Here is a 55,640-nt window from a genome sequence, read left to right on the forward strand (position 1 = left end):
CGATGGTAAAATACGTGAGTATGATTGTGTTTGTAAATTTCAGAATACAAATAACTATAGGTACTATAACATATGTCACTGGAAATGTTTTTTTTTTAGTGAAAAAGAAGTTGAGATGTTTAACAATTATTTACTGTTGTGCAACAATTTGATGATAAAAATAAGGTGGTCAAATATGTATATATAAAAATGAGTGAAAGAGAAAGTGTACATGCATGAAAATGAGTGAAAGAGTCAATTAAATAAATACAAGGATAACCAATTAAAGATGATGAAAAAAATGATACAAATTTAATGATGACAACTAATTAATGAGGACAATAGAGTAAAATCACAATTCAATCCGTATATTTATATAGATTCGTAAGTATCTATTGTCGTCTGAGAATGTTCCATTTGAATGAGCTCAGTTATTTACTCTTTACTTAATGATTTCTTAGTAGATGCAGAAATACACAAAAATATGATTTGTGTCATTATTGAAATATTGTTCGTATTTGACAAAATTATAGAAATGAGAATATTTTTAGCATTTTGGATATAGAATCAATAGAAGGAATTGATCAAATAAAAAAAAATGCAAATTTAGGGGTGTTTATTTTAGGAAAAGGACCAAGGAAAGCATGACTTTATGAAGGGTAAATTGAGTTGGAAATATGAAAAAAAAAGCCTCACAACCAAAAAAAAGTGTTTTTTTGCTATCTACTTTCAAAAGATCAGTTTTGGTGTTTTTTAACTTCAGATTTGTTTCTAATTTGCTCAGTTTAATTAAAATCTCAAAGTTAGTCCCATGAAAATTCTGTCTCTAAAAAAACTGCTAGAGAAATAAATCTTGGACGAAATCGATTTTTTATCAGCAAGTGGGAGCATTCATTCATACTCAGAAGGTGGCAAATATGTTGAACTACCCAAATTTTGCATCGATCAATTAAAAGTCGAATCAAGCGACAATATTCACAAGATGAATGTCCATTCTATTTTATGTGCTTTCTTAAAAAAAAAAAAATCTACAAAAATGGGGTTCAACCACCAGTACTATAGATTACTTTCCTAATCTAGAAAAATCAATAACATTTCTACACGAAAACTAATAGATGACATAGGGACGTTCTATCGGTTAATCATTGTCGGACCATGCAAGTTTCATTTGAATCTCGAGTATGTTGTAGACATTTCGCGGTGTGTTCGATTTGTCCCAGTGATATGACCAATCTGGAGGACAAAAGCCTCAAACTTGTACCTCTCCTGTATTCCTTACAGCTTCCCTCATTTCAAACCTCTTAGTATGATCATTTTCCGTGCATGCTGCTGCAATGTACAGCATCTTCTCCATCTGATCAATAGAACTTGATGCTTTTCCAATCTCCGGGTCGATCAATTCCCTGATTCTGTCCTCAGAAATGGCTTGATTCACCCATTGCACCACATCAGTGCCATCCTTTGGATTGTGCTGAGAAGGGAATTTCCCTGTCATTATTTCAAGAATCACGATTCCTAGACAATAGACGTCGCATTTCGGGGATATTTGCTGATACAGTACAGCCTCGGGGGACTTGTAGGCGACAAGGGATTGCACGGATTGAGTGTTGCTGATTAAGGAATGCAGCCCGTAATCCGTTAGCAGCGGCTCATAGCTTGATGACAGAAGTATGTTGCTGGACTTTAGATTCCCGTGTGGCAGGTCCTGGTATGCGAATTCCGTGTGAAGGAATCCTAGCCCCTCTGCTATTCCCTTGATGATTTTCAGTCGTGTTGGCCAATTCAGCTCATCGCTGTTACGATTGTCTGAAATCATGACACTCGAATGTAAAAGCATTTTCAGCTCAGAAAATGATAAAGGTACGCGGAAAAATGTTGTGGAAAGATGCAAACAATACAAGAACTGGAGAATAGCATTTTCAGTTTATGCTGATACATGTCATAATTCATTGAAAATCTGGGAATATGTTTTACTGGATTTCTGGTTAAAGTAGTAGCATATATCTCAGGGAGACTTATAATAAAGATTCGAGAATGAACCATATATTAAAACGTTTTACCATGCAACAGAGCCATCAAGCTGCCTTTGGGAACAAATTCAGACACTAAAAGTTTCTCTTCTTTCCTGTAGTGATACGCCAATGGTGGTAAAATATTGGGGTGCCTCGGACTTCCAATCCTTCTGATCTCCGTGTCGAATTCATCTTTACTGAACTTATTCATTTCTCTCAATCGTTTCACCACAACAGACAATCCGTTCGCCATTACGGCTTTGTATGCTGACCCCATGCCACCATTTCCAAGAACCTCTGCCGAAGCCTTCATCAAATCAGACAATCCGAATATCCCTATCTCTTCATTAATCACCACAAGATCACTTGAAGATTTCCCACTGTGTGAGTGTATTCTGGAGGAACTGCCACTGGAGGTATCCGTGTTCCTTCCTTTCCTGCTAGAGCTCAGGCTCCTCATATTGCTGCTGGGTGTGTGGATCTGCACCTCTTCATCAAGATTCTCTTTTCCAAGGACCCTAAAATTATCGTCCTTTTTCCGGGCTCTGAAAATGATTGTCACCAACAAAATAGCAGCCACTATGCCTAAGACGATCCATTTTGCACTAGAGCCCGATTCTCTGGATTCACTAGTTGCCAATGAATCTTGAACTTTACATTGCTTCGAAACAATAGAGCCACAGAGGTCGGGATTTCCTACAAAGACCGTAGCTTTAAATCTTGACAAGCTTTGAGGGATCTCCCCTTGCAGTTTGTTGTAGGACAGATCAAGTATATGCAAGGAATTTTGTGCTAATTCAGGGACAGGCCCCGAGAACTCATTGTTTTCTAGCATTAGAGCCATGAGAGTCTCCACTTTTCCTAAAGAATCAGGGATTTTTCCAGAGAACTTGTTTCGCGCAAGCTCGACTTTTTTTAGATTCCCCAATTTAATAAAGAAATTTGAAGCTATTTCCCCGGAAAACTGGTTCCCTGACAAGAAAATCGCCTTCAATTTGTTGAGTCGATTGAATTCAGGCATTGGACCTGAGAAACTATTGTTCTCCAAACTGATAGCCCGAAGCTCTTGAAGATTTGCCAAAGATCCAATATCAATATTCCCAGCTTCACCAGAGAGACCAAGATTCATAAGAAACAAACCCGATACACTCGTATGGCCAGTTTCGCTACAGTCTACGCCAAGCCATTGTTTCTTATTGTCACACGGATTGGTCCCTTTGATCCAGGTCGAGTCCAGGGCAGAAGAATTCTTCAACTTCTTTTTAAATTCGATGAGGTAGTCGTCGTCATCTATAGCAAAAGAAACAGAGAAGACGAGGAACGAAATGAGGAGGCGAACAGCGGCCATTTCAGTGGGAAGATACAGGGAAAACGCTGTAGGCACCTCGGTGCTTGTTGACACAGCTGACGTTGTTTGAAGAGACTGCAAAATTTCGAGCCCTGAATTTTGGGAGGGTCTCTGATTTGTGTGGCTTTTGTTTGGTTCGAACTTGGAATGGTAGTGTGTCATGATTCTGTGATGGTTCGAGTTGAATAAAGATTGGTGATGGAAAATTTTAGTAAGTTTTTTTGTTTTTGAGAAAAATGTCGAGATTTTTCAGGTGGAAAAGAGAGGTGCATGAGTCTTGGCTTGACATGTTCAATGGAAGAGAAGAGAGACTTCCGCTATATCGTCCATTCTTGCAAAAGAAATTTAACGTAAAATTGAGTGAGCATTGTATAGCTAAAGGTCCCGTTAACAAATCAGATTCATATATTATAATATATAGATATAATTTTTTTATCCTTGTCCGATTCTAAGTTATACTAAAATATTATAATGCGTGTAATTATCAATGTTCATTTTCGATACATCACGAGCAACGGTGATAACTTGTAACATCATAACCATGATTTTGTCCTCTCTTTTATTTCACACTTATAGGGTGATATTTTGTGATTTTATTGCGAGAAAAAATCACCGAGATTTCAATTAAACAAATAAGTAAAATACCAAAATAAAAGTGAGGTTGTATTTGGAATATGTCACATTATTATTTCGGTTGGTTACTATATTTTAACATCTTCCTGTTAACATCTTAGAACATATGATAATTATAGCATGGAAAATCATGAACCAACGGATCTTTAAAATGAGTAATAGGCGTTGATGACTTATAACTTATGTGACATCAAAGTTAAGTTCGAGATCCAATCGAACAAGAAAAAAAAATTCACAAAATTAATAAAATAAATATAAATATAAAAAGAGGGGCACTAAAATTCCATCGTGAACAGTGCAACGGCAAAGTCCAAGCTAAAATTTGTTATAATCATGAAATAACGAAATTAGATAAATTGGAAAGTAACAGAAACTTTTTTCTATCTAAAAAATTGATCGCGATGAATAAACTAATTTCCGAAATTGCTACACTTCATTCACGTATGATTGATCGATTAATTAATTAGTTTATTCATTGGATAATATAAAAGTAGTTAATAATCTGAAAAATTGGCCCAACTCTTGAATGAAAGGCATTTTTTTAAAGAAAAAATATTATAGAAGTGCTTTGGGTAATTAAGTTAAATTTGTGCAATCAGTATTTTTAAGAAAGGTCGTGTATAAAAAATTATTTTAAAAAATAAAAATAAAGAAGCATATTATATATAATAAAAAAAATGTTTGACAGTAGTGTTAACCGTTTTGCCATATATATGTGTGCAACGTACCTAGAAAGATATGTATGATATATAACTTTTTATTGGAAAATACCTAGATAATAAAAAATATTACTTATTCTTGAAATTTAAAATTAAATAACCAGGTATTTATTATAATATAATATAATATAATATAAATTAAAAAAATGTGAGTGTAGTTCCCAAAAACAGATTCTATGAAATTACGCAATTAATACGTAATTTGTAAAAATTGAGACAACACGCTTCTTACACAAAAAAGAAATTAATTAAGACAACACGTGTTTTAAAAAGGTGGATGCCCATCCTTGAACGAAATCAGGTCAACAGGGTCGATCGGCCAACCCAATTTCTCTTTTATAATAATAATAATAATTACTCCACATCTTCCTCGTGCCTGAAATTCAATCCCCCTTGTGTATATATATACATACGACATATACCGTTCCAATTCAATTCAAGTTTCAACCTGATTAATCGAATAATATTCTTCAAGTTCATCGGAGCATCACCCATAATTTGTCGTAAAATGGGCACGCCGGAAGTATTGGACAGCGGGAAGAGGTCTAATTTCTCTCAGACATGTAGCTTGTTGAGCCAGTACTTGAAAGAGAACAAGGGTAGTTTTGGAGAGCTGGGGCTCGTGTTGTCGGAGGACAAAGGTAATCCATCCTAAATTATATACCAGATTAGATTTGTTTCTTTTATGGCTAACCTGATCTTCGGAACAGGGATCCCAGCTAGAACGATGAACTTGTTGCCCATGATCGAGAAATCAGGGCAGAGTTCGGGTGCTGATTCGTATCAGAACCGTAACAGTGGTATGAAATCGGGGGCTGGTCAAAGTGCGCCAATGACCATATTCTACGCCGGTCAGATGATTGTGTTTGACGACTTGCCGTCGGAAAAGGCGGACAAAATCATGATGTTAGCTAGCACCGCGGCTCAAAGTTCTGCCGCCAGCTTCCCCAAGTTTGCTTCAGCTTTTGAATTACAGGAGCGAGATCACCTATGCATTCCTCGCCCGCTTCTTGCTTCCGGTATGCTTATTTTCGAAGAAAATAAAAAATAATAATCACAAGATTGTAGCTGGTTGATGTTTAATGGACTGATCGGTTTTGTGTCGTTGCAGATTTACCAATAAAGAGGAAAAATTCTCTGGCCAGGTTCTTGGAGAAGAGGAAAGATAGGTTGGTATTTTCCCAGAATTATTAGGTTAACTTCAAGTACTTGTTTGTTTAGCTGTCTGTAATCAATTAATTTTGTTTATTAAAAAAATTACAGAATTGTAGCAACGGAACCGTACCAAGCAAGAAAACCATCAAATACAGAAGCATGGCTGGAATTGGCTCCTCGCTTTTCTTCACCAAACAGTCAGCAGCGCCATTGAAAATTTTCGTCTTTCAATTCAGAAACTATTGTATTTTTATTTTATTATTCGAAAAGGTAAACAATTATGTAATGGATGTTGCAACCCATTTAATTACTTAGTTATTTTAAGAAATGCCTGATATACCATATGTTGACTGACTTCATAAAAATATTACTTTAAAACTTTAATAATAGTATTGCAATTAGACCACGTCCATTTCATTTTTTATATTAAAATAAGAATATTTGTTGAAAATATACTGATATAAAATTTTTAATTAGCAACGCTTCATTTCAAAGAGTATGTTTTTTGTGAGAGAGTCTCACGAATCTTTGTCTGTGAGACGGGTCGACCTTAATCACCGATATTCACAATAAAAAGTAATACTCTTAGCATAAAAAATAATATTTTTTCATGGATGACCCAAATAAGATATATGTCTCACAAATACGACCCATGAGACCGTCTCACACAAGTGTTTACCCATTTTTAAAATAAAATACTGTTAGTATTCGTTTTCTTACGTTATTGAAAATGTATTTCTTCATAATTGGTCAAATAAAAATCGAAGACTCGAAATAGGAACTAATCAACGATTGATTTAAACGTTCTAAAAATTAAATTTAAATAAATATAAAATAGAAGTTATAGCTACATGGATATTATTATTATCTAGTGGTTATGAGATAAAGTTGGCGTACCTATTGTCACGTTGTTCACGTCTCTGTCTTCTGCCTAACACTAATAAATTGATGATTTGATTATTTTACAAATAAATATTAATTGGCATGGCATGATGCATGTATCAAGCTTTTGTTTTTTCTTGTTGTTGAACATTTGGACCAAATACATAGTATATATCTAATTACATATATATTATATCTCATAATTATGTAAATATTTAACACAAAATTGACATGGATTATTATTTATTCATATATTTTTTTTCACAGACAATTGTCAGAACTAGTGACTATTGTTTCGCAATTTCTCGTTGATTCACTCCCTCTAATTATTTAGTTTTTTTTTTTTTATAAATTAATGTACAGATTATTTTATTTTATTGAGATATCAATTTAAGAGAGGAAATATTGGGGAAAGCTTTGGGCTATGAAAAGATAGCTATTGTCAAGATATTTTGTAAATTTTTGGGTTGGAAATTTCGATTAGGTTTGTATTTTCAAACCATACATATTTAATGGAACAAATTGTTTTGTTTGGCTTGGATTATGCCCTAGATTGGCATTTAAAAACTCCTCTCTCGGATAATATTTAGCTTTGTAGACATGTTAAAGAGTAGAATTAAGTTCACTGATAAATTTTCACCATTGTTTCCCTAGCATTGCCGAATTGAAGTCATTCAAGTTTCGAAAGCTAAGTCCACCAAATTCGTTATGGACCCAACTAAACCAATTCAAGCCTCTAGCGGATTTAGATTTTCTTCCCCGCAAAATTAGTTAATCATTCTTTGTATTTTGCCAGCCAAAGAGGGATCGGAGGCCGTAGGAATGTGGACATACAAAAGGTTGGTATCGATTGAGCCACTAATTAATTAAGATTTCGCAGCCAGTTTTTTAATTAAATTAAATCGAAACAAAGATAAATTATGTGGTTAAGAAACATAAAAAATGAATTTTTAAAAAGTGAAAAATAAATTTTTTTCCCCATAAAAATAAATTTTTTCGTGATTGCTTGATAAATCTGAGATCTCTGCCAATATCAAAATCTTTCGTGGCTGCGTAATAAGTTTGGAAAATGTGTATTTGATGTTAAATCTCTGGCCGGAGAGGTTTTCGTTTTTTGAAAAAAAAAATTTAAACATTCATAACATTAAATAGGTAAATCCCGAGTTACAATACAAGAAATCCATGATGAAATATTTCCATCTAGCCAAATTACATTGGAAAAGCTATTGAATGCTCTATGAGCAAGAAAGTGTGCCACAGTATTGGCTGAACGATGCATGTGTTTGATCGACACAAAATGATTAACTAGGAACATCGAATTAACTTCAAGAGCCAAGACACCCAAAGGGCCAGTGTCCAGATCTGGGTTGAGAACTACTCGAACCGCCTCCTTGGAGTCAGAATAGATACAAACAGAAGAAACTCCCACCTATAGACAAAGATCCATACCACAACGAATAGCCAAAATTTCAGCTGCAAGGACACTACCTGGATGACATATGATAAGAGCATGGGCACCTATTGTTACTCCTCGTGAATCTCTAATTATCGCTCCAACACTGAATTTATTACGCCATGGTATCAAACCCCGCATCAACATCTAGTCGAAATAAGTTAGGGAGAGGCGGCTTTCATAAATGATCTGCTGATATTTGTGAAGCACTCACTGGTATAACACACTTTAATCTAGAGTTGCGAACCGAATCTAGAAATTCATAATGTATAAATCGATCTTATATTTTTTATTTCATCCATAATTTTAAGCTTTATCTCATTGAAATTCAGCTAAATTTTACTTGTTTTTATGAATAATCATGTTTTGTGCAAAACTATACCATGCATGCATTTATATAATATATAAATATATAATAAAACTTTTCCAGCATTAAATAATAAAGGCACGTCATGTTTCAAAAATTAACATGATAGTAATTATATAATAAAGATCTTTGATTTGTAATAAATGAGTAGATGGTTATACGAAAATTGTTCCATCGAATCTAAAAATAAATAAATATAAATGAAAGAATAAACAGATATTTTGAGGAGAATATAATTTCAGCAATTCCAGCAACAAAAATAACCGGAATTTTCTGAAATGTGTGGTTTTAAAAATTCCACAGAAATGAACTCTCGGAAGATATTATTTCTTCCGTATGGTTGTCCGGCCAACAGTCAACGTTGGGCAAAGGTGGCACAAAAAACTCGCCGGAGAAATCTTCATATCCCGGAAATACCCCGAAATCGTGGACGTTATTCTCGTGACCCATGGCTAAAAACTGGTCCAAAAATGCATTGTCCAGGGGCATATCTGCGAATTCATTGTCCGGCTGAGCGGTCCAGTGTGACACAGAAGGGCACGGGGAATCTGCGTCCGAAAAAGGCATTAACTCCGAAGACGACAACGAGTCTGAATTCTCGATCCGGCCAGCGGTGGGTGGGCCCTGGTCCCCGGAATGGGCGTACCGGGCCGCCGCCTCCTGGATATCCCCCGGCGACATAGACACGCCTTTGTTGATCTCCGGCGGGTTATCCGGGAAATTGAACTTAGCATTCTTGCCGCGGAGGCAGAAGAGGGCGGCGTCGAAGGCACGTGCCGCCTTCTCCGCCGTGTCGTAGGAACCCAACCAGATCCTCTCCCTGCTGTTGGGCAACCTGATCTCCGACACAAACTTACCCCATTTCCGCCTCCTCACACCCTTATACTTGCTGGAGGAAGCAGAAGCTTCACTCTCTCTGGCGGTAGAAGTAGAAGTAGTCGTCGATTTTACCATAATGAGTAAAAAAAAAAAAGAGATCAGTCCGCGGTCAGGTGTTTGTTGATGGATTGGGAGAAACGGCGGCCCCCGTGTATAAATATGTGTATGTAGCGAGTGTGGAGTGTAGAGAGAGAGAGGTGGTGGGGACACCGCGTTGATTGATATTGAACAAGTAAATAATAGAAACGTGGCACATACATTGAATTTATAATGTTTCTTCCGAGGACGCGCTGCGGATAAGAGCACGTGGGACAACTCCACTTCCTCGTGCTCCAATTCAGATGGATCCACGAACCATGCTTTTCTTCCTTGTAACTCTACTATTCGTCTTGCTTTGTGTTCGATAAAGTCTCTCACGAAAAATAAAAATAAAAAATATATCTCTTATTGCGGATAATAATTGTACAACTTCGCAAATGACAAGTACAATGAACATGAACACAATATATGATCAAAACCAACGTCTTGTATTAGGTAATAAGTTAACAAATATTTAAAGATAAAAATTTGCATGAGACGATCTCACGGGTCGTATTTTGTGAGATGGATCTCTTATTTGGATCATCCATGAAAAAATTTATGCTAAGAGTATTATTTTTATTGTGAATATCGGTAGGATTGACCCGTCTCACAGATAAAGATTCGTGAGGTCGTCTCACAAGAGACCTAATCATATTTAAAATAATTATATAAAAAATATTCTTATATTTGCTTTAGACTCGAAAATATTCATCAAATCAATGCAATCCAATTGTCAGATCATTTTTTTTTTTCCATTTACAACATAACTAGCTCATTTAGTTGTCATATAACAATGTTGATCATAAATATTTTATAATTAACTTCAGTTTCGATAACCTTCTTTCATGTTGATAAGTTGTCAATGGATATGAAGTAACAAAATCGTATATGCAACATAAGTATTTGAGAATAAACAATTCAATGTCATCAAACACTGTATCATAGTCAATTGATTTTATTCATTTGTTGAATAGCATATCACAAGCCATCAATTTTGAACACATTTAATGTATAAATGTCTATTGCAACTCAAAATTATTGAAGATCCATAGAACACTTCATTAAAGTAGTTAAACTTCCACTCTTTAATTTTTTTCAAATTCAACAAAACCCAAAACTTTTGTGATATTGTTTAAATTTTACAAATCAAATGTTATAAAAAATCGAGCATAATCGATTATTAAAAAAAATATTAAATTATTCTATTTTATTTAATATTGAGTTATATATTTTTTCATTGTTTCATCAACTCAAAATATAATAATAATAATAATAATAATAATAATAATAATAATAATTTTGGATCCATCCAAAGTGCGCACGGGGGCTTTGACCATTCTGGCTTACATAAGGTAAGGCTCTACTGCTACCAAATAATTAATTTAAAATGCACATTTAAATGTTGGGTTCTTAAGTTTATCATGCAAACTATAATGTGTGTGTACGAGGAAAGTGCATGTGGTGCCACGAGCTATTCAATTAAATAATTATAACCCCAAAATTAAGGGAATTAAATTAATAATAGTTAGCATGCATCCGGCGCAAAGAGCCACCTAGTGGCTCACTCGGGCCATCTTTTCCATTTTTAATTTTTTATACTGATATTTTAGTCTGAATTTGTGTTTAATTTGGGTAACTCAAATAAAAAAAATGAAGTCAGAAAGTTGAAAAATTAAATTTTTTTATATTTAACTCAAATAGTCCAAGTAGAAAAAGAATGAAAGACTCGATAAAATTAAGATTTTAAACAAAAAAAAAAAAAATCTAATTGTTATGAATTTTATTGACATATAATATTTTATATTCCGTAAAAAAAAAACCAAGATAATTTTGGATTTCTGACTCTGCCATTGATACGACTGCTGGCACCTCACAATCCCATGATGATGTTGTCTCGTTCAGGCCCACATTCTCCACACCTCGACTCCATCGGCCCCCACGCAACATCTCCATTTGGTTGGGTTGGCACATCTTCGCCATTTGCTTTTCACACATTGTATTATTGCTCCCATTCTCAAACAGTTCATGCATGAAAATTCATCTTGCGTGTTAATTTATGGTTTTTGCAATGTAACTTTCTTGTTTCCTCAATATAAGCTATACAAATAATTTACACATTTATTATGAAAAAATACATTTTTGGTTCTATATATTTATATTTTTTGCGTTTTCCATCATTTATGTTGTCGAATTATATGCTTAGTTTGTTCTCTTTATTTTTTCGACAATTTTAGTCATCTTGTAGTATAGAGTTGACGTGAGTAATCTCACATTAACACTCACGATTAAAATGAATAAAATTATAAAAAATCAAAAGATATGTGATTAAGATTATAATTTGATAACATGTAAGACTATAAATTGTTATATTATACTAGCATCTTTGTGCTCGTGTTGCATGTTTGTACAATTGTTTTTTTTTTTTTTAAGGATTTATGATTATTTTGTTATATTTTCGTTATTATTTGGATTACAATGACGCAACTATATTAAATATAAAATTTATACAAGATAATGGGCGAATATTTAAATTTAAAAACAGTGTATATTAATTAGTAGGAGATAATAATATGTTGATAATTGAATTTATTGATAGATAAAGTTTTGTAAAAATCAATAGATATCACAAAGTCACACCAAACTTTACTAATAATATGAAGGTTCTTGTTTACAATATGTATTTATATTTGATATGATGTATACATTTATGTGAGCAACGATGAGTTGACACTCATATGTTATATATATTATTTTGATATGTTTCATCACATTCAATAGATGAGTGACACCTCAGCAGTGTTTGTACAAGTTTACAAGTGAGCTCATGAGTCATAATCATTATAATCAATTATATGCTCATGAGATTATCACATACAATGCATATTAATAAAATATTATGATACTTAAAAATGAATGGAATTGTATATAATTTGACTTTGTATTAGTGGGCAGACACGAAGTAGGAGAAATTGGAAAAAAAAAATGTTTATTTTGTCTTCAATTTGACGGCATGCTTTTTCAAACAAGAGGAGCTTGAATATTCGTCTTCGTATGAATTAGAACCCGGGGACTACGATTGAGGTCGTTTCCACCGCGTCTGCCTCAAATCCCATTAAAAGGCATGGAATAATTAATTAAATTTCAAGTGTCTTCTCCAACTTCGATATTTCTGTCAAATTGAACAATTTTTGAAATGTAATCGTGATTCGTTTAGGTGGTACGTGGATGAATCCATTTGATTCGAGAAAGAATTCTTGTGATGAAGTTCAATAAATTTGAAATCCGTCGAACAAAACATAACCTCAATGCATGGGTCGAATTTTTTCTTAACATATTAAATTATATATTATTCAACTAAAATTCAAATTTAAATAATCAATATAAAAGGTGCCGATTTATCCAACCAAATGGATGGGTTTGCTGCATCTATTGTGAAAGCATGAAAAGTGTAAAACAGGCCTGTTTTTGTACGGTTCCCGGTCATCCCAAAAAACACGTGTTATACGATGGGCTCCCCACCAAACCAAAAGCATTCGTTGTCAAGAGTAAGTTGTTTGTCCCACAGTTGTTGTAGCCGGTTTCCCCTTCTCCTTTGTTTTCTTCTGCTCTTTCTTCTCAGGTTTCTTCTCCCCTCCACCTTCTCTTCTATACGTCTCCTTCCCTACCTCCGATTACCTTCTGTTTTTTTTTTTGGCGCACTGTTTTGCTTACGTGTTGTCTTTCCCCCTCCACCGTGCTCGTTGTTCGTCTTCTTTTCTACCGCCGGCTAACTTTCGGTTTTCTATCGGTGTTTCGCTTTGTTTGTGCGTCGTTTTCATTTTATCCGCCGTGCTCGTTGTTCGCCTTCTTTTCTACCGCCGGCTAACTTCCAGTTTTTTTTTTGGTGTTTCGTCTTGCTTGTGTGTTGTTTTCATTTTATCCGTAAATATTTATTAACTTCTTCTTCGGTCACCGTCCATCTTCCGGATTTCTTTGTTTAGAATTTCTCCCAACGGCGCGATCTACTTTGATTTTGCTTTGAACAGTGTCAATTAGGTGCGTTTTTCCCTCGGATTCGTTCGAATATGGTGTTCCTCACTCGGTTTTTCTTTGAAAGACCTTGCTTTTTCCTCACGGTTATTTGTAGTGTTGTTGTTTTTAAATATTGCTTTACGATTTTCTCGGCTACTTTGTTTTTGATCTAACGCTTAGCCTCGGCACCCAAATATCTAGGTTAGGTTTGCCATGCGATTTTTTTGTGCTTATTAAAGGGATTTAGTTTATTTGTTATTGACCATAAGGATTCGATCTCCCAACTATCTGTAGTGTTGTTGTTTTTAATGATTGTTTGCTTATGCTTTGCGGTTTTTGGATTTTCTTGCCTGTTCTAACGCTTAGCTTTCTAGGATTCATTTGAATCTGGTGTTCCACGCTCGGTTTTTTTGGAATGACTTGCTTTTTCCCCCCGGTTATTTGTTCAACGCCTAGCTCTGGCAGCCAAACCATATAGCTTTGATTTAATTTAAGAATTATAATTTCACCTATGCTGATCAAAGGGTTGTAGTATATTTTTTGTTGTTCATTCGCAAAAATTGATTTTATTATATTCAACGAACACACACACTTAAACTATTTTGTTTATTTCTATTTCCCTTACAGAGAAAAAGCTCGACTCCCTTTGTTTTTACAAAGGAAAAATACAATCCTTTTAGGAAACATTGAAAAACTCAGGCTTAGATTTCTTTATGATTTCGGGGTATAAATTATTTTGTTGGCTTAGCCTACTACTGATTTGTTAGATTGGTTAGCTTAACTAATTTGTTATTTTGTTGACATATCTAGGTTCAATTTGAATTTGCTATGTTGAGTTAGCTGTTTTTTCATTAAGAAGCTTAACCAACTGAAACCTATGGCGATTTCTTCTACTCGCACTGCGTGCAGGTTCGATCTTTTATTTTTGAGTTATTAGTTCATCTTCTATCACTCTTACTTCGTTGTTATATATGTTGGTTTTTTTGTTCATATTTGTTATTATTATTTTGTTATAGAGAGCTTTTATTTATTATCTTTTGTGTTACTAAATCATAGTTCATAGCCCAAATTGTTTTTGGTATTACCTTGTCATATTGCTTAATATTATGAATTAGCTACGATGCCGCGGCAAAAAAAAAAAGAAATCTCACTAGATATAAACAGGCCTAATAACTCTCGTAAACGAAAATTTGTTTGTCCAAATGATCGTAGGTTAGAAAAAAAAAATTCAGCGACGATAAAAAAAAGAAAGCCATAATTTGCAAAAGGGTGATGTAGAAAATAATATGGGTGACCTATTATTGTGTATAGCAAATGGTCCAGATGAACTACCGGCTGTGCCAGATTGTAAATATTGTGGTGCCAAGCGCATATATGCTGAGCCACCGACATTTTGTTGATCTTCAGGAGAAATAAATCTTTTACCTTGAGAAATGCCTTCTGATTTGATACAACTATATACTGACAATGATGACGATACAAAGGAGTTTAATATGTGCGTTCGTTGCAATGCCTAAATAACTTTTCTAATGTTCTTGGTATACAATTTCTTTCTGTTTGATATATCTATTTTTAACTATTTCAGGCTATATCTAATTTAACATTTTATTAATGACTTAACTACTAGCTAATTTGTTTTGCTTCTTTATACTTTTAGTCAATAAATGACATATATAACCTTTCAGTCATAGATATCCCGACTAAATCTCAACTTATGGTATAGCTTTTGCAAATATATTGTTGCTTAATCTTACCTACGAACAATAATTTCTGTTCGTTAGGGGGAAAAAAATTTAATCAAATCCCCACATTTTCACCAGCTGTTTATTTTTATTAATCTAAAATAGTATGATTATATTTTCTAGCCTTTTTCTTTTGTGATAGATTAAATTTCTACGAATACACACCAACTAATAAACTCGATTCTAACTCACCTTACTGCTGACTTTGTTTTCTTCAGGTACAATCTCACAAGCAGAAACCAGGAATGAAATTATCTTGCAGTAATAGAAACATAATTAAGCTTTTTGTTTTTCCTAGGCATGTGCTATCTAAATACAGTACATCGAAATTATGTAAATCAGCATGCTATTATGATGTTTAAACTTTATTAATATTTTGATAACAATATTCAATAACGTATAGCTTGTCACTTAGCTTTCCTAAAAATATCAATATTCACAAAAACTGAAAAAATGACACTTTTGGTTTATAAATACATAAAAAATCCTTTAGGTACCTACAAAACTTTTTATATACTTCATTATTTAACGAACTTAAAAACTTATATAAATGTCACCCATTTTAAAAAAGGCTTACTTGAAATCTTGCAGAACTTGACTTGATTGTCCGTTGGTAATCAACGGTCCTTGTTTATATCCATCGTTTTATCTTTTCTAGTGAGTGACAGTATTTGAGCTTTGTTCGCTTATGTTTCTGATAAGACAGTTTTTTGCGTTAATCTGTCTATGCTTCTTGACCTATACTTCAACCGCTCAGTATACGACTCTCAAGCCGTTGGGAGACAGGGTGTCGGTGAAAATCAAGTCAGCAGTGGAAAACACTTCAGATGGTATCATGCTACCGACCACTGCCAAATCAAAACCTCAAGGGGGTGAGGTGGTTGCAGTTGGAACAGGTCGCATGATAGGGAAGAAATCAGTAGACATTAGTCTAAAGATATTGTAAAAGTTGGGTTATGTTTTGGTTGTTATGGTTTTTATTCGGATTACTTTGATGCACTGCATTACGGGATGCTTCCCATCTCAGACTGGCTCCCAAGTTGTGTACTCGAAGTATGCTGGGACGGAAGTGGAGTTGAATGGATCGAATCATCTCATTTTGAAGGAAGACGACATTGTTGGTATTCTTGAAACCGATGAGGTGAAAGATTAAAGCCTCAAAATGACAGAGTTCTCATAAAGGTTATCTCCCCAGTTGATTTTGTCACGTCGACTTCAAGATAAATTTATTTATACTTCCTTTTTTTACTTGTCAAATTATTGAAATGAGCAAATTATCGATAATTCTGTGGACATCAACTCGGTCTACATGTATATGGTGCTGACCGTGTGCCATATCTTTTGTTCTTTCATAGGTTGCTGTGGCTGAAGAGAAAACGGCAGGTGGTTTGTACCTAACAGATGCAAGCAAGGAAAAACCTTCAGTCGGCACGGTAGGTTATCTTTTTGCAAAGTAATGCAGGAAAGTCTCTGGTAAGTAATCTCTTCCCCGTATGTATAAAATCCTGGATTGGCATCTGCTATGTGCAGTGTTCTCTTAGTCATCCTTGGTGTCAATAGTTGTCTTCTTGAATTACAGGTTGTTGCAGTTGGGCCTGGCTGCCTTGATGATGAAGGCAATAAGAAGCCATCGTTAATGGCCCCTGGAAATACAGTTCTGTACTCCAAATATGCCGGTAATGATTTTAAGTGTAGTGATGGTTCCGACTACATAGCTCTACGAGCTTCGGATGTAATGGCTATCCTTTCATAATTCGCCAATCCCCTTTTTCTATGGGAAAAACCATAGAGGAGAACACCATAGTCGGGAATGTGAGTTTTTTGCATCTCAATGGAGTTCAGGCTTGGTTCTTTTTTTTTTTTATTGATGTAAAAATGTTGGGCGTAAGAGGTATGCTGCTTTCTGGAATTGCGAAGCTTGTTTTTATTATTGATTCCTAAATCCTAAGCTCTAATTCTTACCCAAAAAGCTCCAGTTTGGAAAGTACGTGTTTCTTACATCGTCACTTAGTTTGATTGGGAACGATTATAAATTCAAAGTTCTAGCTCGTGTCAAGTTGTGTGTGATGCAATTTCTTTGTTCAGAAGTGTGAAGATTGCAAAGTAGAGGCCTTGAAGTGTGATTATTTCCTCAAAATTTATAAGAGAAGATTGTGAATACTACAATGTTTTTAAGAATCTAGAAAGTACGGCGCTGTTGTTGATGAAGCCCGACTAATGCAAAATTTGAATTCAAGTTGCTGTCAATTTAGTGCTCACACCCAAAACACCTATGTAACACATACTTTAAGGATGACTCATGCATCGCGTCAGGAACAATGGTTTTGGTCTGCCTTTTCCTATGCATTCTTCAGATTTACTATTACATCCGCAAGACTAGCACGCACTTTTCCCAGGGTTCCAGCCTTGAGAAATCAAGATTTTGCAGTGACCCTTTTCTTCCTTGAATTTACTCTCTGCTTCTCGTCTCTTTTCCTCTTCTGTAGTTGCTTTTGAATTGATTTGTTAACTAAGGAAGGCTGATCCTTCAATGCAAAGCTTTTAGCCACATGTCCTAAGTGAAGTTTCTTCACCATAAAAATTCTTTTTAGCTCACCACGATGGGCAGTATAAGCACGTACCCACGCACAGAATGCATCCTGGGCTAACTTCTTCATCCTTGTCTGGTAAAAAACATCGACCTTGTTATCAAATCTTATCATCCCAATCCCCAAATATTTAATATGCAAAGAATTTATATATCTTGAAAATCATGAGACAGATAAATCAGCATCCACTTCTTCCATAACACTAGCTAAATCGAAGCAAGTCAAATGTTGTCGTTGCCTGTTATGGGAGGAAATTTTACCGTGGGGGTGGGTGGGTGGTCTAGCTAAGAAAATTAAGATTATAGCAGTGGCCGTCTACCAAAACTTGGGACTCATAATAACAAGGTTCCTCGAGATGTCTTGAACCCCAGAATAAATCAACTAGGCATACCGATTGATTCCCGGCTGGAGGACAAGGAAGTTTAGTTTGCAGAAGCAGAGCTTAAAATTGCATTATACAAGGCATAAATGTGGTATTAAAAGAACAAATCAAAGTACATGTAAAGAATAGCAAGCGTAGCGGCCAAGCCTCCAAGGCATATGCACCATATAAAGACCGTCGAAAGAAAATTGCATACCTCTGAAGAAATATAGGATTCTAATGCTCTCTCCAAGGTTAGTAGCCACGGGTGCATGTCTATTGAAACAAACTTTTTGACCTGATGCTTAAGATTGTATAAAGGGAAGCTACCAAGCAGTTTGAGAAGAGGATGTTCCGTTAGCATCACCCCGTGCTTCTCCAGGTCCTTCAGGTAATCTACTTCAACTGGTTGTAAAAAAAGCAGTGAGTCACCTTTCTCACCCAACCTGGCAGTCCTTCCAACCCTGTATTGAGCAGTGAAATATCATATCAGTTAAATGCTTGACCTTTTCACCACTCAACCAAAGTAAGATGATAACAAGCCACATCACGAATGCCAGCAAATATAGCTATTTCACTAGACTTTTCAACCCCTAGATATGCAAAATCACAAAACCACCGTTCTTTGTGTGTGTGGACCAAAGACAAATTTAACCACCGTTCTTTGTGTGTGTGGAACAAAGACAAATTTATCCCAACAGGTTGATATAGCACGATTTAATCAAAATAATTCAGAAAAAATATCACTTGAATTTTAGAGATGGGATTTGTCCGTCCAAATTGAACTCATACATTTCAGAAAAAATAATTATCACTTAAGTTTTAGAGATGGGATGTGTACATACTTCATTTACTTCAAAAATTACAAATTTAAATCTCAGACATGCAGTTTTGGATTGAGCGTGGAAATAAAGGACTCAGATGCTCTGGCCAAAATTAAATTTGATGATCACCTTCAAACGCTATCAATGTGAATTGAAGAACAAATCTACCTGGCTGTAAAGAAGCAAAACAAGTAGGTAGGTGCACCTTTATTGGTTCAGGAAGAGAGTAAAAAGAACTAAACAAGAGAAACCAAGACAGCATACTACGGTCAGCTGAGCAGTAATGAAGGTCATCTAAAGATAATCTAAGAATTAGAAAAATACTCTTCCCTCCACTCTACTTTTGGATTATCTTCGTCCAATTATCCTCAAATGTAGAAGTATAGTGCATAAGAAATAAAAAAAATCTTTTTTTATTTAAATACAATTTGATTGTAAAATATCAATAAAGTTCCCAACATCATTTGTAGGCAATGTACCGGACGGAGCTTCCGGGCGAATGAGAACCCATCAATCTTTAAGGCACTACAAAAGGTGATGAACTTGAAATTCTAGAAAAAATTTCAAGTGTTGATTTGAGACTGGGATCCTCCAATAGATTTGTTACACAAAAAGAGAAGAAAAGGTAAGACATACCGGTGTACATACTCAGTTGCCTCTCCTGGAGAGTCATACTGGATAATGCATCTGACTTTAGGAAAATCCAAGCCTCTAGCAGAAACATCTGTTGACAAGAGAAGAGCTGACTTTTCCGTTTTGAATATCTGAAATGTTGTTTTGCGGTCCTCGTGATTCATATTCCCATGTAAACGCAAAGTTTTGCATCTCAAAAACATCTGTCTGACTTCGGCTTCTGACTGCGAAACTGGTGGCCATTGAAATTCACTAAGCAGGGAATAATGAAAATCTACAGCATCACATGTTGAAAAAAACACAACTACCTGTTTAATAAAAGGTATCGTCAGTAATTACTTGAAATTAGAATGAAATACTAGTTAGCTAAGTCAAGTAATTCGTGGTGTATTTGCAGAACGAGCGAAGAATATGATTTATCGCAGTAACTAATGAACAAGCATACAATCAAAAGAGATACTGGTGAAAAGGAGGAATGAGAGTTGAAATCAATTATGCATGAATGAGTAGGAATGAGTACCTGACAATTGACATATTCGTGGTTCCATCCTTATAACAGATTTTCCAGAAATAAATAACTTAATTACAAATAGACGTATACAACGAAAGGCACAACAGAATACAAAAGTACATAACAAAGAGAACATTAAAAATACACCCTAACCTTTTGGGAAGGTTCTCTCTCAAAAAGGTTCTTTAGAACAGAAAGGAGTACAACCAGTCGAGAACCGCATGGTACTGCCAAGTGATGAGTATCAGTCTGTGAAGCTAACAGGTTTTGAACAGTAAGTCTAAATTTTCTTCAAGATATACCTTTAATGTATCTCTGAGCCAGCTGAGCAGGAAGCTTATATTCCTCATCTGAAGTACCATGCAACATACGAGTGGACACTTCTAATCTGTCACTTGTATCAGATTCTTGTGACATAGCATGATTGTGATTCAAATTTTGTAAGATCTTGTCATCAAGACCAATCATAACAGGATTTTCTAAGCTGATTTTAGCTAGTTGATTTACTTTTTCATTTAGAGTAGCTGATAACAGCAAATTCTGTTTCTTGACTTTTGGAGCCAGAGCTGAATTTTCATTGCCAATCAATTCATGCTGCCTTGTGCCCAAATAATTAAGTATATCTTCTATCTCTTTACCATAACCAAGTTCCAGAATCCTGCCTCGAACAAGTATGTCAATAGGAATGAACTTTAAAATTCATACCTAAAGCAAGTTTAATTTAAGACATCAATATTTAATACCTATCTGCTTCGTCAAATACTGCCCACTGAAGGTTGGAGTGTAGAAATGATGAAGTATTCTTCAAATGATCCAAAAGACGTCCAGGAGTTGCAACAAGAATTGACACACCTGAAATATATAATCAAGTCCTCAAAAAAATTTGAAATTTATTGTTAAAGAAGGGAGCACGGGAAATTCACATGACCAATACTGTCGATGTTTTGTGTAAATTAGCCACAATGTCAGTATAAGTTTGGGCAATATACATGAAAGAGATCCATTCAACCATCTACAACTTAAAGGGCTTAAAGCTTGTGGTCTAAATTTTTCTAAGGTGTTAATTCAGAAATCAAAAGAAAAATATTCAGGAATAAGATCCCTAAAAGTTTGGGACAGATTTTCATTGAGTTGAGACTGCAGCACTAGTAAAAATATTTGTGAGTTCGCCGGAAAGCCATTAATCACGAATCTGCAGTCAATAAAATCAGAAAAGGCAAAACTTGACGTGGACACTTGTGATAAGATCAGATAAAAGGCTTCCAAACTAGCAAAAACAGCATCAAGCACTGGTTCTAAGAACCTCAATTAAAAAAGTCAATTAGAGAGATGAAAGGGAGGTCCACAGGAAATCTTTACATTCAAGAAAATGGCAGATCATAGTAAATGTAAACACACCCATCACTCCAATGTCAGGTTTTGCAGGATGTACAAGTTATGAGCCCTAAAATCTACACTAAAAATGATTTCCTGTTTTGGCAACTAGATCCATACTACACTGATACCATCAAACTAAAATTATCGGCATGAAGTTATCCAGAACAGCAAACAGTTCCAAGCCTGGTAACAGCAAAAACGCCTCGTACCTTTCCTTAATCTAGCTTTCTCCTTTGATCGATTTTCCCCACCCATGATATAGCCCGGAACAATCCAATGAAAACGGTGCAGTAACTTTTGTAAAATATCGTACACCTGCATGCATAATTCACGCGTTGGTACAAGCACCAACGCTATTATGGAGATGTTATGTCTTGTATATTTCAGGGAAGGGAAGATGAACAGATTGGAAAATGGGAAAAGTGCAAAATAATAAATAGAAAACTAAAAAAAGTGAGCATACTTCGATTCAACCCAAGCCAATACAACCTACGAGCATAATACACATTCATTAAATTAAAAATGGTAAATCCATGATGAAAAGAAAATCCAACTATAATAATCTTATTTCTAATCATTCGTACATCTTTCCAGGAAAGCCTCAATCTGCATACTTAAATAGCTTACTCAGCCTAGAAATTTCGCCGATTTCAAATATTTTATCCTCTTCTCTAATTCAAACTTCGTGGATTTCCTATTTTTATTTCATTTTATTTTGCAATGGATCATATATGAATCATGATATAGGAGTCAATAGTCCATACCGAATTACTGATGAAGTTTCAAATAAGTCCTCTCCCTCACCCACCCAAAAAAAAAAATTTGAAGCAAATGCAGATACATGAGAAAAACGCCAGAACGAACTTCTTCTGCGCCAAGGCCACCTGCAGATTATGGATAGGCAAGATACTTGCACGAGTTAAAAGAAGCATACCAAAAGTACCATCTGACCGCTGAATTCGTCGATCGAGATTCTGCAAGTGATGAATAATTGGAGCGAGATACGCCACAGTTTTACCAGTTCCGGTCGCTGCATTAACCAGCCTAAAATTGCATTTCCCATCACAAACTTATAAAACTAGATATTGAGAAAGCATTTAAAAAAAATCAATCAATGAACATGGATAATTACACGTGTCTGCCGGAGAGCACAACAGGAATCGTCTGCGCCTGAACCTGCGTGGGAAACTCGAATCCAAGCCTCTCTGTTCGAACTCTCAAAAACAGATTTTTACACACTTTTTTTCGCCAATTTGCTCAAAGTCGGAAGAGGAAGATAACACCTACCTTTGAGCTGCTCGCATAAGGTGGGGTGAAGGCCGAGGCTGGAGAAAGAGCACGAAGCGAACACCTCCGACTCGCCGTTGGTAGCTACTTTAACTTTTCTACCACCAATCATCGTAGTTGCTATGAATCAGAGCCAAATTCGCCTACTTTTCTGCAGATTTTTGGTTCCTGCTGCACACTAGGTAGGTTTAACCCACCGGAAAATAGATGGGCTCGATTTTCAGCCCATTTGGTTAAAGGTGGGCGGGGTTGGCCCATGAGAACCAGATTTGATATTAAATACAAATTTATCAGTATTTTGAAAAATCATAACACCCCTCCGTTGATTTAATTTAATTTAATATTTCAAAAACAGAGGATCAGAGGACTCTACAAAGTCAATATTCCGATTGTCTATTTTTTTTTTTATATAAGATATGTCATTTCGATTCATACTTAAAATAAAAATAATAATATTTTGAATATAAAAAAATAATATTTTTTTTATGAACAACGACGGACAAAATTGATTCACATCAAAAGAGTTTTTTCTATCATTTTCTAAAAGGTGATTGGCTTCTTAACGATTCACTTTATTAATAGTAATTTAATCGTTAAAAGGGCTAATTTTAAATAGTGGCTTGAAAAAATCCCTTATTACCTGTTATTCCTAAACCATTTAAATATATGTAGCTCTATAAATCAGCTATTATTTTAATTTATTTTATGATTCAACAGTAAATATTTTCAGAAACTTAAATTTGTTTTTATTTGATTTTAAATCGTTTATATATGTATTGTTTTTCATAAAAATACCCAAATTATGTAATAAAACATTCATAAATTTAAATATAATAATAGTAACTGACATTATAAAATTTTATTAAATTTGATGTAATTATATAGAAATAAACTATAATTATCTATTTTATTCTAATATTTTACAGAAATAAGAATATCTAAAATATCGATTTAAGTCCTTTCATCAGCGGGGAAAAAAAATTGCATCGATTCGATAACAATCAATAGATCATAATGTTTATTTACGATCTTACAAAATTAGTTCTCTTACAAGAATTTTTATAAATTAAATTGAAGAAAAAAATAAGTTAATAACATAAATAAATATCAAAATATTTTGGATTGGTGAGCCCAATTATATACCACACGTAAGTTGCTGCTCATTGGAACAATATGTATATACACATGTGGACTGTAGAAAAGACCGAGTGAGATATAATATATATTATATATATATATATATATGTAAATACACAGATGTTGCATCCTGTTTATTTCCTCAGATTTCTCTCTCCCTTCAGATTCAATCAATCAAACTGGCTTTCTCGTTTATTTCACCCCCGGTAATGTGAAGCCGCGGATGGATGGATAAACTCCACTCTTGTTGATTCGAATTTCAGAGGAAACCAGTTGTTTTCTTGGGTTTCAGGTGTCGTTTAGGTACGGGTTTACGTGAATTTGTAGTGTGGAGGTGTGAAGGTGAGCTGTTGAGGATGGCGGCTGCTTCATCGGCGGTGTGTTCGTGGCTAATGGTGGCATGCATGTCAGTTGCTTGTGAGAATGACTCTCCCGTTTCCATGCTCTCGACGACGTCGCATTCCCGTCTCAGCAGATGGGCATCCCGTAGGAGGAAGATTGTTCTCGCCAAGTGCGCGCCGTTGTCGTATGGCATTCGTGGCATCATGAGTTCTTGCTTAGCTTTCGAGCCCTGCGATCGATTCAAGAAATCTGAATCTTTCTTCGGCTTCGAATCGAGGAGTATCCCGCTGCATCGCAGGCGCAGGAAACTACATTTCCCTGATGCCCATTCTGGTAAGTTTATGTTATTTCACGGGTGTGATCGGTCTAGTTTCCCGTGGCGTTGATGCGGTGTGTAAAGTTTTTTCTTTAGGTGGATTTATTTTAAATTTAATTTGAGGTGTTAGTCCTTCATCTCTCTCTCTCTCTCTCTCTCTCTCCCTCTCCCTCTCTCTCTCTCTTTAAGTTTGATTAGTTTCAATTTAATTTAGGCGTGCTGGTGATTTGTTTCATTACATTAATGTTTTACTTGCCCTTTTTCTCAGTAAACTTGTTGACAATCGCAAGTAAGTCTGTAACTTCCTTGAATTCATTACTTCTTGGAATCTATGTAGCTCGAGGAAACTGGTTGAATTGTCGTTTATCAATGATTTGTAAGTACTTTTGATTGTTCAATTATTCGAATTAAGACCTTTGTCTAGTTTTTCTATGTTCGGTGAGGTTGGGTGAGGTTAGGTTTATGCTTTTTCAATTTTAATGGTTGTTGCTGCCCACTGCCGTCCATCTCAATATTTTGTGCTTTTGCTTCCGAACTGACTATGAGGTACCAAAAGGTGGTCCATATAGTCTGACCAGATATATGATCATCATGCATGTGACACCTTGTTTCAAAAAACTTCCCGTGGATTTCAATTTGTTTCATGATTTTGATACCTTTGATTGTTCTTACAGTAGATCATTGATCTCTCTTGGTTATGTAAATTATAGAAGTAATGGCTATAGCTATGCAACCCGCCAATGAAGTTGTGCCCAAGAAGAAGCCTTCAACCAAGCATAGGCGAGTGGTGGTGACAGGTTTGGGTTTGGAGACACCGCTTGGTAATGACCCAGATGTGTTCTACAATAACCTGCTTGAGGGTATCAGTGGCATTAGTGAGATAGAAGCTTTTGACTGTTCCCAGTTTCCAACAGTATGGTTTATCGTGATCTCATTTTTAGTATTCTGGGTTGGTCATTCATTTCTGACTGTATGCATTTTAACTGCAGAAAATTGCTGGAGAGATCAAGGCTTTCTCCACAGACGGCTGGGTTGCACCTAAACTTTCCAAAAGAATGGACAAGTTCATGCTTTACATGCTAACAGCTGGAAAGAAAGCCTTGGCTGATGGAGGAATCACGGAAGATGTCATGGATGAAATAAATAAAGCAAGGTGTGGCGTATTAATTGGTTCTGCCATGGGTGGGATGAAGGTAAGGCTATAGTGTTGCTTTGGACAAATATGAAATTAGTGGAGGAATGGAATTGTGCACTAACAGCCACAATTTGATGATTTTGCTTTATTTACTTGTTGCTCATATATCTTCAGAATATAACTTGTGTTCATTCAACACATGGCACCTTTTTCTTTTGAAATTTGTTTCCGATCCATGTTTGACGGTTCATATGCCTTGGATGAATACTGGATTGTTTTGTTCCAGTCACCTAGATCATAACTGGTATTCTGCTTGATGTTGGAAGTCTTGCAGTGGGTTGAAGCAAGCACAATATGATTCTATGTACATGGAAATATGCAATACAAATTTTAATCGTTTTAATTTAATCAAGAAAAATTCTGTCTCTCAACACCAACATACTACCTTCCTTGTTCCTTTGTGTCCGGGCAGGTTTTTAATGATGCAATTGAAGCGTTGCGGATCTCATATAGGAAGATGAATCCATTTTGTGTGCCTTTTGCAACCACAAACATGGGTTCTGCCATGCTCGCTATGGATCTGGTTAAACGAGTTTTTTTGTCTGTTTACTACAATTGCAAGTTCAGCAAGCAATGTGTATTGTGGTATTCGAAGCTTGATTAATTATGTATTGCAGGGATGGATGGGCCCAAACTACTCAATATCCACTGCCTGTGCAACAAGCAGTTTCTGCATACTGAATGCTGCTAATCACATCATCCGGGGTGAAGCTGTAAGTCTATCGGGTTCTTCTCAAGCTTTGGAACTGAAGCTTCGTATTCTGTTTGCACTTGAAGGGTCAGCTATAAAATTATCATTGATAAATGCTCCAGCTGATTGCTGATGTTTGTTATTTTACAGGACATGATGCTTTGCGGTGGTTCAGATGCGGCAATAATACCAATTGGTAACATTCTCTTGATTTTCATTTTTCAAACACTCATTTCTTCAGTTTCTTGATCATAAACTTTGGTGCAGGATTGGGAGGCTTTGTTGCCTGCAGAGCACTGTCTCAGAGAAACACTGATCCTTCTAAAGCCTCACGTCCCTGGGATAGTGTAATTTTCCACATTTGCGTTCTTATCCATATGTGCTGGAATTTGGCGTAGAAAACAGCTGAAAATGAGAAAGCTATCGTGTTAAGTTTTATGTCTCACTTTCAAATACATTCCTTTGTTACTTTTGCTAGAGCCTGCCAAGTCAAATCTGATGATTTGTTAATTCATGTTTTCCATTACTAAATATTTTTAACCATAAATCTTTTAAAGCTGGTTTTTATATATTTGGACATTCATCAACCAATGCACATGAAAATCTTATATATTTGGACAATCATCAACCAATGGGCATAAAAATCTTACCACTATCGGTAATAAGGATTGGAAGAACTTTTTAGTTTGTCTTGTCAGCAGGACTGTGATGGCAAACTGTGTGGCATTTCAGGGGTAAACTCTTGTGGTTGCAATGTGATCCTTTAATGAGAGACCTTAAAAGACCCTACTCTCTGATTTTGCAAAATATGCATGAAAACAACTATTTTAATTAATTATTCATGCTTTAGTGCTGGATCTGCTTGTCTGTGTGATTCAACGTTCTTCAATGATAAAACAGTTTATTTTATTACATTATCAAGAATGGAAAGTTATCCTACATTCCTATTCATGTGAAACGATAAAACAGTCTTTTGACTACTAGCGATGAGAAAGGAACTAGAAAAAGCCTACTAATCCATTATGCTGAGTATTACTTCCCCAGTAACTCCTTCTGTCTTGGACAGAATCGTGATGGGTTTGTAATGGGAGAAGGGGCTGGAGTATTGCTACTCGAAGAACTTGAGCATGCTAAGGTATCCCGAAACTCCAATCTGTTAAAAAGTTTGTGGCTTTGTATACATGCAAAAACTGCAGTTAGCTTATTTTATTATTGAAACTTAAGAGCATGCTGGTTTTGTTCTCGATGATTTCAGAGAGAACATGTGTTTGAAAATTTATAAGGGGAGTTATGTGTGTGTTGGTTTTGTTTTTGGCAAAAACCAGAATTTTCAGTGATTGGTATGTGGGATTTTTATAATTTTAAGATTAAGATATATTATACTGTATTAGAATATAATATGATAATAATAAGGTATTTTTGCTGATGAGTATAAGATTGAATTATTATGAATGATTATGTTGGAAGATGCGAAATTCAGTTTTTAAAAAATAAAATAAAAACGAGATAATTTTTTGATTTTGTTTTTGAAGATGAAATTATTTTCTGAAATTTAAAATAATATTTCCTAAGTTTTTGATCATTTTCGAATAATCAGAAAAGAGGTGCCACTATCTATGCTGAGTTTCTTGGTGGCAGCTTCACATGTGACGCATATCATATGACAGAGCCTCATCCTGAAGGTACCTTTGTAATTAATTTTATGGCCTTCATGTTCTTGTGTAATGTGTGGAGATGTCAAGGTTCTTATTTGTCAACTGCTGAAGATAGAAAAGATAATGTTTTCTTTTAAATAATTAACGGATTCACCCCAGTCTAGCCCAACTTTTTCTCTGAAGTTTAAGAATACTCTCAATCCAATCTCACAGAAAGAAAACAATTAACATATGGACAAAAAATTATGCTCTTCATCACTCAACTTTCTCAAGTCTTATTATAAGTGAGGAAGTATTCATGCTAATATGTCACAAATCGAGAAGAGAATAAACCCACTCATTTGTATCTTTCTCTCTTACAATCACCGAAAGAAAATAGTTAACACTGGCAGAGATAGTTTGGAATTTAATTGTAATCTTCAAATGAATGGCAGTATCCAAGCACCACCTTTTGAGACTCTCAGCCTTGACCCTGGCTTCTAGCCTTCAAAACTGTCACTGTTAGAACCAATCCCATTAAATTACAGCAAGTTCACTAGAACTTACAATATAATTTGGCTAGTTTGTGAAATCATTAAACATGGCAAAAATTTATAATTTTGCTGCACATTGATGTAAACATTGAACTTGGATTGAACAGTTGTTTCATTGATTAGTTAGTTCATAGCTGACTCTGGTTTTATTATTTGATTGGACTTTGGAACTAGTTTGTTCACCAAGTACTAAAGCATGGTTGTGTATATCTATGTGTTACATATTTCTTATTGACGTCCCCTTTAATTTTTGACGAATTTGACTTATTCACCTCGTGACTTCACCTGATGTGTGAACTTGACCTTCTCCCTCGCAGGAACTGTTGCTAGATTTTTGTTTTATCCATTAATTAGGGGATTGAACCCTTTATCCAGTTAGGCTTTCGTGCTTTTACTTGATTGAAACATGATTTGGACTTGTTGGCTCTAGTAACAAAGCTTGAATTGGTGTCGATTCTGTGCAAAAACAAGATTCCATTATTTAAACCCGCAAACAAGCTTTGATATAATTTGGGCTTCCTTCCTATTTTACGAGTAGGAACTGGTGTCATTCTGTGCATAGAGAAGGCTCTAGCTCAGTCAGGAGTACCTAGGGAAGATGTGAATTACATAAATGCGCACGCAACATCTACTCCAGCTGGCGATCTCAAGGAGTATCAAGCCCTCATTCACTGCTTTGGCCATAATCCCGAGGTTTCCAGATAAAAATTAGTTCTCTCTCAGACCAGAATCATAACTTGATGAAAATTTCTCTGTGCTACTTACACCTACATTTTCTTATATGCAGTTAAGGGTGAACTCGACAAAATCAATGACTGGGCACCTTCTTGGAGCAGCTGGTGCTGTGGAGGCTGTTGCAACTGTACAGGTGCGTTGCAGATTTATATATTTTGCTGATCTAGGAAATTGTAGAGCGAGCATATTTGATTAAGTTATTTGAGTGAAATCTCTTCGGATCTCTTCCTACATTCGGAAATGACATTCGACATGAAGTAGTAAATTTCTTTACCTGCTGTGTCCCCTGCAGCCAGCGACTAACAGTCGAAGTCATGGATATCTGTTCTAAAATATGAAATGATAGAAGTGAAAGTAGAGTGGACATGTACATCCTTTCTGTATCTGCTCTCAGCTATGTTGACTTGTCAAAATGAGTGGCATAGATTTCCCACCGGATGATTCATCCTTTCTCTTGTTTCAGCTAACGCCGTGTATAGCACTGCAGTTAGATTTCTATTGGTATCTGTAATTCATACTTCATCCATTGTTTTTTTTCCTTTAATTGAGAAATAGAAAAAAGTTCCATTTTTATGTCCCTGTAACCATTATGTGCCCCATATCAAGGGTGTATGAATTTATGATGAGCTGATTGAATATTATTGATGTTTATGTGGAACATCAATCCGTTATTGAAGTGAACTTTATTCTACAGGCGATTCGGACTGGCTGGGTTCATCCAAATATAAATCTTGAAAATCCAGATGATGGGGTGGTATGTTCCTTTTGTCGCTATGTATCCTTAGTAGTTCTATGTGAACGGGATACTGATTAACTATTGCTATCTTTCAAATATAAATCTTGAAAATCCAGATGATGGGGTGGTATGTTCCTTTTGTCGCTATGTATCCTTAGTAGTTCTATGTGAACGGGATACTGATTAACTATTGCTATCTTTTTCAGTTGTTCACCTGGCTGACAAATATTTTAGTCAGCTGATTAAATGTATCAAATGTTCAGTTGTTGTTCCTATTATTTTAATAGCTATGACACTTTATTGACAAGGAGCATGTGGGAAAAAATATTAACTCTTGACCCTAAATATATCAAAGTAGATGAAAGCGTGCATACTAGGTAGTTGGGCTACGAGATGGGGGATCGGCATTTCTAATGAATTCTTTTGCTTCCCATGCGAGTGACAAGATGCATTTATTCTATTTAGGATTTGTTTCACGAATGGGTATAGTATTTAGTTACCAATAAATGTGTTTTTTCTCAAGTTAATTCTGCTGAGGCACCCCCTTATTTACTTCATAAGGATGTATAGCGTATTGATATAGAACCAGTATTGATCCAGGATACAAATGTGCTGGTGGGACCAACCAAAGAAAGACTGGACATTAAGGTGGCATTGTCCAATTCATTTGGGTTTGGAGGCCAGAATTCATCAATATTATTTTCACCATACGAGTAGATTTTGACATGCTTGTTTGGTCAAGCAATGTGCCAGAGGTATGTAATCGTCTTCACATTGAATAAGCCTTTCTAGATATTACCAAACTCCTGAACTATGTCTCCACGACAACTGATAAAACATCAGAAACAACTGAGGTTGTGGATTTGTTCAAGTATTAAATAAAAACTCTATCGAAATAAATAAAAAGCTGGGTGCATCTCACTTTATGTAGTGTGGCAAAAGGGTTAGCGTTGTTCTAACATAGAGTAGAATCGAACATTGAAGAGATTCATTTACAACAGTCAAAAGATGGGTGCCTAATTCCAATACAATAGGGGTCTCTCAGTTAGCATTTATTAGACCCTTAAGTGAAATAGATGTTACATCAATTTCATAGAGTTTCTTAGTCAACCTGTAACGAAGTTCTGATTTAGTTGCACTTAATGTCACACCTTCCTTACCTAGTCAAACGATTTTGCTGTCTGCAGGGTCTTTTTTCAGAAATCGCACGCTCAAGGGGATTATTGCAGGGACCAAATGAAAAGAAGTGGCCTTTGAAATGCATTGGCAATCAATCAAATCTCTATAATTTCCTTGAGATTGTTGTTGTGATACTCTTTTCATCTATGTTGGAGATCTAATATGATCTCTGTGTAATCTCTCTCTCTTTGTTTTTAGATCGAAATTTTGGATGTACAACCGAACGATTATCTGGGTCTGTACATTTGTGAAATTTTGACTGATTTTTACGTAGCAAGCCAGTAGTGACATGTATCGCTGCCCGCCTTCGAATTTGTTTACCATGCTTGTTCCAAGGCTGCTTACTTTCTAGACATTAATGCTGAAAGTTTCTTGAAATGTTTTGTGTTATCTGTCTGTTGATAATTGGATGAGGTTTTAATCAATTTCTCTTGTCGATGTCTGGCTAGGTAGGCAGCACTAGCATGTGGCAAGAAAATTTGTTCGTTAATTTCTCAGGAATGTTGATAGGTTACACACAGGCTCATTCATTTGTCAGTGGGAGACTATAAAATGACACTCATTGAAATAATGTCAAGGATAATAAAAGATCATGACTAATATCCATGAATCTGACAGACTGGTGATTTATAGCAGTGATCTAGCACGATAGTTGAAGGTTTGTTTCATCCTATCCGTGCAGGCAGATCACTGATAGTTGAAGGTTTGTTTCATCCTACCCGTGCAGGCAGTGCCTGCACGGGCAATGAACGGCCCGGATCACTCCACATGAGTGATCCGGGCCCACCTTCATGTAAAAAAAAAAAAAAAATTGGCTCGAAAAAATCCGAGCCGTTGGATCGACCCCTGCAGCAGTGCCCGCAGGGGTAGGGTCGACCGAACCTTGAAGGTTTGAAGTCAAAAAAAGGAGAAAATTTACGTTGATTAGATGTTACTTTTAGGGTAGTGTTCAATCAAAAGTATATGAACATATAAGTAATATTAATGTTGATAATAATGTGACAAAATGAGTCATTATATAGTATTATTAGGGTAGCTTGAACTCAACTTTATCAGTTGATGAGATGGTACTCTTCACGAGTCATCAATTTAATTGTTATAATATTACTTTTGAACATGTGGTCTTGTAAAATAATCGATTGATAAAAATAAATAATCAAGATCGATCTTTAATATATATCTAATACTATTATATATATATGAGTTTGAATTGTGAGCTTACTATTTTACCTTTTTATTTATTTACAATTTGTTATGTTTATGATGTTCTTTAAGTAATTTTCTATGTTAATTTAATATGATCATTAATAGTCTACTTAATTCAATCAATATAATTATTAATTTGATTTTACTTTTAAATTTAATTTAATTTACATATTTAAAAATAATAATAATATTACATCTATTTTACTTTTATAAATATAGGATTTTCATTTGTAAACTTACTATTTTACCATTTTATTTGTTTTATATCATGTTCATGAGGTTTTTTAAATTATTTTCTACGTTAGTTTAATAGGATTATTATTTTACCATTTTGTTTGTTTTATAATCTGTCATGTTCATGAGGTTTTTTAAATTATTTTCTACGTTAGTTTAATATGATTATTAATAGAGTACTTAGTTAAGGTATTTATTATTTCAATTTTACTTTTAAATTTAAATTTAATTACTTTAATTATACATTGACATCAAATTCATAGAAAAGTACTATAATAAACTTTAATTATTCATTGACATCAAATTCATAGAAAACTACTATAATAATGTTATAAATTAAAAATTTGTTAATATTCCGAATATTAAGGTAATAATGGGAAGACGAATGTAGATGAGTAAGGTTGAATAAAATTAAATTATTAATAAAATTAAAATCATATAAAACATATTTTTCTCATTTAAAATAGATATATTTTTAAACTACTTATGTATCAACATAGATACATAATTGAGAGAAGAAGTTTGTATGTAAGTGATTTCAATAAAAATAAAAAAAAATTAAGTATTTAATCAATTTCGATATATGATACTAAAAAAATATCCTTAAATAATATATTATCTATTAATAATATCTATTAAATATATGACTTTCAATTGTGAGCTTACTATTTTACCAATTTTTTGTTTTACAATATTCATCATATTCATGATGTTATTTAAGTCATTTTTTATATTAGTATAAAATGATCATTAATAGTGTACTTAACTCAATCAAAATAATTATTATTTTAATTTAATTTTAATTTCTTAAATTTATTGCAGTAAAATTTATGAAAATCTCTATCATATTAGTGATAGATAATAATGGGAAGACGAAGGGAGATGAGACGGATTGAATAAAAATAAATTATTAATAAATATTAAGTTCATATAAAAATTCTTTCTCCCATTTAGAATAGAGATATTTTCAGACTCTTTATGTGTCAATTGAGATATGTGATTGAGAGAAATGTTTGTATGTAACTGATTTCAAACACTATTTTTAAGCTATTTGGTCAATTTTTTATATATGCTGCTAAATAAATATTACTAAATAATATGATTCCTTTGTCATTTAGTATTCTTGCAATGAGATGGGTTTTTTGCCCTAGAGTTAACATGTTTTATTGTTATATGTCATTTGTGTTGATTATGTTGTATGAATGTCATATAAAATGTCAATATTTCTAAGAAAATAAAATCGTTTTCAAAAAGAAAAAATTCTTCATCCAGAAAAAGAAACACATGAAAAACAAAGTGTGCACAATTCTCATTCTATTTATAATGGTATGAGAATAATTCTAAAGCTTTGTGGACACAATAGATCAATTTTGTGAATTTTTAGTAAATTGAGACATTGAGCCAATTGCATTTTATTTTATCCAATATCATCTCGATATATTTCGAGGTGGTTAAGAGGTTGTTTTTGTCTTTTTTTTTTTAGTCAAAGTGACTAATCAGCTAATTCATAAGATATAAAAGATAGTATTGAAAACTTCTCGCCAAATACATTCACTTAGCCAAATAGTGAAATGCAAATAAAATTCTACAACATTTCATCAAATTAATTTTGACAATCATAAAATGCTTATGAAATCTAAACAGTTGTATTATTAGATGAGATATTGAATAAAACAAATACTTTTATATATATTTAAATGATATTTATTATCTCATTTGCATCTTAATTATGTTATTCATGTCTCTTCTCAAAATTTTTAAAATACAATAATTAATTTTGTATGTCGTTCCACAAGATATAAAATATTATAAACAAAATATAAACTCGATAGAAGAACATTTGTTTTGTTTCAATGAATAATATAATATTATGTTCTAGACACAACAAATGAGAATGAAACTCTATTATCCCCATGATATGATGAACGCAATCATCGTTCCAAAGCTTCTAAAAAAATAACTAACGATATGACTTTCCTGAATTGCGTCAAATTAAACGAAGAAATAGTTCTAATATAGTAATTTGACTAGATATATTAACCGAATAGCTATATATAGACAGTTCTAATTTATTAACCTTATAGCTATATGTTAATAATATTGATATTACAAATATCACGATGTTTGAAGAAATTACAATATCATTCATTGATTATGTTGTTGAAGGATATATAGGTTATACATACTTTTACTCACAAGTGAAAATCTATCACGACTAAAAGAATTTTTTTCTTAGGAGTTACAGTTGATGATTCTCATAAACTGAAAAATCATTCAAAAAATAATAATAAATAGTCGAAATATAAGATTATCGGATAAAAATAATGTAGAAAACTGAAAAAATGTCGTGATAGAGAAGCAAATTACAAGCATGTCAAATCTTTGATGAGGATTCTAAATAACATAATAAGTTAAAGATGATCATATACTTGTTGAGTATACCAAAATAGTTATACGCATATTATAAAAACTACGACAAAGAGTTGTTGAGTTGTCAAAATCAACCAAGAAGCATATTGAAAAATGTGCCATGTGGATAAGACAACTTTTCTGATTCATATACCGTCTATGATCATGATTTTTAAATTTTGTGGTTTGATTTATTTCAATTGATAAATACTACTATCCTTATTTTAATTCATTTAAATATTATCAAAATTTTATTCATATATTTCAGCAGTTTAGATATATATATATATATATATATATATATATATATATATATATATATATATATATATATATATCATCTTAGTTCCAAAAAAAAAATACATGTCATCTTTTAGGTAAGAAACATGATAAATAACCAACATCAATATTAAATACACATATATCATCGTTTTTTTTTTTAAAAAAAAAGATGTGCATATAATATTTTCTTTGAGGTAAGAAACATGCAGAGTTGAATAAAATGCTGATAGTGTTAAAAAAAGAGCAAAAATCTGTCTGAGCCCGGGTTCGAACCGCGGACCTCTAGTGAGTGAGACTAGCGTGATAACCAAATACACCACCAAGACTCATTTGACAACGTCCACAGTATTTATTTAAAGAATAAATTTTATCATAATGGCGTCTCCAACATTGAATCAAAATAGCGTGAAAGTTATTTAGCTACATGGTTTTGTTCTCCAACAAGGGACGCTATCTTTTGCACCAAAAGTTTTTCAATTTTTTTAAAATTTAATTTTTAATGATTAAAAATAATTTATTTTAATAGATAATAGTGCATTATAATTTACAAATATATAATATTTAATTCATTTTAATTAATCATTTACAAATATATAACAATTTTTACAAATATTCAATTAATAAAAAATTGATTAGTGTTTTAATGAAACAATATAATTTCTAATTAAACATTCAGACACATAAATTTAATTATAAATATATTATTAATTTACAAATAGATGTATAATAATTATGATGATGACCGGGTGAATCGGGTAAAAACTTGGTGGGCGATTTCACCGGGTTAGTTGATGAGCTGGAGATGGTTACCCAGGCACCTCGACCAGCACTCTTAAGAGAGAAATGACGTTGATGGGCGTTGGAAGATTCTCCGACGTGACTACTCCGACGCTCAAGTCAGTTAACGATTATAGAGAATTTTGTAATAAATGTTGTAGGCCATATGTAAAAAATGAATGTCTCGATTTTTAAACAACCTGATATTTATAGAAAGAAAGTCAATGATAACATTGTTTTCAATGTCCACTTACTAATTATAACAAGATGGTTGCCCATATCATATTTTTTCTGACACAAACTTGCAAACTGTTCATTTCGCCTTGTCAAATCAATGCAATTCTGATAGTAAAGATTATCAAGATGGGGTATCTCATATTTGTGTACTCGAGTGAGGTGCTATTATCGAAGTAACCCGGGTAGAAAACCATCACACAGGAACCCGTTTGAAAGCCCATGAGATGATGCCTCGGGCGATCACTTGCTCGGCTAAATGATGTCTCGGACGGTCACTTGCTCGGCTATTATCGGCTCAAAGCCTTCTCAAGACCCAATCCATGACCCGAGATCATCGAGTACCTAAGATCCGTTCCCCGGTGGTATCACCAAATTAATTTTATTTTTTGTCTATTTTTTAAAAAGTTATGAATAATTAATGAATAATTTAATGAATTTAAAAGAACAGTAATGATTACTTTTGCCTTCTAGCTTCTTGGTTAGCTCAACTACACTTGCCACTCCTCTCCTAGCAGCTGCCCGATGCTCGGATCTTCGGCTCACCATTTTACCTTCCTCTTTAAATCACCACCTGCCTTTTTGCTGGCATACTCCTTACCAATGTACCACCACCCATAAATGAATATAATAATCCGATACATATGTTTAACCATAAAATTATTGAAAAAATAATTATATAATATTTATAGAAGTTTATGTGTAAATTATTGTGCTGTAAATGGATAGAGAGAGAGTATTTAACTATAACTAACGAGTTTTTAATTTGTTGTCAAACTACTACGTAATATGTAAAGCGAAAGATTTACTTAAATACATTTAAGTCCAAGATGATTATGGCAGCAGATTATTTCGGCTCGATTCGGTTCGAACTTTAAATTTTTACCTGCTTGCGAATTAAAAAATAAAATGTTAAATCTGGTAATATTGCATATAAAACTCATATTTAGACAGACGTCTGCTGTGAATGATCCATTCATGTAAAGTTCATGCAACTAGCAAGAAAACACACAGACAATTGTATTTACAGATTCAATGTTTCTTTAAACTTACATCTCCTCGTCGATTGACTACAATGGGGAAACTTGTTGTAATTGTGAAGCAATCGGAATTATTATGCATATGAACTACAACACGCCACATCCGGCGATCCACGCCGCCATTGTTGACAGCCGTGAAGAAGCGTAGCTCAAGTAATCCAGAGCAAGCGCATTCATGATTGTTTGTTAGTGACCTCTCCTTGTTGGATATCCGAGTGGGGGTGGTGGGGTTTAATAGGGGAGGATGGGTGAACTTGAGCCGTCGGATCAAAACGCCGCCAGTGCGTCCCAGATTAGATTCCGAGAATCGAGAAAATAGATGCTAATTGCAAAGGTAGATCCCATTTTGTGTATTGTGAAAATAATTGGACAGATACATACTGATCCACTTGATGACCACATGAGCTTGTAGCCTCTTTGTAAATTTAACCTATAAATATTATCACAGTCGTTTTATTTTTTTTTTATAACGATGAAACCCGTAACACTGCCGATAGTTAAAATTCAATCATGGAGGATGGCTTGAATCATAAGATACCCGCGAAATTGGATCGATATTATATTTATTTAAATAGTATAATAAAACTCTTTTATACAGCGGAGCTTCTATGTTGATACATCAGGGAATTGGATCATTTGAAATGCCAGAACCAAGATCAAAAAAAGAAAGAAAGAAAGAAAGAGAGAGGGAAAAAAAGAATTCAGCTCGGAATCTACACTTCCAACAGAAGCCAACTTCACAGCTTACAAGATCTTGAATTGGAGTTTCAATCCTCAGTTTACAGCACAAAAGTTATTCACCGGATATTTTTTATTCCATATCCATAGCTTAATATTAAAAAACAAACTGCAGAAGTTTAATCTCAAACGGATTTAAGAAACTTCAAAGTTTCGTCAATGTGCTTTTCGGGTTGGAACTGATTGTTGTAGACCAGTCGACACACTCCATTCTTGTCGAGAACATACGTTTGTCTCCCGGGCAGAGTACCAAATAAGTCCGAGGGTACGCCCCACTCTTTTCTAACCTTATTTCCTTCATCGCACAATAGGCTGAATGGAAGTTTATATTTGCTGGCAAATTGCTGTATAGCAGGAGGAGCAAGTATGTTAATCACAGGAGGTCGGGATTTCTTTCTGGATTTATCATCAAAATTATGAACCAAAAAGTCGGACCAATCAAGAAAAGCAAGAAAATTTGATACATGATAAGTAACTTTTCGGCAAATAAAAACCAGCATCCACATACATATTTAAATCTCACTATCAGATTCATGTTTAAACTGGAAGAGAAACAAATGTATTTTTTTTAAAAAAAATCAGTTTATGGGATGCTATCATTAATAAAACCGACGCTGTCACAACTAGTGAAGCTCTATACAAGAAAGGTAAAGGCTGTTATACCTTGTGGGATGCTGCATCATCCCCACTAATCCCAATAACCTCTGCTCCAGCTTTCTTAAATTTCTCATACGAGTCCCTGAAGGCACATGCCTGTAAATAATGTTCAAACATCAATCGGCACCTATTATTTTTCAAAAGATTGATGTGCTGCATGCTTAACACTGGGTATATATTTTGTGATCAATTAAACTTCGACACAAAATTAAGGAATGATGAGTAGATTAAAGCAAAATTTATAACTGTATGACATGATCAATGTGGCAGATATCTAATCAACAATGAGTTAAAGTGCCGTATCCGTTCTTAGTTTAATCATTGCCAATCAAGGTAATTTAATAATTGCCAATCAAGGTATCGTAAATGCAGAGTACCGTTCAGGACAAATCCTATTTACACACTGTTAATTGCTTTGATACTAAAAACTAGTACTGCATTGTTGATTAGCTACTTAAAGCAAAATTTATGCCACTTTCTTGTTCTCTGTTATACTATTTTTTGCACCTAACTATAGAAAACCAAATAATCGACATTTTCCATGAGCTCAAAATGTGAATACTGAATGACTAGGAAGCCTAAAATAGAATACTACATACATAAGTACGACAACCAATCTTATGTTGAATTAATGGCTACGTTACTTTCACTCAGCGGTCGTTCTGTGTGAGATTAGTTCAACACATTTCAAACATACGTAAACGAAAACACAAAGAAAGAGCAGTGATATTTCACTTTATGATCAGGGGAACAAGTGTCTACCTGTTTGGTGCAACCAGGGGTTTCATCACCAGGATAGAAGTAAACAACTACAGGCTTCCCTTTGAATTTAGAAAGACTTACAGTCTTCCCATCTTGGTCTTTCAAAGTAAACGGTGGCACCGATGACCCTTCTGAAACCTTCAAGAAACGCCATAAACAAGCCCAGAAATTGAATCATCACCACATCTCAGAATTTCATGTATCCCACTCATCACAAAAGAAAAATACCACATTTCTGGCAGGGTAAATAAAAATTCCAAAAATTACATTTCAAGAAGATTCCTTTGGTTTTTGAGTGGATACCTTTTCAATTGAAAGCTCAATAATTGGTGGTTTGTATCAACATTCAAAACAAACTATGTCAGTACCTTCAATCTCAACACCACTAACAAATTTTATTTCATGTCCTAAACATCACCATCACATTCAGAAAGTATCCTCAAAACTACTCTCAGGATTGAGTTGACATAATAGAAATTCCAACCAATTAAAGCAAAAAATTCTGCTCAGTTTTGGTTCTTGCATCAAATTGAGCTACAACCAAAGAATCTTTCGTAGACTTTTGTGTGTGTGTGTTGCTGTTAGATGGGGCAAGAAACTGAAAAAAGAAGCGATCTTGGTAAATGTACCTTAGCGAAAACGGAAGTTTTCATAGAAGAATGAGATGGAACTGAAAGAGGAGGCACATTGGAGAGCTTGAGGCCATGAAACTGAGACTGCGAAGACTTTGAAAGGAGGGACAAATTCTGATACAATGTAGCTTTTGGGGTTTGAGCATGGAGTAAAGATGGAAGAGTGTGATTCATATGGAGTGAAATCGAAGCCATTATGAAATAAAGTGATATTGATGCAACCGAGAAGACGAGTGATGGAGACGGTGTATATTATGTATCAAGAATTACACTAGCAAAGATTTTGTTTCGAGAAAGATATGGAAGAGGGGAGCATGTGGATAAGAAAAGGGGGTGACGATGTTCTTTTGGGTTTAGTCGATCCTGGGCGCGCATTGCCCTGAGTCTTTCGATGACTGACACGTGGCATTATTTATTATTTATTTTGAATTTATTTTATCTTGTAATTGACCAACCATGGTCTAGGCTTTTAGATATTGCCCTCGAGCTCTACGTCCGTTCAAAATTTTGGGACTCCCACCATTTTTCTTAAAACTTTTCACGGTAGCTCTCAACACCCACCACCCACCGGGGAAGGCCACCGTTGCGGCCATCACATCTCCGTCACGAGCCCTTGAGTCCTTGGAGAAGTCTATTTGTGCAAATGCAACTGCAGAAGCTGCCCAGAGCTTTCAGAAGGTATATTTTGTAATATATTGCTTGAAAACCTACTATAATGCCGATAATGTGTTTATTCAAGGGATGTCAGTTCCTCATCTAATTTTCTTTTCTTCCTTTCCCCATTTGATGGTATCAATCTTCTATAATTTTCCCCCGCATGCGTGATTTGAAGTTATGTATTCTTGCTTTTAAATTTTTAAATCTGCTAATTATAATTTATAGGAGAACATTATTCTAAAGCAACATTATTATTGCCAACACACTACTGTAAAATCGATTCTTGATTTGGGAAAAAAAGTGGGTTCTTTCTGTTTGTGTGAAAAATCGATTCTTGATTTGGGAATTTGTCTTATGATTTAATCAAGTGAAGCTTTCATATATATGATTCAAGGACTTGTCTTATGATTTAATCATTCCCGATTATTTTTATATTACATAGTATGCAGTTGATGTTTTTTTTAAGGCAAGTGATAAATTTCAGAAGCTTTCATATGTAGGATACAAGTACTTATCTTAGCATTTTATCATTCCAGATTATTTTTAAGTTTCTTAGTAAGTAAGCTAGATATGTATGGATTGAAAATATGCTTGAAATATTCAATTGCTTAGAATGTTCCTGCAACCAACTTGATGTTTATTGTTGTAGTTGAATCTGTGTTGGTTGTTGTAGGTTTTATACTTGACAATGGAAGATGACAACCCAACTGAAGAGTTGGGGGGAGAATACATTGAAGGAGTAGAACTGGATCACATTTCACAAAAGCAATGTGGAGTTTCTGATTTATCTATGCCAGAAAACGTTGAGGTACTAACTGAAATCTCTGTTGTCGATATTTTGGAGAACAAACTAGCAGTGGGTTCAATTGTGAATAGTGTTGAAGAGGCATATTTGTTGTATTGTCAGTACGCGCATGCCAAGGGATTTAGTGTGAGAAAGGGTGATCAACGTTGTTTTCCCAAAACTAGTGAACTTCAATCAAAGGAATTTAATTGCTCATGTGAAGGTTTGAAAGATGAAAAATGTTCTAGTAAAAGTATTCCAGTTTATCAAAAGTTGATCACTAGAACTAAATGTAAAGCCAATTTGAAAATTACAAGGGAAAAAGGGGGTGAATGGCGGGTGAGTAGATTTTTGGAGGAGCATAATCATGAGATGTTTGCACTTGATCAAACTCACCTGTTAAGATCGGCACGCAATTTATCACATGCAAAAAAATCCACTCTAGAAGCTATGGTGAATGCTGGAATATCTGTCTCTAATGCAGTTTCTTTTATGAAAAATGAAGCATGCCACAAAATTTAGGTTTTATTAAAAAAGATGCATATGACCATATGAGTCGGCTAAAAAAGCATACCAAAGTTGAGAATGGAGATGCAACTGCACTTATCCAATATTTTATTGAGAAGGCGAACAAAGAGAATTACTTTTACTGGAATGTGCAATTGGATGATGACGATAGAGTGATGAATTTTTTCTTTAGGGACTACAAATGTGCAGTGGATTATGAATATTTTGGTGATGTGCTGTCGATTGACACAACATATAGATCAAACAAATACAATTTGATTTGTGCTCCATTTATTGGTATAAATCACCATATGCAAAATGTGTTGTTTGGTTTGGCTTTTATGTCAGATGAGACCGAAGCTTCTTTTGAGTGGTTGTTTACAACATTTCTTGATGTTATGTATGGAAAACAACCTGAAACTATATTTTCAGACCAATGCCAGGCCATGATGAATGCCATTGAAACGGTTTTTCCACATTCACATCATCGTTTATGTCAATGGCATATAAATCAAAATGCTCCTTCACATTTTGGGAATTTAAATGGCGATTCAAATTTCAAAAAATCGTGGTATAAATGCATGAATTACTGCGACTCTGAAGATGAATTTGATGCCACGTGGACATATATGATCGATATATATAATTTGTGTGGTCATAAATGGTTGAATGTGATGTATAAAATCAGGAAAAAATGGGCTACTGCTTTTAGCAATGGAAGATTTCGTGCAGGACTTTTGGCTACCTCAAGGAGTGAGGTCACAAATATGGTTTTGAAGAAAGCAGGTAATAAAATGTGTTCTTTGTATGAATTTGTGATGAATTATACAAAAATTCTAAATAAATGGCGGGAGAAGGAGAAGTTTGAGGATACCCGTTGTCGTCATGGTAAGCCTGCACAGATTTTAAAAAATCATCCGTTGTTGATTCATGCTGCTGATGTCTACACTATTTCCATTTACAAGTTATTCGAAATTGAATTGGTTAACTCTTTGAATTGCAAATCTGTTCAACCACCATCTTGTTTTGGTAATGATTGGAATTTGATTGAGTTCAGAGTAAAATCTCACGATGAAAACTCAAGGGTCAGACAAGTGGTGTTCAATAAGCAGAATCATGAAATAAAGTGTAGTTGTTCTAAGTTTGAGACAATGGGGATTTTGTGTAAGCATGTTTTGATGGTGTTTAACTCTTTGGGCGTCACTGTTTTACCCAACTGTTACATTTTGAAGAGATGGATGAAGAATATAAAAACTATAGTTAACAATGACTTCAAAGAAAGTGGTGGTGGTGGTGGTGGTGGTGGTTATAAATCTGAGATGGTGTTTGTGAACCAAATAATGAGATCGATGTATGATCTAACTCAATTGAGCAAATCTCATGAGGATGCGAGAAAAAGTTTGTATAAGTTGGTTGATACAGCAACATGTGAAATATCCAACCTTGTCCAGAATTTGAGTGTAGATGATGAGACGCCGTGTGATGATATTCCAAGTGACGGTCACATTGATGAAGTATTCATACGTAACCCACCTACTGCTAAAGCAAAAAGAGTTACAAATGCAAATATTACAAGACATTGGGATAATAAGAGCAAAAAAGGAAATAGAAAAGGAAAAGAAAAAGCTGAAAATCCAAGTAAGTTTTAATTTATTCAAAATTGTGATCATATACTAATTAAACAGTTAGATTACCATCTTCTTTGGATGTGCTAGGTGAAAAAGGAGGCAAAAGAAAGGGACAAAGTTCACAAGATGACACCACCGCACGGGAAATAAACAACATATCATCCCAACAACACTTAAATTTAACATTCTCGCAGAATCCATTTTTACCTCCTCAACATTTTTTACAGTACTCAAATCAAATGGTAACTCGTTTTTTTTATTTTCACTATTAAATCAATGCGTTATTATCTTCGATATTTTTTATGTCTCGTGCAGGAAGGTAATACAAATTTTTATATAAGTGGTGAAATGAATTTATTCCCTTATCGGTTTCAGGGTCCTCATTCATCACAAGTAAGGAATAAGGTCCTTGGCGTGGTAATTGTTTCTTGTTGTCATATCCGTTACCTGTATTTTCTGTGGTTTTTGAGCATTCAATTTTCGAACTTTGTAAAATTTTACCAAGACTTCTTGAAGATGTTTAGATTGCTAACCGTACATATGAACTTAGAAAAACAACAGATAACCCAAAATTAATTGGGTGGGTTGTAAGGTGAAAAAGATGGATGTATGTGTTTTTTTATATGTATGTGTTCGTTTCTTAAAAAACATCATATGAACCCAAAATCTTTTTTTATATGTATGTGTTCGTTTCTTAAAAAATGTTAGATTATTCGGAAACCAGCGGAGGGCCAGCGGAGGATGAATGAGCTCTGGATGCCTTCATTTCAATCGTGACAGGACCACCAGGCCCGAATCCAAAGCAGTTGGTGCCAAATATTAACAGTAGTTTGGATGAAGTGAAGCTGGACAAATTAAGATTTTGTTGTCTGTTTTTTTTGCCTGTAATGTGGTTGGAGTACTGTCTCTTTTGTAACGTACAAAGTAGTATTGCCGAAATAAATGCATGATTTGTTTGTTTAAAAATTATATTTGCGTTAGTTTGAAGTTTTGGGTCTCAAGATCGATGGATGGTTTGCTTCCATTCTTTTCCTTGTTCGAGAATCCTGTTCGTATTTGTCTGGAATATACCACAAGTCCGTGCCCGTTTCTGTGTTTGCTTTGTTTGACCGAAGGGCGTTCGCCGGTGTGGTGGCGAGGACGGAGGAGAAGGATAGCGGTGGGAGTCCGGTGGGCTACCGTGAAAAGTTTTAAGAAAAATGGTGGGAGTCCCAAAATTTGGAGCGGACGTAGAGATCTAAAAGCCTAAACCGTGGTTGAAAATTTACGAGATAAAATAAATTCAAAATAAATAATAAATAATGACACATGTGATCTAAAAGCCTAAACCATAGTTGGTCAATTACAAGATAAAATAAATTCAAAATAAATAATTAATAATGCCACGTGTCAGTCATCGAAAGGCTCAGGGCAGTGCCCTTACGCCCAGGATCGACTAAACCGTTTTTTTGCGTGGACAATTGCTGACCCTGCATGGAAGCTTTTTATTTCTCAAATTTTTTTAAAATTCTTTTTCACATATATATTTTATTTTTAAAAAAATTATTTATTAATTTTGATATAAGATACAGTTAATTTTGCTAACAAAAAAAATTCGATTCAAAATACTGATGGTATGAATCGAAAAACCCAAGTGCGTGGATTGTAATAATAATAAATAAATAAATAAAAAACAGCATTTTCTATAGTAACATATTTTATGGATTTATACATAGAGACTAACTCCTGATCTAATTCATCGGTCATGCTTGCACATGAAAGTAGCATCTATTGTTGACGTACTTCGATTCATGACATAATTTTAACTGGATTCTCATAAATAAATATTGAATAAAACTCTTACGAATGGTCTCGCGAGTCAATTTTATGAGACATATATTCTATTTGAGTCAACCATAAAAAAATATTAATTTTTATTGTAAATATAGAAATGATCGATTCGTCTCGCGAATTCGTGAGAATTTTTTACAATATACCTACTCATAAATATTTCATACACATAATTCCTCATCATTTGTTATGTACACAAAAGAAATGGATTTTTAAAATCCATAGAACTAAAATCAACTTGAATTGTATAATTTCAAAATCAAATCGATATTGATTTTATATTTGATTACAAAATTTTGATTGGTGGAAAAGTCATATATACCTCATATATCAATCATTATTAAATCAAATGAATCAAAATGAATCGAAACGAATAGTACTGCATCTAATGAATTACTAATTATAAGGATTTAGAGATATCATTGCAAAAATGACTTATATCAAATGGTTTCAGTATATATATAAAAAAAACAATATAGTAAGAAAATAATAATGTAATTAAGTCATTAACATAAGTGATGAAAGAAAAAAACAAATTGCAGGATCGAACGTTTGCTGTTTTATCAAAAGTTGTAACTGATAGTAACTGTATAACTCAAATATTTTAAATCGTACAATAAATTCGAACGGCACATTTGCATGAGTTGGTCCGAGAAGATACATAGGTAAAGTGCAAGACTGAGAGAAATTCAGCGAATGAGATATATGTTTCATAAAAAGGCAAAAGAATTGAATCCCACCATCTAATTCTTGCACATGGAAATTATTATTGTCCTAATAATAAATAATGCAAGATTTTCGATTCGCTTTCTTAAAGAGAAAATCGTAGGAACAAAGAGACTTCCATTTCTAACCCATACGTACACATGTTGAGCCCACCCACCCACTCCTCCTCCTCCTCCTCCTCCTCCTCCTCCTCCTCCTCCCCATGTAGAAAGACATAATATTCTAGTTATGTTTTTCGATTTTCTCATCATCGATCGTTCCCTGCTGACCACGGCCCTCCGCCCTGTCTCCGCCACCATCGCCACCTGGTACGCACGGACACCTACGGCCCGTTTCTTTATCGATAATTTGGATACCGCATGCATCAGTTAATTATATTTAAATTATTTCCTTTTTGCACGATGCTCTGATTATAACACGAGGAAAAAATGCCAAATCTTGTCGATATACGTAACGTGTAATTCATGTGTGATACGATAAAAGAACCATGCTCAATTTTCTTGTTCTTTCACAGATTAACTAATTCCTTCGATATTACATGTAGAAGATCCCCGATTCCTTATTCACCTGCGAATCTTGAAATATTGATATATTTATTTCTAAACTAATTAATCATATCTCCATGTGAGAGATCGAGAGTTATATATTCACATCGAATCATAATTCACTGACTCGTCAAACTTTCCGAATCCATACATATTAAACTTAAATTTCGTAAATTTGGATCTATAAATTGCAGTGGATCAGATCTGGTGAGACGTACTCTCACCAGAAAAGAATCGGAGATTCTTGGATTTCATCACTGCCCGCATTATTCATGTAGCTACTTCTCATCAATAAAGCTTGGAATTATCCAATGGATCAAGACAATGGAGGAAGCAATAAGGTGACAGGGATCAGGCAAATTGTTAGGCTAAAGGGATTCCTCCAAAAATGGCAATATGTCACCCTTGGCCCCAAAGATCAACACATGAATCCACCAAGTAACCAAGTCTATGGTGGCGGCATTTCACCAGCGATCACACGAAGATTGATGGGTTCGAACGTGTGTTGCGAGTCGGACGAGGATAGCTGCAACAGCCCAGAACCCCCGCCGGATGTCCCAAAGGGTTACCTTGCGGTGTACGTGGGACTGGAGCTCCGGAGGTTTATCATCCCGACAAGTTACCTCGGGGATCCGCTGTTTAAGGTGTTGTTAGAAAAGGTCGAGGAGGAGTTTGGATTCGATCACAGTGGCGGGCTCACGATCCCGTGTGAAATCGAGACGTTTAAGTATCTTCTTCAATGCATGGAAAATCACCGGAAAGAGCAACTTTAATGTCATACGACAACGGTTAAAACCGTTGTCGTACTCCTTTTAAAACTGTTGTTAAAGCAACTGTTGTTAAATGGTTCGCTCAAAGACAACGGTTTTACACCGTTGTCGTAGCTACAATTTGCGACGGTTTCACTTAGCGACGGTTTATACATGAATTCCGTCGCTAATATTTTAGATAAAATAAAAAAATTAATAATTTAATAAATCTGTGTTGTGAATTGGTACAATCGTGTAAGAGATAAAAAAATTTAAGTGTCGTGAAGTGATAAAATCGTGTAAGAGATAAAAATTTTAATTGTTTTGAAGTGGTTAAATCGTGTAAGAGATAAAAATTTTAAGTGTTGTGAAGTTGTAAAATCGTGTAAGCGAGAAAAATTTTAAGTGTTGTGAAGTAAAGTGGAAGAAAATGGAGCGAATTTGCAGGTATTTATAGAGAGTGGTGGAAGAAAATGGAGGGAATTTTGGGAGGTATCAAATTTTTGAAATTAGCGACGGCTTTCCTGAACCGTCACTAATTTTAGCGACGGTTATAGTTAAATCGTCGCTAATATCAAATTAGCGATGGCTTTACTTGATTCTGTTGCTAAGTCGCTAATTTGAAATTAGCGACGAGTTAGCTATAACCGTCGCTAATATTAGCGACGGTTGTAGGTAAACCGTCGCTAAATACCGTTGTGTTTTATTCTAAACTCACGCTAATCGACAACGGTTTTTTAAAACCGTTGTCGATTGTCCAAAAAAACAAGCTAATAGACAACGGTTCATGAAACCGTTGTCATAAACGTTCAAAGACAACGGTTTTACAGAACCGTTGTCATTGACCCTAAAAACTATTGTCTTTGACCCCAAAAAGACAACGGTGTTATAAAAACCGTTGTCTTTTGCTTAAAAAATGATCTACGACAACGGTTTTAACAACGGTTTTAGTTAAAACCGTTGTCGTATGTGTGTTGTTGATTCTGAAATTTCTTGTAGTGAATAATATTAATGCAGGTTATATATATATTTTTTCCTCTTTCTTTCTTTTTTTTTCCATATTCAAATATCCATTCTTAAATGAATTATATCGTAAGTAATAAATTAATCAAACTTGGAAAACATGACAATTTTGCAGCTGAAAAGTCGTTACCAGTCGAGGAGTGAAAGGATGTTATTTATAACAAGTTCAGATTTATTTTTGAGGAAGAAATTAATTCGACGTCACATTTTTTAAAGGGAAGACGAAGTTAGGTAGATGGGGTTGTTTAATTTATTTTCATGTCTCTGTAAAATGTAAAGCACATGATCCCAACAATCTCTAATGCATGGAAAAAAAAAAGATTATCCCATTATTTTAATACCATTTTTGGGTAATTTGATTTTTAAAAGGAAGATAAAAATTACATTTCTTTTAAAAGATAACGTGTAGAACTTTAAAAAAATTAATTGAGAGTGGGCTTTTCCTATTGAGTAGGTCTCTTGCTGAGATGATCTCACGAATTTTATCTGTGAGACGGGTCACCCTTACCGATATTCACAATAAAAAGTAATAATTTTAGCATAAAAAGTAATATTTTTTCATGGATGACCTAAATAAGAGATCCGTCTCACAAGATATGACCCGCGAGACCCTCTCACACAAGTTTTTGCCTTTCCTGGTAACAATGTACATTTTTTTATTTATCAAGCTCTCAAAATTAAAATCAAACAATATATTTTATCTTTTTCGAATAATATCCAACCTCTGAAAACATATCATTATATTATAATTTAAATTTAAAAAAAAAATAGGTTGTCTATTGGGCACATGATTCGAATCAAGCCCAATCTGTTACAAATGTTAACGAGAACTTTGGCAGACACTAACTACATTTAAGCCCGTCGGTTTACACAACTTGAAAATGTCTTCCAAGTTGACCCGATTAAAAATTGTGAGTTGTGCTGATTTTGAACTTCAATAATTTGCTTAAACAAAATATAAGTTGAGCTTTTGGGTTTCAATAACTTATGTACACCGATCGAGCTATCACTGATATTTGAGTTCTAAACGAGAAGCTATCGTCACTTATCATATCACGACGTAACTCGAATAATTTAAAATGCATAACGAATCTTGTTACAGTTTGGGTAAATGTGCAATTATTGTCTGACAAACTTCTCCCTTCGGTTTAGTTTCCTCGTATATGGGGAGAAAAAGAAGATAGCTGTGAAAAGGATTGGATGGGGTTCAAATTCGGCTTTGATCACACATGCCATGTTTCCTTGTGATGTTCCATCCTGTTCAAATCACTATGTATCCAATGCTGAGGAATACATTTATTAGACATTTTTGTTTCATTCAATATTTGAATCAAATTTTACAAATGATTATATATATTGATTTTTTATTATTATATCATACATCATTTATCATCACATCTCATCAAAATAACCGACTGTTATTTGTATTTTATGTTAAATTCTCCTTTAAATAAACAAAGAGGTAGTTGAAATAGCCCAATCTATCCAAAAACCCTACTTATTTTCTCTTGTCTCAAAAAAAAAAAAAAAACAATAATTGGAATATAATCCGTACTTAATTATGACATGTTGGTGCATGTGAAATAGATTTCCAAATCCTTAATCGAGTCCTACCACACGTAAATTAGGGCAACTTTAATCCAACATGCCATTTTTTGAATCCTACCACACATCATTAAGTGGCCATAATTAATCTGTATCTACATTTTCAGTCACATTCAAGTAACCTAATTATAAGTCCAAAATAAATAAAGTGCGAATGGACATAGTGACTAGATTTCGAGAAGAACTCAAAATTGCAAAATCCACACACATATACACACTACACATATATATATATATATATATATATATATATATATTTCTTTTTAAAAAATTATTATTTAATTTATATTTTCATTTGAGAAGTAGCGATTTTGTTTTTTTTTTATGGGACATCAAGTCGATATGAAAAAGACATGTTTGCTTAGCAGAATTAGCAACTTTTGGGCTCATTGGGTTTCCTGTGGGCCAAATCTTTTTCTGTGGGCATCTAACTACCTCTAGGCCCCATTTCAATAGAGCCTTTTTTGGTCTTTCTCCACAATGATACTTTTTTTTAATTTTATTTTTTTATGAAACAAAATTGCTTTGCTTATAAATGGATCCAAAAGTTTTTAAAATGGACCTTGGTAAAGGTTTTTTTTAACTGTAATTTGTTTTTTTAGAAAAATAACTTTAAAAAATACAGGAAAAGCGAAGATCAAACAAACGTTAAACATCGAAAATGTTATATTTCAAATCTATGGTCAAACAAAAGTCGTTTGGTTAAATATTCCTGTAAAAAAAATCAATTGCTGAAAATTATATTAGATGACAAATTAAATAGGTAAAAAAAAAATTCAATTATTCTCTCAAGTATATAATACCTAGAAGAAATTCTAAAATTTTAATTTATTGATTTTCATTTTTTGGCATATAGATAAAAACACTGTTGTGAATGCAACTAAAGTCTTACATTGAAATATCAAGAGAAAAATCATGGGTTAATAAGATGGAATGTTACATTCATTGGTATAAGGTATTTTGGGTAAAGTCAAAAAACAATCAACGAGGGTTTATGCCCAAAGTATACAATATAATATCATTGTGAAGATAGGCACGACTTTTATTATACAACAAGTGGTATCAGAAACATGGTCTAGATCAAACTATGTGAATGAAATCCTCGGATACTTGAAAAAGAAGAAGATGAGAGCTCCCGGTAAAAATCATTGATAAGCTCTCGAGGTGAGTGACTCTCCCAATATTCATATAAGACTGTGCGCTCCAACGCTGTGAAGATGAGTGACCTCGGTTGGAGGACAGATAAAGTTCGAGGGAAGGCTCGGATAATGAGAATAATGGTGAAACTTCGTTTGATAGAGGATTGTCATAAAATACAACAAAAGTACCAAATTGGAAGATGTTAAGTTAATAAGATGAAATAATATCTCAATTGACATGAGATATTTTGGGTAAAGTCTATAAACAAATCTATGAAAAATTATGATCAAATTAGATAATATCATAATATTGTGGAGATATACGTGACTTCCGTGACATAACTAACACTATAACGAGTTTTTATTCATAAAAAAATTATGTCAGACTTCAGATGTGTCTCCACTTTTTTCTTTGTTTAAAATAAAATTTTAAGGGATTTGGAGACAAATATTCGAAACTTTTTAAAACCGCACGAATTGGAGGAGCTTGAACTTGACCGGCGGGACCCGCTGGGTAGCAAAAGGAGGGTTAGTTAGCCAGCGAACACATGGGCCGGCCTTTAGAACGACATAGTCAAATTAATAATAATAAACTCAAAATAATTAACTAATATATTTATTTATGATGAAAACACATAACTCAAAATTATGAATATTTGCGAACGAAATTCAATGTTTTTATATTTGATTAGGAATCCAATAGAAAGTGATTATAATTAGAGCTGGCTTAAAGTAAACTTTTGTCCCATAAGTTTTGGATAATGATAATAAAAACAAAATGGGAGTTACAAATACATTTTAGAAATAGAATATGTAAAATTTGATAAATGAATTTGTAAATCTTGCATATTTGTAATTAATTTTTTCAAGACCTTGTATATATTTCAACACAAAAACTCATGTGAGATGATCATACGTATCAATTCTGTGATACATATATTTCATTTGGGTAAAAAATATTATTTTTTATTGTAAATATGTACATTATCGATCTTTCACAAGAAACCTACTCATATTTTCAATGTGCTCATATAAAATTTAGTATTATTATTTATGTTAAATTTGAAACAATATAGCTTTATTCATTGTTATGTTGTGACAAAAGGTGTGTACTTAATAAATCTCGTCTTCAAATTATTAATCAGCTCTTGTTAAATATTCTATATAAATTAATTAACAACTCTAATCCAATCATTAGTATTTTGAATATGCAACTAATGGTAACATAGACAGACAGCGGTAAAATATATATTAAATTAAATAAATGTGGTACTTTCGGCTGTGTTTGGTTCATGAAATTAGATGAGTTTATGATTATTAAACCTACCTAATCAAGCGTTTGGTACGATTTTTATTTAACAAACTCAATCCCTCCTATAAATGATTAGGTTATATTAGGTAGGTTAAAATAATATCTCCTCACCCCCTAGGATTATTTATCTCACTCTTAATCCATCATATTTTTTCAATTTTACACTTCTTCTAAATCCAAAATCACCACCACTTCCTTCCACCGACCGCCCACCGCCAACCCCTGCCGCTGGCCGACCGCCCGCCGCCGCCGACCGCCGCCGCCACTTCCGGCCGCCCGCCGCCGTCGCTTCCGGCCGTTTTGTCAATTAATCAAAAAATTATTAATTATCACATTATTATCCATCATACCAAACATAATATTATTTTATCATTATATATTATATTTCTACTTCAATCATTCTTTTTATCATTTCTCTCTTAATCATTTCATTATCCTATCCTCCAAACCAAACGCAACCGAAAAATATTATGTTTTGACTTGTACATCGTACCAGAAAACAATGAAAACCAATACCTTTCTGGTATCTGAGTTTGTAAAGTAAAGCGTGTGTTATGTGTAAATACTTATAATTTATTAACATTTTTTTCCCTGATTAAAATATTTTTTGTGCTCTCTGAAATACTGATTACAGATAAAAAATGTATACATACATATATTAAGGTTATTTTTTGAGCTCCATGTCATATGGTGCCATGAAGCAATGACTTCTTGTCATAACGCTCAAGTCCGGGTGTGTTATTGTTAGTTGATTCACATCGATTGTATACAATAATTGTGAGTTACATATAAGAATTTGGATAATCCCTCCCTTGAGCTAGTTTTTGGAGTTGAGTTAAGTTCAAGTTATAATCTTAAAATTGTATCAGATCCCAAGTTCCACAACTATATATTGGACTGCCCATAGCTGAGGCACTCGTTCTGTCCATAGTTAGGTCATTTGTAAATTTCATGCTCTAAATGTTCATTCGTAGGCATGAAGAGGGTGTGTTAGTTGTCTCGTACCGGTTGAATAAAATATATGAGAGTTACATATATAAATTGGACAATTTTCTTCCCTTGAGCTAGCTTTTGGGTTGAGTTAGATTCAAGTCTTAATCTCAACAGTCATTGATCATTACATGATTAATAGTTTACTGGGAAATTTGACTTGTGTGAATTGAATTTGTGCTCGGATTCTTACAAGGGGCGAGATTAAAGTAAAGAACAATATCGATTGTATGATTTGAGCCATTTAATTTAATTTTTTAATTGTACTGCTTAATTCAAGAATAATGAAAATAATCCTTGATTTTCAGTCTTCACTATGTACCTTGGCCTGGGGAAGTAGGTTTTAAGTGCCCACCATTAATATAAAATTAATGCCTTGAAGTTCAGCTTATAGACATGGAATCAATTTTCGTAATTTACAGTTTGAATATTCAAGCATTTTTATTCTAAATCCTCTCTGAATTTACCATGTTCTTCTAGTTGATGACATTCATCCTCGTACATTTTGTTTCTCTGCTGTAACAATTAGTCATTACAGTTATGATAATTAATATAATAACGGTATAACAAATTTGTTAACAATATATATTTTTGTTACACTTGTCTCATATTTGATACAATGACCGGTAAAATCAAGATATCACACCAACTTAATAGATAAGCATTTTGTAACGATATCTTTCTTAAGTTTGTAATCTAACATTGATGCTCTCTTTAAGAGTCGGCATAAAGAGGCGATCTACAAAATAGTTACCTTCAGATTATGTTGATAAAAAATTACAGGTTGAATTAACGTGCATAATGAATACACTAAATACTGAAAGTTGAGTGAAAATCGTCTAGAGTAAGCCATCGATGACGCCGGCTTCTCAAGGGATCCGCAATATTATAATTGTCTCGTATTGTGATATATTAAACTAATGAAGAGCGGGTTATAAGCTCAAAATATTACATCATCCAATAAGTAAATTTTTTTTAGATGAACATCTCTTGAATTTATAAGATACTAATTTTATATTATATATTTGAAATATTATGATGCTTAGTTGAAAATTTGACCTATCGATGCGATACAATCTTCAATTCAATAATGAATCGTACATTCATATTCTACGGATGAAATGAAAGCAAAGATCAAGAGCCTATGAGTCATGATCGGTAGAGACATGCAACATGATCTAAATATTATTATGTTTTTATTAAAGACAGAATTATTTACATTCGAGCGTAATAATATTTCCAATAATTTAATAGAGAGAAAAATAACTTTTGATTAAAATATAATATAAATCACAAATGTAATACAACTAAATGTTTACAACTTGTTGTCCTGAATTTTTCTAAGATTTGAACTTATTTTTTTTTTCAATTAAGTTCCATCCACATATTTAATGTACGTTCTGTGCACCTCGGCAGCATTGTACTAAGATTCAACGGTAACCAAATTCATCCACTGCTCGAAGGTTATGTTTGATAGTCATCATCTCTTTTATCTCATGTTTGGTTCATTTTTAATTTAGCATGGAAGTCCTTGATTATGATTGAAAGTCCTCACTATTTATGTTATTTGTGTGATTAAATATCCCTCCTCAAAAGTGTGATAATGTATAATTCTTGAATAGTGATAATGATAAAATTGTATATTGACCATAATACCCTTGAATTGTCTTCTTCAATATAATATGGAAATTAAAATTAATGAAAATTTAATAATTAATATAATATTTAAATTGTTATTATATTTTTTTATAAATTAATTTCATATATTTTTATTATTTTCAATCATTTTAAAGAAAATAAATTGTAATGCAAA

The 55,640-nt window shown here is 34.0% G+C and overlaps 8 protein-coding genes and 1 pseudogene across 12 annotated transcripts; 5 read left to right on the forward strand and 4 right to left on the reverse strand.

The window, feature by feature from the left end:
- Window positions 1-899: 899 nt before the first annotated feature.
- On the reverse strand, window positions 900-3,700 carry LOC142548441 (pollen receptor-like kinase 3). The gene is made up of 2 exons (XM_075656765.1): window positions 2,040-3,700; window positions 900-1,785 (listed from the first exon to the last, which is right to left on the reverse strand). Exons 1-2 carry the CDS (start codon window positions 3,499-3,501, stop codon window positions 1,229-1,231), a joined length of 2,019 nt encoding a protein of 672 aa, XP_075512880.1. The 5' UTR covers window positions 3,502-3,700; the 3' UTR covers window positions 900-1,228.
- A 1,400-nt stretch (window positions 3,701-5,100) lies between these two features.
- On the forward strand, window positions 5,101-6,190 carry LOC142547953 (protein TIFY 11d-like). Its single transcript, XM_075656326.1, has 4 exons — window positions 5,101-5,332; window positions 5,402-5,710; window positions 5,803-5,860; window positions 5,955-6,190. Exons 1-4 carry the CDS (start codon window positions 5,200-5,202, stop codon window positions 6,058-6,060), a joined length of 606 nt encoding a protein of 201 aa, XP_075512441.1. The 5' UTR covers window positions 5,101-5,199; the 3' UTR covers window positions 6,061-6,190.
- A 1,702-nt stretch (window positions 6,191-7,892) lies between these two features.
- On the reverse strand, window positions 7,893-9,566 carry LOC142548442 (ethylene-responsive transcription factor ERF017-like). Its single transcript, XM_075656766.1, has one exon. It carries the CDS (start codon window positions 9,500-9,502, stop codon window positions 8,837-8,839), a length of 666 nt encoding a protein of 221 aa, XP_075512881.1. The 5' UTR covers window positions 9,503-9,566; the 3' UTR covers window positions 7,893-8,836.
- Window positions 9,567-15,884: 6,318 nt separating this feature from the next.
- On the forward strand, window positions 15,885-17,245 carry LOC142548444 (20 kDa chaperonin, chloroplastic-like; annotated as a pseudogene).
- A 213-nt stretch (window positions 17,246-17,458) lies between these two features.
- On the reverse strand, window positions 17,459-23,054 carry LOC142548443 (DEAD-box ATP-dependent RNA helicase 17). 4 transcript variants are annotated; one of them, XM_075656767.1, is made up of 10 exons: window positions 22,843-23,050; window positions 22,688-22,760; window positions 22,490-22,599; window positions 21,765-21,908; window positions 20,922-21,030; window positions 20,481-20,836; window positions 20,332-20,405; window positions 19,671-19,975; window positions 18,428-18,674; window positions 17,459-17,924 (listed from the first exon to the last, which is right to left on the reverse strand). In XM_075656767.1, the coding sequence occupies exons 1-10, from the start codon at window positions 22,952-22,954 to the stop codon at window positions 17,676-17,678; spliced, it is 1,779 nt and encodes a 592-aa protein (XP_075512882.1). In that variant the 5' UTR covers window positions 22,955-23,050; the 3' UTR covers window positions 17,459-17,675. The 4 variants fall into 4 exon arrangements, with proteins under 4 accessions (XP_075512882.1, XP_075512883.1, XP_075512885.1 ...); XM_075656768.1 differs by having other exon boundaries at window positions 21,765-21,870; window positions 22,490-22,585; window positions 22,843-23,047; XM_075656770.1 differs by having other exon boundaries at window positions 21,765-21,870; window positions 22,843-23,014.
- A 1,032-nt stretch (window positions 23,055-24,086) lies between these two features.
- LOC142548445 (3-oxoacyl-[acyl-carrier-protein] synthase II, chloroplastic-like) lies at window positions 24,087-31,651 on the forward strand. Of its 2 annotated transcripts, none has more exons than XM_075656771.1 (14): window positions 24,087-24,654; window positions 25,348-25,550; window positions 25,627-25,830; window positions 26,245-26,355; window positions 26,450-26,545; window positions 26,674-26,719; window positions 26,791-26,870; window positions 27,590-27,658; window positions 28,121-28,205; window positions 29,250-29,404; window positions 29,499-29,579; window positions 30,141-30,200; window positions 30,783-30,937; window positions 31,370-31,651. In XM_075656771.1, the coding sequence occupies exons 1-13, from the start codon at window positions 24,336-24,338 to the stop codon at window positions 30,897-30,899; spliced, it is 1,626 nt and encodes a 541-aa protein (XP_075512886.1). In that variant the 5' UTR covers window positions 24,087-24,335; the 3' UTR covers window positions 30,900-30,937; window positions 31,370-31,651. The 2 variants fall into 2 exon arrangements, with proteins under 2 accessions (XP_075512886.1, XP_075512887.1); XM_075656772.1 differs by lacking the exon at window positions 24,087-24,654 and adding an exon at window positions 24,847-25,013.
- A 6,592-nt stretch (window positions 31,652-38,243) lies between these two features.
- LOC142548447 (peroxiredoxin Q, chloroplastic-like) lies at window positions 38,244-40,643 on the reverse strand. The gene is made up of 4 exons (XM_075656773.1): window positions 40,330-40,643; window positions 39,701-39,838; window positions 38,945-39,034; window positions 38,244-38,625 (listed from the first exon to the last, which is right to left on the reverse strand). Exons 1-4 carry the CDS (start codon window positions 40,525-40,527, stop codon window positions 38,407-38,409), a joined length of 645 nt encoding a protein of 214 aa, XP_075512888.1. The 5' UTR covers window positions 40,528-40,643; the 3' UTR covers window positions 38,244-38,406.
- Window positions 40,644-42,287: 1,644 nt separating this feature from the next.
- Window positions 42,288-44,350, forward strand: LOC142548448 (protein FAR1-RELATED SEQUENCE 5-like). Its single transcript, XM_075656774.1, has 2 exons — window positions 42,288-43,918; window positions 43,996-44,350. The coding sequence occupies exons 1-2, from the start codon at window positions 42,325-42,327 to the stop codon at window positions 44,178-44,180; spliced, it is 1,779 nt and encodes a 592-aa protein (XP_075512889.1). The 5' UTR covers window positions 42,288-42,324; the 3' UTR covers window positions 44,181-44,350.
- A 2,272-nt stretch (window positions 44,351-46,622) lies between these two features.
- LOC142547954 (auxin-responsive protein SAUR21-like) lies at window positions 46,623-49,085 on the forward strand. The gene is made up of 4 exons (XM_075656327.1): window positions 46,623-46,772; window positions 47,204-47,783; window positions 48,758-48,775; window positions 48,897-49,085. The coding sequence occupies exon 2, from the start codon at window positions 47,321-47,323 to the stop codon at window positions 47,780-47,782; it is 462 nt and encodes a 153-aa protein (XP_075512442.1). The 5' UTR covers window positions 46,623-46,772; window positions 47,204-47,320; the 3' UTR covers window position 47,783; window positions 48,758-48,775; window positions 48,897-49,085.
- Window positions 49,086-55,640: the final 6,555 nt, after the last annotated feature.

The sequence above is a fragment of the Primulina tabacum genome, chromosome 6, assembly GCF_025594145.1.
Source record: "Primulina tabacum isolate GXHZ01 chromosome 6, ASM2559414v2, whole genome shotgun sequence".
NCBI classification, from domain to species: domain Eukaryota; kingdom Viridiplantae; phylum Streptophyta; class Magnoliopsida; order Lamiales; family Gesneriaceae; genus Primulina; species Primulina tabacum.

What these genes read in the sequence shown, in the direction of transcription:
- LOC142548441 (XM_075656765.1), bottom strand. Translation starts at nt 3,501, where the DNA reads ATGACACACTACCATTCCAAGTTCGAACCAAACAAAAGCCACACAAAT. An exon ending in CTTGATGGCTCTGTTGCATG is followed by an intron (nt 1,786 to 2,039) that starts GTAAAACGTTTT and finishes TCATGATTTCAG; the next exon opens with ACAATCGTAACAGCGATGAG.
- LOC142547953 (XM_075656326.1), top strand. Translation starts at nt 5,200, where the DNA reads ATGGGCACGCCGGAAGTATTGGACAGCGGGAAGAGGTCTAATTTCTCT. An exon ending in TCGCCCGCTTCTTGCTTCCG is followed by an intron (nt 5,711 to 5,802) that starts GTATGCTTATTT and finishes GTGTCGTTGCAG; the next exon opens with ATTTACCAATAAAGAGGAAA. An exon ending in TTGGAGAAGAGGAAAGATAG is followed by an intron (nt 5,861 to 5,954) that starts GTTGGTATTTTC and finishes AAAAAATTACAG; the next exon opens with AATTGTAGCAACGGAACCGT.
- LOC142548442 (XM_075656766.1), bottom strand. Translation starts at nt 9,502, where the DNA reads ATGGTAAAATCGACGACTACTTCTACTTCTACCGCCAGAGAGAGTGAA.
- LOC142548443 (XM_075656767.1), bottom strand. Translation starts at nt 22,954, where the DNA reads ATGATTGGTGGTAGAAAAGTTAAAGTAGCTACCAACGGCGAGTCGGAG. An exon ending in GAAAGCTAGATTAAGGAAAG is followed by an intron (nt 21,031 to 21,764) that starts GTACGAGGCGTT and finishes TATATATTTCAG; the next exon opens with GTGTGTCAATTCTTGTTGCA. An exon ending in GGCTCAGAGATACATTAAAG is followed by an intron (nt 20,406 to 20,480) that starts GTATATCTTGAA and finishes ATCACTTGGCAG; the next exon opens with TACCATGCGGTTCTCGACTG.
- LOC142548445 (XM_075656771.1), top strand. Translation starts at nt 24,336, where the DNA reads ATGGCGGCTGCTTCATCGGCGGTGTGTTCGTGGCTAATGGTGGCATGC. An exon ending in TTTCCCTGATGCCCATTCTG is followed by an intron (nt 24,655 to 25,347) that starts GTAAGTTTATGT and finishes TGTAAATTATAG; the next exon opens with AAGTAATGGCTATAGCTATG. An exon ending in CCATGCTCGCTATGGATCTG is followed by an intron (nt 26,356 to 26,449) that starts GTTAAACGAGTT and finishes TATGTATTGCAG; the next exon opens with GGATGGATGGGCCCAAACTA.
- LOC142548447 (XM_075656773.1), bottom strand. Translation starts at nt 40,527, where the DNA reads ATGGCTTCGATTTCACTCCATATGAATCACACTCTTCCATCTTTACTC. An exon ending in CCCCTGGTTGCACCAAACAG is followed by an intron (nt 39,035 to 39,700) that starts GTAGACACTTGT and finishes CATTATTTACAG; the next exon opens with GCATGTGCCTTCAGGGACTC. An exon ending in ATGATGCAGCATCCCACAAG is followed by an intron (nt 38,626 to 38,944) that starts GTATAACAGCCT and finishes CCTGCTATACAG; the next exon opens with CAATTTGCCAGCAAATATAA.
- LOC142548448 (XM_075656774.1), top strand. Translation starts at nt 42,325, where the DNA reads ATGAGTCGGCTAAAAAAGCATACCAAAGTTGAGAATGGAGATGCAACT. An exon ending in AGAAAAAGCTGAAAATCCAA is followed by an intron (nt 43,919 to 43,995) that starts GTAAGTTTTAAT and finishes TGGATGTGCTAG; the next exon opens with GTGAAAAAGGAGGCAAAAGA.
- LOC142547954 (XM_075656327.1), top strand. Translation starts at nt 47,321, where the DNA reads ATGGATCAAGACAATGGAGGAAGCAATAAGGTGACAGGGATCAGGCAA.